The sequence below is a fragment of the Cydia splendana genome, chromosome 5 (genome assembly GCF_910591565.1).
Source record: "Cydia splendana chromosome 5, ilCydSple1.2, whole genome shotgun sequence".
Taxonomy (NCBI): domain Eukaryota; kingdom Metazoa; phylum Arthropoda; class Insecta; order Lepidoptera; family Tortricidae; genus Cydia; species Cydia splendana.
The window spans coordinates 2,975,144-3,047,232 of record NC_085964.1 but is presented as its reverse complement, the minus strand read 5'-3'; the positions used below and the strand labels follow the sequence as shown (position 1 = coordinate 3,047,232).

The window sequence follows — 72,089 nt, the reverse complement described above, 5'->3', positions numbered from 1 at the left end:
ACTTATACTAGGTACCTATTGAAGTTCTTTGTGTTTTGGATGTATGTATGTATATCTATAAAGGTATTGGCAACTAAACAATAAATTTCTCTCACAACTAACAATTTAATATTCCCACGTCTCGAAGAATTTTATATAGCACCTTCCATTCTGTAAGCCATAAATATTTCACTGTCTCCACTCCCTTGTCAAAGGTTCCTTGACAGACGGGAAATCCCAGGTCATATATTCCCAGTAGGATGAGTCCAACTGAAAGACTAAACAGCGTAATGGTGATCTTGAGAAAATACGAAAAATTTCGTGCATCGACCGGCCATTTTCAAACTCTGTCTCATGCGCGTAATTATAGATGGTCAAGCAAATCTTGTCAGTAGAAAAAGGCGCGAAATTCAAATTTTCTATGAGACGATATCCCTTGGCGCCTACAAGATCTGCTTGACCATCTATATATTGTTCTCCCACCCATGATGCCGGCAGTCAATGCGAGCGGGACAGTGATATTATTGCACGCGTGCGATTGAGAAAGAAAATGGCGGGTCATCTTACGAGATGCTTCGTTGTTAGCATGAAATTCCTTCCATGAGCGTGGTTTTCAAACACAATTTACAAAATCAGTAAATAGATAGTGATGGCCGAAGTAACCTAAATATAAATTACACACAAGCTGAAGCTTAATTAATCAGTGAAAATACTTATGACAATTAATTTCATGCGAGAAAGAGGACACAAATCAGACAGCTCGCTTAAAATTAGACCGTTGGACTCGCCCGTGTTCGGTGAATATGGGAATTGACTCCCAGGTGTCCGCCATTTTATTTAAAGATCGGTGACCTCATGGGTCCACTAGACTGGAAGATTTTTAAGGTCATTGCTAGATATTCTGCATTATAATATTTTCTGTATTTCTTTCAGGTTCTGTCTGTATAGTGAAATTATTAAAAACTTAAACGTCTCAATAGCGGGCCTAGGTGTTTTTTTCAGGACAAGTATGGAGGTAAGACAGGACAAGATTTGTAGGGGTTCAGAAAAAAAATAAAAAGAAAAATGTAACTAGCTATGTAACAACAGGCGGTCTTACCGCTAAAAGCGATCTCTTCCAGACAAACTTTGGGTAGCAAAAAATTTAGAATTCATTTCAAAACTATCAAACTTACTTTATCAAATCTACCTATATGGTATGCATCTATACAATACTAGTTTGTGTTACAAGGGATCAAAATGATATATTTCCGTCAAGGGCGTACATTGAGTCCTGAATGAAGCGATGGATTTCTACAATATTATCTAAAGTAGAACCCTGAGCGTAATGAGCGTAAGTGTTAACGCCCAAGATGAAATAATTTTGGTACCGTGTGGCACATACTGCTTTTCACATCAACTATGAGGAAAAAAAATGAGGAAATTATCATGTATCAAAACACTATTTAAGCTAAAAAATTGTATGTAAAAATGAAAAAAAATGTGTCCTAGAACAGAAAAGTGCCACTTTGATCCCTCCTAGCGGGGAATAGGTGATGTGAAAATACTTTTCTCTCCCAATTCAGGCTACTTTTCTTCATCTCAATTCTAAACAGAACAACAAAAATACACCATTTCCCCATTTTTCACACCATAATCTCGATACGCCACATTATTCCATGCCCATTGTGCTTAAAGCCAGCTCTGGCCCTTTGTCATTAAATACGTTATTGTTCGCTCCTATTGTGCCCTTAACCTTATTATATTAAGGGCCCTGATTGTGTAACCACCCTTAATTATAACGCGTGTATCGTTTTTGTCGAAGCCGAATAGGTAATGCGTCTTAAGGGCATACCTAAATCAGACAATAGAGTCGGCTCAAGCTAGTTAACCTTTTTGACGCCAATGACGGATATATCCGAGCCGGAGATCCAACGCCAACGACGGATTAATCCGCCACTGACTACAGAGCAACATAGACCTACGTGCATATCCATAAAGTTCAATTTCAGTTTTGACACTCGGTGATGTAGCGTCTGTGTGACAGCTTTTGTGTTTGACACGGCGTCGAAACGGAGCTCAGTCTTTGCGATCACAAAAAGTGATAGACTCATCATAAAGGTGAAGTTCGAATGTCAACTGCAGATGCATTACTGCAATCAATCTTCAATTTAAGACGAAACAGGAGCTGAGTTTTAAATATTTTAGGTAAATATACCCGTCTCGCTAACGGAAGCGGCACCTAAAAGTAGTGCGATAAGGACAAGGCGAAAAATCCTGCGTAAAAATCTCAAAAAATCGAGGTTTCGTACTCCTCTGTTTCCTCCTCCAAAACTTAACCAATCGTAACCAAATTTGGAAATCTAAATAATTATGAAATTATCTGTGTCGGACCGTTTTGCTTTTTTGGCTAATTGATATCAGTTTTGAATGCCACGCTTCTCATTGCGGCATAGGCAATTAGGCCATTTTGGCCAGTTTTGAAGGGCTCTAGCGCCTTAAAAAACAAAAATATCAAAAAAAGCAAAACGGTCCGACACAGATATTGACAATATTAATCTGTGTTGAAAAAATCATTGCTCTAGCTTCAAAAATCACGGAGGAAAACGAGGAGTACGTTTGTATGGAGAAATGACCACTCCCGTTGGCTCTTAAGTATGTAGGTAATATACACGCATGAGCTAAAGTAAAATTTCGTTGAGTTGTTGCGTTAAACTATGCGCTAAGTTCCGTTTTTCCACAAACTTTAACGATCTCCTTGTCCAAATTCAAAAATCTAAGCGGACTACCAAACTAGGTACATAGTATATAATTGGGTTGAAAAGCCAGAGACGTAGACAGCCACGGGCGGACAAGTGACATGGCCGATGGCCGACCCAACTTCGCTAGCATGACGGCAATTTTAATAACAAAACTTCCGTGAGACACAATACTTATATCAATGGCGTTAATTGGTGGCCTCGTAAGTCCCCGTGTACTTGTACAAGAACAAATTAAATTCGAGTTTTGAACTCGCATAGAAAAAAGAAAGTTCCAAATTCAAAAGCACCAAAATTGCCCTGAATGCCCTGGTGGGTCTTACGAGGTTAAAACGGGTCACTCAGGTACCTATTTTAAGTCGAAAATCACTCGATTTATTTCACTCCGTATAAAATACGTGAGTGACCGTTGTAATATATTTAATGAGAATGACGGCAGTTAATAAAGTTGGCTAGTTTTCACTTTTAGCACTGCTCATTTGTATTGAAAAACTTCATTATTAATAATCATTTATTCGCCAAATTTACATTTAAGGGACTGCAGAAAAATCTCTAGGCGGCATTGACGTCGCTGTTGTATCTGTCAATTTCCTTGATAAAATGAGTGATGTTCGCCGCCGCATTGTACAGTCACCTGCATTAATATGTTACACAACGAAGGCCGCAAAAATATCTGACACGACCTTATTTGTAGAGCCATAAGAGCGTGTCACATATTTTTGCAGCCTTCGAAGAGTAAAATACTATTGCTGGTGACTGTACCAGACGAAAATAATTTCTAAGTCTAAAGCGTATCTAGATTTTGAATATGAAGCATGCTAGGCTGGAGCAATATTATTGTGTGTACGGAACAAGGCAGTCTGCGGCCTAGCAGGCTCAATTAAAATCTATCATGGATGCGAGATGAATAGCCCACGAATATTGCACGAATAAATAATATTCTATAATACCCTAACACTGTATTAAAAGATTACTCTTTTAATAGTAGGTACTTAAAGGTGATTTTGCCGATTGGCAAACAGATCTACAAAGAATAAGCAAGAAGCAAATACTAGAATAAGTTTTTATGTTTATATTATCTTTTGTTTGAATCAGTTTAATGTTATTAGGTTAAGTGGATCTGAATAAAAGGCTATATTATATTATTATACTTAAAGGTGATATCGATAAATGCGTAATCATTTTGTAACCATTTTTTTTTTTCCTTATATAATATCTGCAATCAGTCGCAAGACTATAATCAGATTGGATCAGGGAAATATGTATGACGTTTCCAGAATGATAGGGCCATTGCCCTACCCTCCATTAAATATCCAGCACATCAGCTCTTTTAAGTCGCCTGACATAGTCCGGTTTAAGTAATGGGATGGTCAGTGGATTTGGATGCATGATCAGGCGATCCTTGTAGAGATCATTATAGCGTTTTGCCTCTTCAAGGACAGTCGGCATTTCTAGGTATTCGTGGATTTCACTGTTACGAGTGAACCAAGGTGCAGCGCACAAAACCCTTAAAATATTATTTTGGGCTCTTTGAAGGCAGAGGATGTTTGATTTGCTAGCAGAAGACCATATCTGGATCCCATAAGTCCAGATTGGTTTGATGATTGAGCAATATACTCTTAATTTGTTGCTCAGAGATAGTGCGGATTGTCTACCAAGGAGCCATAGTAGGTTTCTGAATCTGTTGTTTACTTCTCCTCGTTTGTGTTTTATATGTTCCTTCCAGGTCATCCTTCGATCCAAGTAAAACCCAAGGTATTTGACGCAGGATGGTTGCGGCAATTCAGAATCTCCTAGTTTGACTGGCAGGCAAGTTTCATGCCTTAGTGTAAAAGTCATGTGATGCGATTTAGGAGCACTAGCCCTGATACGCCATTTATTTAACCATTCGTAGGTTTTGTCAAGCTGTGCTTGCAGAATTCTACTTGCTACATTAGGATCGTTGTGGCACCATTTATAACCATTTGTTACTAATTATAAAACCTTTAAAAGTAGATTTTAGCAGCAGCGTCTGGGAGACATAGATGCTAAGCGACATACCTATCCAAAAACGCGACCTAAACCGCTCCTACCGGTGTCTATCTCGTCCAGGGATGTTGTGAATATCCGCATCCGCATCCGCAACAGCGGATCTTCCGCATCCGCATAAAATCGATGCGGAGCTTATGCGGATGCGGATGTCGAACAAGTCGGTACAGGAACGTCTTAGCGGCGGCGTAAGTGCTAGGTAATTTCGTCATTACCTATAACGAAATCATCTAGATCCAGAAAACTCGGCCAAGTTACTGTTTATTAAATATAACGCACCTATATTCTTGCTCAAATACTAAACATTTCATTTTTAATAAAAAAAATACTAAAAATGTAATATTTGACGTTTTCTAAGTACCTACCTAATCTTGACATCCGCATCCGCGGATGTGAGCCTTTAAATATCCGCATTCGCATCCGCGGATGTCAAAAAATCTGCATCCGCAACATCCCTGAATTCTCGTCGCATAATAATTGATTGCGAGAGAAGTTTGGTTTTGCGAGCCACATTAGAGCATTTCATAATCCGGACAAGAACTGTTGATGGAGTCGCCATTGCCGGCATTGCCGGGTATGGCAAGGAAGGACATGCTGATGACAAACCTTTTTATATCAATACTGGCTTTTGTCGGTTTTTCAAACTCATGATCATTACTTATAGTTTCATAGGTACTTTCAATTAAGAAAATAGTTTAGATAACTTTTTTGACAGATTAAACTTCCATTCCTTCTGTCGTTTATTTAAATCATACAACTTAACCTTTCAGCACCTATTTCCAACACCATAAATAAATTCAATTCTCACTAGGAACACCAGAACTAATTTAAATATGACCTTACCATCTAGAATCCCAAACAGATTCCCGATATTGTTGGGCATACAAAATACTTGTAAAGCCCCTCATGTTAGTATCTATTCTAATAGTCGATGGCCCGATCGCATATCGTTGTCCTCTACAAATGACAGTTTGGCGATAGGGACAGATGGTGTTGAACAATGGATGTACTTCGGAGTAGGGTTGTTAACGGTTATACTAAAAGCTATGAGATACATTAGTTTCACCAGACATGATATTTCATAATATATTATGAAGTCATTTCATAATACATACGGCGCGATTCGCGAAGTGAATTAGAGATTCACTAGATATGAAATAGTAAAGATATGTGACGTTCCACGGCAAAAGGTACCTTATGGCGGCTCGTGCTTACGCTATTATTAACGCCGCTCTAATATTCAGCCGGGGCAATAGTACCTTTTGCCGTGGAACGTCACATATCTTTACTATTTCATATCTAGTGTATCTCTAATTCATTTCCCGAATAGAGCCGATATTGTCAATACAGGGAGTTGTACTTAGGTCATACTGAAAGTTAGAAAAATTTCAATAACTTGTAGTAGATACATAATATACAATATGCATTACTTTGTATTTAGTGTTTATACAAATTCATACATATTTACGATGACCATGTTTCCTTAGGCGCTGGTTTTCATTTCAGAATCCCTAGTGTACATTTTATTCGAAAACGTGACAAGCGTTCGCGTTTTTGTTGTCTATTTTTGTGTGGGATTTTGAACAGCGCGCCAAGCGGGACGTTATGGAAACTCAAAATCCCATATAAATTTCCAAATCTTATCGTTATTTGGATGTTGGTTGAGCTACCTTACAAAAAATATTGTTTTGTTTATTATTTGCATATTATTAGGGGATGACTTATTTCTTAACTGGTAAGGTACTTTTTGTCTGCGGTCTCTCATTTGCCGAATATTCTCAAATTTTAGATTTGATTTAACAATTCCTACCGGTAGAACAGAGCTGATGCCCAGCCCTGGCCCGAAGTCGTGAGAACGACTACCCTTTATCTTCCCACGTCGGTTTAACCCTGCTAACCCGAGATGGCGCGAAAACGCTACCGTGCAATTACCTATTACCTATAACTCTATTCTGCACCCACTCTAGTCCTTAACGCTACTTGTTAAGGTTCAAATCATTTGATCCGAGTAATATTTAAATTTGCGTGAAAACATAACTGTAACTCCATAATGCAGTCGCTGTCAACTTTAATACAAAGATGTAAGGTTCAAATTTTAAATGTTGATAAGTATGAGGGTTGGTAAGTTGCAGTGGCGACAGGTAGCGATTTGATAAGGTTAGTGTTACGTTTATTTAAATTTGATGAGTGTGGAACGCTAAATGGTTTGATATGGTTTAGTTGGTTAATAATTCTGATTTGGAAGCTCTTGAACGTAGAAGAATTAGTTCCGATCCGGGGCCGGGACGTGGCTTCCGACACTTATTTTTCTATGACAAGTGATCACGTGATGCTTTCATAGAGAACTCAATGCCGGGCGCCCGGCCCGGGCCCGGATCGTTGTAGCATTATTCATCCTTAATGCAGCGCGACACTGCTGCCGAAAATGTCAAAGTCGATGTTGTTGCCCTACATTTACTACCTATTTTAATTAATAACGTAAAAATGTTTATATGTAATATGACTGACATACACACTTTTTTCATTTGTCGTATAAATTTAATTTGTCTTTATTACAAAAACGAGTCCTAGCACAGGCACAGGCACGCTAAAAGGCGTCTCTCCGAGATTGCTAAAAAAACTTTTCACTGTTTTTAATCTGCAATCTGCATACACCATAGATATATGTACAAGTAGACGTGCCAAAACCAAGTGTATCTACGAATATCAGCGGGCCTAAAGCGAAAATAAATTAATAGTTCCCTGCCTGTCCCTCTATCACACGAATATGCAAGAGTGATTGAAAATCCAATTTTTCGTGTAGGTGTATAATAAGCCTTCTGATATTTGTATAGAAATTCTATAGAAATACTATGAAAAATAACATAATTTTTAGGGTTCCGTACCCAAAGGGTAAAACGGGACCCTATTACTAAGACTCCGCTCTCCGTCCGTCCGTCCGTCCATCCGTCACCAAGCTGTATCTCACGAACCGTGATAGCTAGACAGTTGAAATTTTCACAGATGATGTATTTCTGTTGCCGCTATAACAACAAATACTAAAAAGTACGGAACCCTCGGTGGGCGAGTCCGACTCGCACTTGTCTGTTTTTTTTATTTTCTAGAAACATAAGACTACTATTACAAGACAGCCCAGAGCCTCTACCATCAGTTTTGAGTTTGACATAACGCTCACGTTTACGTAATTTACTTTCTGTACATCTCGCTTGCACTAATATGCGAGTACGAGCGAGATGCATAAAAAGTAAGTTACGTAGACGTGAGCGTATATGTCAATGTAAAAACTGATGGTAGACGTACAGGACACTATATTTTAAGCTAAATCACACTACAGTAAATACCTATGTCGGAGTTCAAGAACTATACATAGGTAAACATTTATCGATTTATTACGAAACAACACTATTTTTATTATCGATTCTTAATTTATAAAAACAAAATATTATGACTAAAATCTACAGTCAAGGAATTATATCCTTACCCATTCCGTTGAGATGTTGTTAGACATTCGCAATGCATTAAGGTCGAAAATTGCGATATGTCAAAGCAACGTTGTGCTACCCTATAAAACGATCTTATTTGATTTGCAAAGGTACATACATTATTTTTCTAAATTTTAATTCAGACAAGACCCACATTACAGACACTTTATATTTAGATTAACGTAATATAAATTTTACAAAACTTACTACTCGTACAAAGCGTGGTCTACTCTGTAATATGTCTGCGTCGCACTCCTTTCCGCTCGCGGCCATTTTAATCTGTTGCCGCAGACAGACAAACAAACTGACAAAGTCGTTTATCGCGTGAAATTAACTGTCTTTTGTGAGATTTCGCTTGTGCATTGTGATAACAATAACATGCATGGCGTGTATAACAAACTTATAAAGATCTACACGAGTTTGTTTTGTTTAGAGTCCTGTTTTAGCGTCTAATTTGTGTTATTGTCTATTTTACGGTATTGTCAAATTTTGTACAAATTGCGATGTTAAATAAAATAACATACCTTTCATAGTAGAAACGCTTAAAAAGGAAACTCATTTTATTGTAAAAAAACCGCATTGAAATTTGCCCATCCGTTTGAGAGCTACGACGCCACAGACAGATAGCGTCAAACATACAACACCCCTCTTTTTGCGTCGGGGGTTATAAATGTCACCTACATAACAGACAGACGTCATCACTAAGAAATATTGGGACGGCATTGAAGTGATTTTAATTTCATTACTGTTTTATACAACTCTCCGTCTGCTTGTACCTAATAACGTAACGTACTGCAAATAAGGTACCATACTCACTCTCAAATACTCCACAAAAATCGAGAATAATTTTATAAAAATGACGACAAAAAGCACGGAACTAAATAAAATAAGAACGCACTTGGATCACAATAATTCAGTCGACAAAACTTCTAACGTCAATATACAGAAAACGAACACTACCAGACGAAAATAAACCACCATCATATCGCCATAAAGGTAGTTTTTGACGAGCTGTATAACCGCGTCACCACTCAGTATTTGTGTCACACGTCCCGCCAGTCACTGTGTAAGTACTGGCAATTTAACCTAGTATTTTATTTCCATTCTTTCCCTTTCCATGATTTCCCCTTCACGCTAAATTCGCCCGTAACGTTTGGCAATCATTCATCATATTCGGCGCGGCGTTCATTTGCCATCAGATCGACCAAGGCGCTCATAAACATCTGAACACGCCTCTATTGTCAACACGTTAGAGTGCGTGTACAGATGTTTTAGAGCACATCGGCCGCTCCGATATATCTGATGGCGAATCGTAATCCCTAGGGGCTGAATTTGCGTGTGGTTCAGTTTAAAAAGTTCGCAAGGAGTCTTGTTCAAATAATTTCGTAAGAAACTTGAAGGGCTGTGGCCGGAGGGCGGGATCTTATCGCAGGCTTCGAGGGACAGGGTTTCGGTAGAATGTTGTTACAAAACTGTACTACTGAAGTAGGTAGTTTCAATCACTGTCAAGACTGATATGCCCCCGGCGACACTCACATGTATACTCAGAGCGTAGATACCGTAAAACACTATAACATTGCCCTTTCAACATAACTTTGCCCTTTCAACATAACTTTGCCCACCGCGTCACAGTTCAGTTAAAGTGAAATAACATCAAAGTAGTTACAGATACACTTTCTTCGCTTTCTAAACACAGTGTTGAAATAATAAGATTCATGTTTTCTCAGTTTTCTGTAAATGTTCCATCATCTTAACGCAGAAAAAAAATAGGTAGTGGGAAGAAATCAATGATAAATAATTTTCAAAGGGACCCATTAAAATTAAAACCAGACGATGTCATAACTGTAATTTACATATTTATCTAAGAGTAGGTATGTTTATCTACATTTGCATTTATAAACCTTGTCTACTTGTATAATACAATCGACTGAAATAGATACCGACAGACAAAGTTGGGGCCCGATTCGGATTTTGAAATAGACATCTATAAGACATCACCAAGATACGATAACGATATGTTTAAGATCTAACCTGTCAAATTTGACATTTGCGCGATTCTGGAGATACTGTTGAACGATTTCCACAGGATATGACTTAGAGATCCAATTCACATCTAATAGATAACTTACTCTATCTAACGTAAAAGTGATATTGGTTGCCCGAATTGCGCTGCTGAAGAGAACTAGTTGATATCTAAACTATAACGTATCTAGAATGGATCTAGTAGGTGTTGTCTCTTGTGAATATCTTGAAGTTCGAATACGGCAGTTGGACCTGATTACGTCTATTAGGAAATTTTAACCCCATTTGCTCCCCCGTTAGGGGGAGAAAATGGGGTTAAAAGTTTTTAACTAAATAAGTACTTCTACTGTTTCTACACGAACAAAATTGCGGAGGCGGACATTAGAAAATGTACAGTCAGCATTAATGGTAGCGGATGAAATAATGCAACAAAAGTATCTACTATCATAGATTTATCTTCCAAATAGATGTATGTACTCTACTCATATCTTTTTGTTAAGCTATTATTAAATAATTTTGTATAGTCTAATCATAATCAGTTAGGTACTTTTGCCGCTGTCTTTATTACCGTTATCGAATCCACTTTATAAATATTTCTCGTTGAAGGATTTCCTTACTACTCACACACAAAGTCCTCTGAGTAGGTAATAAGCAAGAAAGTTAGTATCTTTCGCTGACCCGTCTGATGATTCCAGTTCCTTTAGCCGCCCTTGGGACGGCGCTCATCGAGTGAATACCAAATACTAGAAGCATTGCTATTTTCTCGTTGCGGACAATGTATTCGCAACTTTACAGTAAAAAGTTTCATTTCCTTTCATTCATGAGTATTTTACTAATGATTGTACTCAAGAAAAAAAAAAGATGTCAAAAATTGAGATGGCGAGATGACCTCAACGTTTTTCGCAGCGACTGGCGGGAGCTTGCACCAAACCGTGACGAGTGGCGGAAGAAAGGGGAGGCCTTTGGCCAGCAGTGGGACACAAGCTATTAAAAAAAATGTGTCCTATTTTTTCTGGCTCTTTTCTGCTCTTTCATCAATTAAATTGACAGTGGTATCTCCGGTGTCAACTCCGCAGCAGTACGTTGCAACAGTAACGCATACTGCAGTCATCATCCGAATAGTACCTTAACGTAAACGATGCAACAATAGGTAGTGCATCAACAATTTGGTTCTAATGTACCAGCAGTTCTTGTAAGTTGCATTTTTTGTGATGAAGTATCTAATTTCCTATTGAGTATCTAGCAGGTAATCGGTAATTTCAGTTCCAATTTAGTACTTTTTTATTTTATGACTGGCTAAATTTATTACGAAATGGGTTTATTCGTAAAAAGTCATTTTTATTCACATTAATTGGCATCGAGTCTCCCCGCCGTAGCGCGTATCACAAATCAGCCTTGGGCCGGGCAAATACGTAGAATCATCGAGGCAAAGTCGGCGCTCGGCGTCACAATCAATTCGGCGTCGGCGGAAATTGCGAGCGAATTTGCGGACAAACGGCAATAGTTATCGGTTTTGCCAGTTTTGGACGATGTTGGCATTGTCATTTCGTGATTATAGGTAAAGTAGTTTGCAATGTAGTTTTAGAATACTCGGATCTTAACAGCTTTTTTGATTGATATTAAATTAATGACGCAGATCAAAATCTCACACGGATGGAGGACCCAATCTATCCCAGTAGTTTATAATTATAAATAACGTGTGATTGATGATAGATGATAGTGTATTGTTTAACATTTGCGTAGGTCAATTGTTTTATAATATACCTACAGAACTCCTTAAAATGACTTGCTAAGTGGTCGCATGAAGTGCGTTTGTCAAGCATTTTATGTTTTATTAAACGTTATTGCCCGCTTGAGTTACAATTGGTGTAGGAAATTTCAATAAATGTATACGTAATTGATTCTTAGTTCATCAAGCCTGTCGAATTGAGACAAAACCAAGCTAGTGAAGCAATGCCAATCGTAAATATCAATAAATTGGTAGCGACAATCAAAGTTTCCGTAAATTTCCTATAATCACGTAACTGCCCTTGATAATCAAAGTTTCCGTAAATCTCCTTCAATCACGTAACTGCCCTTGACAATCAAAGTTTCCGTAAATCTCCTTTAATCACGTAACTGCCCTTGACAATCAAAGTTTCCGTAAATCTCCTTCAATCACGTAACTGCCCTTGACAATCAAAGTTTCCGTAAATCTCCTTCAATCACGTAACTGCCCTTGACAATCAAAGTTTCCGTAAATCTCCTTCAATCACGTAACTGCCCTTGACAATCAAAGTTTCCGTAAATCTCCTTCAATCACGTAACTGCCCTTGAAAATCAAAGTTTCCGTAAATCTCCTTCAATCACGTAACTGCCCTTGACAATCGTTTCAATCGGAGGAGTTCTTGCCTTCTTTATTTTGTCGAAGTTATTTTTTTACCTAACACCCACTTAATAGTAGTATCTGCTAAAAAACAACGGGTTGCACTCCGGGAGTGCCGGCAGAAGTGAAAACTCAATGACATTGTAACAGTTTTTCGATCAGGTCACGTGTCCGTCTTACGTCTTATGAATCTTACGGTCACATGACCTGTCGCGAGTTTTAACATTTTTTCCCCATCACAATAAGTGCCCAGCGCCTCTAAAGAATTTTCACTTAAAAAATTAATGAGGATATTTTTCAGCACTGGTAATACGGTCAGTTGTGATTGTCAAGCTTACGTTCGCATGACTGACTTCTTACTTTCCCTTGACAAGCACGCTCAATCGTTATTGTATACTTTTCACGCTACAAGAAGCACCTTCCAGCATCCTACTTAAAATTCAATCCACACAACTACTAAATTACAGAACCCGATGCAACCTTGTCAGTGTTGTAACTTGTAACTCTTCCAACGCTCCTATTTCATCTTAACAACAACTGAAGATGACAAGGTCCTATCACTGACTGACCACTATAATTTACCGACGCGTTTTGACATTGTCAACGTATCCGGGTCCATATCGGACTATCTCTATAAAATATTTAAGTCGAGCCTACATCCAGTATATTTTGAACTTTAGAATTGTAACTACTACTCATATTCGGAGGACAGAATTAAACTGGTGATGAAGTACGAGTGTCACCCGACACGGCAGACGTGTGCGAATGTCATACTGTTTTATAAAACGTGACAGTGCCATATTTACACCTAAAAGGACTTAACTCATGAGGTTTACTAGATGAATTTTGATATTATGGATTTGGAATGAGTGGGTGCTGGTGGGTGGATGTACATAAGTCATAAGATATTGCACGCACGAAGTAAAAAAGTCTTTGTAAAGCCGCGGAAGGTGCCGTGCTTTGAACTCTTGTGGAGAGGATTCTTATAGTTTATAGAAACGGGAACGTTCTGAAGTTACTTAACCCCAACCTCAAATAAACACAAAATATTTCAGACACTCACAGAATATAATATGTGTGCGTATGTCAATCCGTCCAAAATGCTATTAAGGTGTATTCGGGTATTACCGAATGTGGGATAATTCAGAAATTCAGATGAAAATCACCCTTAATTCCATCATAATAAAAGTCTCTTTTCGGAATTATCCGACAGTTTTCGACATTCGGAATTACCCGAGTAAACCTTATTCTGTATCTAATATTAGTTTTTGACTTGGACGCATTATACCTGAAATGGTGGGAAATTACCAACGCCAGGGTCAAGTGAAGAAAACGAGGAGAGGCCTTTGCCCAGCAGTGATTCATACTAAGATATGCTCAAAAAATATAGGTAACTACTCGCCCGTGGGGTGGTTACCTATACCTACCTACGCGGTGGGGGACTATGGTTTATAAGGTGTAGTGATAGGGATACTGATAAACTTATCTAGTTTGCACACATTCAGTTTAATCATTTATATAGAGAATAAGTATAAACCTAGCGCTGAATGCTCTTTATAGAGGTACTAGATATTAGAGATAAGTACCTAACTACTCAGAATTATTTATCAGGCAAAACGCCTGTTAGCCACTAATAAGAAGAATTATTCGTGCACCCAACTGTTCACCCGTTTATTTTAAATATAAAAACAAACAATTTCTAATCATTGTATCTATTAAAGACCGGGCTGGACAAAAATAAGGGTCGTTTTTGACGCCGCGGGGTACAACCAAACGGTGTGATTTTTTATATTAGATACTTTAATTTTATAGGCCAGCTGTGAATGGAATTAGTTTCATGTGGGTAATGGGTTTGATTCCCGACTGTTTTAGATTTAAATTAAAATGTAACGTGTTGGTTATGGTGTTGTTTTAGAAATGTAATTGAATGCCCTTTAGTTCTATATTTGGTGTTATTATGATTACGGTGAAAGCGTTTTGTGTTAATTTTATAGTTGTGTAGGCACTTACATACATACAATTTCATATAAATGTTTCTTCATGATTTTACCTTCAAAAACAATACCGTAAAACGGGGTGGAAAGACACGATTCTCAACTTCAAGGACGATTTTCGCCAATAATCCAAATGATAAAAGTAATAATTTAGATATCATTTTTTGAGTCTTGGTTAGTTCTTCAATTTTGCATTTGTGAAATAAATTTTAACCTACCCAATTCAGAGAAAATCAAAGAAAACTACCTGTTTTCTCCATATCCTTAAAACGGGGTCGATAGACACAAGAAAGGGGTGAATAGAAATATTAAGTTTTACCTGTCATAGGCATCGAATTTGGTCATTATTATGTGGATACTCTATTGGCAAATGGTATATATATCTGTTAAACAGCTATTTAACACAAAATTATTTTTTCGTGTCTTTTAACCCCCAAGGCGTGTCTTTACACCCCTTTGTTGTATCTAATCACCCCCTATGGCGTAACTGTTCACCCCATATGCGTGTCCACTGACCCCTTTAACACGTAAATTTGCTTGTTATTGGTTTTTTGCAAAAAAAATGCTTTATTATAGAGAAAATTAGTGATATTATTTATTATTTAGGTACTACAGATACTATACTACCAGGTTAGCTAACTTTTACTTAGTTAATGTCAAAACATTTACCGCTAGAACAAAGTTCAGACAGGCTTCATTTCTTACCTTGGCGAGACCTTACTTTAGAGTCAAAAAAATCTAACTTTTAGGCAGTTTGATTACGTTCTTTTGGTATCAATGTAGAGAATAAATAGTCTACTTTATACGCATTCCAAAAAATCTAATTTTAGAGATGTACGTTTTTAAATATAACAACTTGAAAGAAAAAGTTCAAAATTTCTCTCTTCACCCCGCGATTTCTGTTCACCCCGTTTTACGGTATTTTTCGAATTATTACGTGGTTATAAAACTTTATACCTACAGTTAAGGGTTATTGCTTAGATTATATCGATTCATAACATTAACAATTTATGGCATTTTTACTTAGGTACAATAAAAAACTATACAAGTGCGTGAGATCTTAGAAGAACCTTCGTAATTTAGAAAAAGACTTCGGTTATCGGCGGTAACGTACGAAGGTGATACTGCTGTTCTGCTTTCTTAATAGCTGATAAAACTTTTTGAAGTTATCGTAAAAAGTTAAGTGGACAATTAGCATCAACATAAAATTAACCCTAATCTAAAGGAACTTAAATTAAATTTCGCTAGATAACTATATTGCAATTAGACTTATTGTCATAATTTAAATAAAATGGAATCAGAATTTGAATTTCGACCGGAGGTAAATTTGAAAACAGAATGTCATCTCACCATGTATCGTTGCTGGAAGAAATTATATAGAGCTGAGAATACCTATCGCATATTGGATTTTCTTCGATCATACAATCAGACGTGGCACGCACACGCATTAAAAGACGTATTATTACTGGGAGTGTCGATGGACGAATGAGTAGAGGGCGTGCACCCAGAAGATGGACAGATGTGGTCCAAGACGTTACCAGGACTTCACTCCAGGCAACTATACAAATGGCTGAAGATCGAACGGCCTGGAAAGCAGTGACAGAAAGAATAGCCCAATAAAGTCACGTCCCTCAGTCATGAGGTCACGACCAAGAAGAAGGAGAAGTAGATTTGAATTTATAATATAAAAGTAAAACTTCAAGATTAGAAAATTGCGTTAATATTACCATTTTTAATGCTATGGTGTGAGCCTATCATCATCACTATCGGAGTCATGTGTATCAATTATAAATTGGTCACTGTAGTTATCAATTCTATTTTCGTATTTACGGAAATTTTCTTCACATTTATAGTCCTCCACATCGATTTCGATGACAGCGACCTCAGCAATCCAGGGTTTTTCCTCTTATGAGCTCTTATGTGGCTGGCCAGGCCAAACTTGTTCTTAAAAACTCTGTCACATTCACGGCAGTAGAGTTGACCGGCTGTGTTGTACGTAGACACGTAGGAGGGCTTAGGTTTTTCCTTGCGCAATTGGCGTTTTACGTCTAGTGTCGCGAGGCGGTTTTCCTCAAACGACTTGATGGATTCAAAGGTGGTAGACCGCCAAGATGACCGTTTCGCAGCAAGCTCCTCCCAACGTGCAGGATCGATGGCACACGCGTTTAGGTGACGCTTGAGCACATCCTTATATCGGAGATATTGACCGTCGTGCTTTCGCTCACCCTCTGCTAATTCTGAGTAGAATATAGCTTTAGGCAATCGTCCATCCGGAGAACATGCCCACACCACCTCAACTGACGCTGCATGAATAGTGCCTCCATGCCGTACATCCCGGAACGGCGTGCTGACAAACTTTTCGCCAGTCTTCCGGACCGATCATATTAACCTTTTCTTGGAGAAGATTCCTGATGCTTGTCATGTTCATATCAACATTACGCTGGGCTACATATTGTTTTATTTGAGCCCATATATTTTCGATAGGGTTAAAATCTGGGTGATACGGAGGTAACCGCAGAACAGAATGACCATGTTCAGCCATTATTTTATCTAAGTATTGAATATTGAATATGTTCTGGTTTGTGTTTTGAGATAATTTCGTAAATATCGGGTTTGTTTAGTCGGGTGTTTACTGGAATGTTGCGAGTTTTCAACCAATCTATCATATCTTGTTTCCGGGTATTAGAATTTGGCATCATTTCGGTATGTTTGTTGTGATATGGGGCATTATCAACTACTAGCACGGAGTTTTGCGGCAAATTTGGAACGAGCTGATTTTTAAGCCATTTCTCGTAGTTTTCGCTGTTCATCTCCTTATGATAATCTCCCGTTGTGTTCGTAGATTTGTACATAAGCAACGCACCAGGTATAAAACCATTTTCACTGCCGGCATGAGCTATAATAAGACGTTGCCCTTTGGAAATTGGTTTTTTAATTCCTGCGTTGCTAGAGTCTGACCAGCCTTTGCCATTAACGTGCGAGGTGTGTATGTACGATTCATCCATATACACTATTTCTTTTCCTTCTTCTCTACATTTTTTTATTTTAGATAAAAATTGTGTCCTTTTAAGTCGCACATCATGTTTTTCCATTAAAGTTTTTCGGTTATCTTTGGTTTTGCAATACCGAAATCCCAATTTTCGTAAAATTTTTCGTAGCGTGAACGTAGAACCCTTGAAATTTATCGCTTCTATTAATTTCAATAGCAAATTCTTCAAATTACGGAGTTCTTTGAATCTATAATGAAAGTCATATACCATTCTCGTGATTACGTCGTAATCAAAACTATATCTAAATTTAATAAATAATCTTTTTTCGGTCTCTTTCTCTGTGGCGTTTCAAAAGGCATAGATGGAGATTTTTGGTTGGCTTCGTTTAAAATTCTTTTTAAAGTACTTTTTGAAATGCCTGTTGCTTCTATCACCCGGTCTTGAAGTTTATTAAAATATTTACAATTATCGCTCTTCTTAAAAGTTGCCGCTTCCTTCGCAAAATATTTATATACATTATACAGGATGTCCCAAACTTATGGGACATGAAGGGGAAGTACCTTAAATATCGTAGATAGCATGGTCTAATAAAACATGGTCTTCCATTCCCAGAGTGACACGCGATTACGTCACAATAACATTGCCACTTTATTTCAACATAACATGTTACATGGGTACATTATACCTATGGTTAATAAGTTAAAATATTTCTTTATAATTTTATAATTTTCATTTATATGTATTTTAGCTTAAATTTTACAATAACACGTCATTTTTAATTACTCGTTAGCAATATCTTCCGATTCACGAAAGAAATTTCAGACTTTCGGGTAATTCTGTTTATACTACTGGCAACACAGGATAGCGCTATGGACATTTGACAATTCGGATCTAGATAACTTCATGCCCTGACCGTCATCCTTGTCGAACGCGTGTTAATTGTTATTTCCTTCTCGCTCAGTGTCAGCAGTCGCAGTGTTTTCCAAACTTTTCACGTCGTAAGCTTGGTAATTAATGTGTAACTGTGAATTAGTTTTTTAAACGTTTGTCTTGTATAGATAAATAAAGTTTAATTTAATACATTAGATTTGTTTTATTTTACTATGTTTCTACATGAATAACTTAAAATTAATGCCGTTAAAATAATTTTCACCGTTGGTTAAAATTCTCCCACATTTCAAAGTTTGAGAACCTGTAAACAGCATGATGACGTAGGCGCGTGTCAGTTAGGTCATACGCGAATCTCGGAATGGAGTACCAGGCGGAGTATATTATTATACCATGGTAGATAGTGTATTTTGCTCAAAGAAGACTTTATGTTATTTTTAAAAGTTAGTAATTCTGCATTCATAGATTTTCTAAAAATTACTTGCTTCGTCTGGGAATCGAACCGTCTTAAATGTCAAAAAAAAATCATCCTACTTTTATGATGCCAATCGAAAGAATAGCTAAAAAATAATAACTCTGCTTAAGTAACATTGTATTTTAAAAGAAAGGAACAACGTGAAATTAATCATTTTAATCAAATTAAAAACATACATGAAACTGCCGTAGTCAATTAAGTGGGTATTTTTTTGTAAATTAATTAATTAAATGCTCAAAATGTGATGGCACAATTCTGTTTGCAACTCGCCCACGTTCTCGTATCGCTTTTTGTATAGCTTATCTTTCACGTATCCCCAAAAGAAGAAATAATTCACCATAAAATGATAAGAAATTCAACAGGCAGCGGACTCATTAAAATATTGGCGATTTGCGTAAGACAAGAGGGATCACATTTTGAGCATTTAATTAATTAATTTACAAAAAAATACCCACTTAATTGACTAGGGCAGTTTCATGTATGTTTTTAATTTGATTAAAATGATTAATTTCACGTTGTTCCTTTCTTTTAAAATACAATGTTACTTAAGCAGAGTTATTATTTTTTAGCTATTCTTTCGATTGGCATCATAAAAGTAGGGTGATTTTTTTTTTGACATTTGAGTCAGTTCGATTCCCAGACGAAGCAAGTAATTTTTAGAAAACTATGAATGCAGAATTACTAACTTTTAAAAGTAACATAAAGTCTTCTTTGAGCAAAATACACTATCTACGATATTTAAGGTACTTCCCCTTCATGTCCCATAAGTTTGGGACACCCTGTATACAATTTCCCGCGATTGACTATTTACAGATATACCCTTTTTGAAACGTGTCTCCATTAAAATCATTTTTTTTAAATATCTAATGAAATAATAACGAATATATTATGGTGGTATTAACTGCTCTATATAGTTCAAGACGAGAAAAACGACTGCACTCTTTGAGTGTTGGACTGCCACTAATTCGTCAACCAAAGTAATTGAAACTGTCATTTTCTATTACACGATTACGTCCGATTATAGCCGAGACCCGAAGGTTCTTCTAAGATCTCACGGACTGTACGTAGCTATCAATATTTTACCAATAGAAACAGTAGAATAAAAGTGAAATTCTGATAACGACGGCAGCCAGTATTCCTGTAGGGCTATCATGGTCGGCTCTTTATCATTTGTCACCATGCCTGACACGTTCTAACACTTCTAACAAATATGTAAGTGCGAAAGTGACGCATAGCATGATAGCTGATAAAAATGCGACCATGATACCGCTGCTGTTGTATCATTACTGCTGCAGCGCTGACGCGGACAATGTCACTGTCAATATCCTTGATAAAATGAGTGACGGATTGAATGTTCTAATCGCGGCAGTCATTTTCACGTCACTAAATTTATTAAGAACTAAGAAGAAGACGAAAGTTTTAAAAGAAGCACGAAGATCTGACGAAGCCAGCGTTGCGGATAACTTATTACATACAAATTGGATTACTTTTATGTTTGTGGTATTGACATTTTGCGTGGACCGTATTTGTGTATATTTTATATGTGATAATAAATAAATAAAATTTAATTAAGGAAATTGACAGTGACATCACTTGCCTCAACACTGCAGCAATGCTAAAACGTACTTATTATTAATATTGCTCTATGATAGACTTTCTTTTAATTATTGACCAACAAATAATAATTAACTCGTCACTTCCGAAATCACCCTTGCCCCAGTTGACAGTTGACATTACAATTAGAGCGTGACATTTGACAGGAATAGATGACGAATAGGTCATGTCACGGATGTGACGTCACCCGTAAACATGTGTTGTTAATTAGATGATCGACAAAAAGGGACCACGAAAGCTTGTTTATTGACTGACTTTTAATTAGGGAGATATTATTTTACTGTGTTGTGTTTTATTTTTAATTTTTCCGTATTATTACCTTAATATGGCAAAGGTGACAGAATACACACCTTTACCTACAACTATACCAAAACTCGCTTTTACACGGATTCCCTTCCCTTCTTTATTTTATTTGAGCGGCCTGTTTCTAGCAACGAAAACTAGATACCTATACCGGGTGTTACCGCAGGAGCAATAAATTAAACAGTAGGCTAGCTAACATTTGTTTAGCAACTTTTAAAAACAACTTATGTTTTGATTTTTATTATACTTTAAAGTTTATTCAAAGACGCAATGTGTTGCAAAATTTGTTAATTTTAATGTGTGACAAGCAATGTCAAACACATTGAGGTCAGCGTACATTGAAGGCAATATTTATTTTGTATGAAAAAGGAAGTCTAAAGGATTCATAATTTTGCAATAGCGCGAGAGGGCTTGGGCTAATAGTCCCCTCACTAGCCCAATGCGGATTGGGGAGTTCACATACACCTTTGAATTTCTTCGCAGATGTATGCAGGTTTCCTCACAATGTTTTCCTTCACCGAAAAGCTAGTGGTAAAAAAAAAACATATTTCGTACATAAGTTCCGAAAAACTCATTGGTACGAGCAAGGATTTAAACCCGCGACCTCCGGATTGAAAGTCAGGCGTCATATCCACTCGGCCATCACCGCTTCCTAACGCTTCGCTGTTTATTATAACAATCACAATATTTCGTAGATTTTTTCTGCGTTTTCAGGGTTATTTACCTAAATAGTAGTTTTAGTAGCTGCATACTAGTTGCCAGCGACCCGAATTAGTCGTCGACAAATAACATAACTAGTGTCGAGCTCATTAAAGGTGCACGCACACCGACGCAGTCAGTATAACGTCGGGAATTCATAGTAAGGACACTTAATTTGTACAGTCGGTGTCCTAACATAAGTATACACTTTTCTATACCTAGTTTTAGTTCCTCCACCTCAAAACAATGGGAAAAGAAGATCAAAATACTACGGTTTCTCATCAATAATTGTACAGTGAGCAGCAGAAGTTGCTAAGCGGGCTAGATGATCAAAGTTATTTATTAAGAGATGACTAGCCCGTCATTTTTGCAGATGATTCATATACATCTTTAAATCAGATCACAATCCACCATCTTGGAATTTTGGCCAAACGCCTTAATAACACGTTTAATGTTATCTTCCGAGCTTAACTACGTTTTGTTTTATTTTGATGCTAACTATTTATTTTCTTCGAAAAATAACTAGTTTAACAAATATTTTAAATTAAATATCATGTTTACAAAATGTGAGACTGCTGAGACAATTAACTGTTGATGTCACTATGATCCGCCTTTAAGGGGCCCACTGATTACCAGTTCGCCGGACGATATCAGCCTGTCAGTTAAACGCAAAATTTGACAGTTCCGAACAACTGACAGGCTGATATCGTCCGGCGAACTGGTAATCAGTGAGCCCCTTTAGTTCAATTTTATTTAATTTCTACAATGTCGTGTAGAACTATATAAGCACTATTCTGTAGGTAAGGTACATAATCCTTTTTATCCAGCCATGTAACTTCGAAGAAATCACACCCATAAACAAGAATGTAGCTATTACAATTCAGTCTACAAAGTTATTCACACCCATCTCACTCGTGTACAGCTCCCCTTAGGGCTGTCAAATAAATCATAACGCAGACGCGGACGCGTAACAATTTTAATTAAGCCGAGGATTTACTGGCATCCCTGATGTAGGTAGAAATATTAAGGTATTGATTAATAGAGTATGAACTTGATACAGATAAAATGTTGAGTAACGACATGAGCGAAATATATTTATATAAGTAAGTAATGAGAGAAAGTATTAAATAAAATATTGAATTTAGAGCACCAGATAAAAGCTTGGATGTAGATAAACCTAAATCCTTTACGTTTTTACGCGTCTAGACGTAAAATATTTCTACTTCACGTGAAAGCCTGGCTAAAACCTTTCTTTTACGCACTTAGGTCCAGGTATAAAGAAAGCCCTAATATCTGCCGCAGTTAAAAAATAAAGCATTTTAACTGCATCAGTCTTCTTCCCGTCTCTTGACAACACCGAGGCCGTCGATCCGTTTTGGTACGCGAGCGGTACATGGATAGTATACGTGATAATCTTCTAATCATGGCAGGAACGCGGTACCGTAAAATGGGACGAGTAGGGTCAAAACTAAAATTCAAACCTCGATAACATTTTATTTTTACATATGAAAACTGAATGGTGTATATGTTACTGTAAAAGCCCGAAGTACGGCAAAACCTAGGATTTACCGATAAAACCTAGGTTTTACCGATGCCGATCGGTAAAAACCCGAAATGTTAAATCTTACTAGTTTACTTCGGGCTTTTACCAACCGATATGGTAAATCCTAGGTCTTACCAAGGCGACCGGTAAAGTTTGAATCATGCACTGATTCTCAACCCCTCACGCTCAAACCCCCGTACACCGCACCGCATGCGCCGTTAAGTGGGTTAGGTTAGGTTTGACCTGCGATCCTCACAGAACCGAACAAAAGTGGGTTAGGTTAGGTTAGAACTGCGACCCTTACAGAAACGAAATGCTACTAGAAAAGTGGGTGGTTTTTACCTCCTTTTCTACATAGTGCACCATCTACCATAATCTTTCATCGGGCCCCATAGAAGTCGGTTTTTTTTTCTTAAAAATTATCATCTAATAATCCAAGAATCAGTGCATGATTCAAACTTTACCGGTCGCCGTGGTAAGACCTAGGATTTACCATATCGGTGTTGGTAAAAGCCCGAAGTAAACTAGTCAGATTTAACATTTCGGGCTTTTACCGATCGGCATCGGTAAAAACTAGGATTTACCGGTAAAACCTAGGTTTTGCCGTACTTCGGGCTTTTACAGTAACATATATAATAAGTGTTCCGGACGTTTGTATTTTAGTTTTTATTTTATTTTGGGTAGTTCCATTTCATAATTTTGACGGTAAAGAGGAAAACCCACCTCACCCCGTAGTGCCTCGTATTTGGGGTGAGAGGGGTTTTCCTACAAAGGTGATTTTGGAAGATTGTTGGATCGATTTTTTTATTATTATATTTATTATGCGTATTACTATAGCTCCATTTTAAATTGGAATACATTATTTTTGTAGCAGTAGCCTTAAAATCCCTTCTCACCCCCCTCTCAACCCTTCTCTCCCCATTCATAACCCAACTCTCCCCGCGAAACCTACTCACCCCGTTTTACGGTAATTAATATCTGTCACTATCTATTAAAAAAAAATCATCCTCCTACCGTAGTCCCATCAGGATTTTGCCGCGGTTCACTTGGGGAGCCTGCTACTATCCGAATGTCTTATCTTATCTTATTATTTTCGGGGGCCCTTGCGGAACACTTCCACCCATAGGAATCTTCTGTGCAATTACCCCCTAGAAAAGATCGGTCAACTACTTAAGAGCTTTTCCCACTATATTCATGTGCTGGATGATGGAGCTCATGGGTAGCGTTTTGAAGTCCTTTGGTTCCAGATATCCTGCTCCAAATTCCATCATTCTTTGTCTGGCGAGGGCTCCGAATGTCTACTAAAAATAGATAAGATACTGCCCTTGACACCTGTAACTGTGACAACATACCTTCACCCTCAACATTCCGGGACCTTTTTCTCGCCCCCCGCGGGTCCCAGTAAAACTTTACTTGTTTATGGACACCCGACACTTGTAGATATCCATCTTTGAATATATTAAGGATAAGGAGGCTGATTTTGTTACGAAAATATGATATGGTCTTGAATCATCATGGCATCTTACGCGCACTTATAAGTGAGAAAATTATAATAAGGTGAAAAATATCAAATTATAAATAGTTGACGAAGCCTATTGCGGACTTTATCGCTGTAGTTTTTTGTGACGATGCCTTTAGCTAGGGTTTGCACGACGGATCCAAAATGTATGGGAAGATCCGCGGATCCGGATCCAGATCCGGATAATTTCATACATTTCGGATCCGGATTGCAAACCCTACCTGTAGCTGATTGTAAATTTGTGTTCACCAGACGAAGCCCGCGTTGTGGATATAAAAGTATGGTCTCTGAATAAATCAATGAATAATTATAAATTGATATAGATGTCATATAGGTACTAAAGAAAAGTTACCTAACCCTCCGGTGGCCGAGGCCGCTATCAAACTGGCGTCTTCAGCCGCGGCTAATGACCTGACCACTAGACTACCCGGCTACGGCGGTACCCGTCTCAAATTTTCTAGTATATACAATCTGTGAAAAGCTAAGCGCCTTTAATCAATTCTAAACGGCGAGCAGTCTGTGCTTGCTTGAAGACGCTGGTTTCGATTCCGGCCTCGGCCACCGGAGGACAGGATCGCTTTCTCTTCAGTATATGACATATATTTCATTTCATAATTCATATTGAATAGTGTGACTAAAAAACAGAAATAATAAAAATATTTAATACCTAAATAATTTTGATTTGTCCCCTAGTTGTACATAATTATCCCCTAGTTGTAGTTTTGACATAGGTATAAGTTGTTTTTTTTTTAATAATGATTGTATTTTAGTTTGTTTTTTACTATTCCATTAAGCACTTACATATAATTTATTATTGTTTGACATTTTGTAATATATTCATGCTTTTGAAAATATTAATTCTGTTAATACGGTAAGATTTTATTTGGTAAAAACAAAGAAAGAAATAAACAAACATAATAAAACTTAAAAATCTAAAGATAAAAAATTTGGCCCAGATCGCTGTCAATGGGCAAGGTGCCCAGCAGAAGCCTCTATTAGGCGCGCCGACAAGTCTTTGTACAGTCGACGCGCACTTGGCCCCCACGGCCCCAATGTTTCGACACCAAACGCCGGAAATATGTAGCTGCTTCCCAGAGCGGCATATTTCCGGCGCTTGAGGCTCTCGGCTGAGGAAGCCGCAGCGCCAGCAGAATCTTTGGTGCTTGGAACATGGGACGGTGCCAGGGTATCAACGCAAGTAGCGTCCAAAACTAGCGGCCGACCCATGCTCCAAGGCACCAGTGTCAATCCGTCGGGCCTCTTGCCATCATCTCTGGCCAGACCGCTGGGCTCGAGGACTGCAGGTACTTTGGCACTAACAAGAGCCCGACGGATGACATCATTTATACTGGCATGGCGGGGAATCCTGCCGGCGCTTCGAACACATGAGAGGCCATGGTGGCCAAGAATGTCCACCGTGGTGCCACATTGACAGCGATGTGGCTGATTGGTAGATGCCCCTACACGTAAGCTAGCTGCTAGGCGGAAGGTAGTGTTGTCTAGAAAAGTCCCAATGTTTGGAGAGGGTAGCGCCTGCAGCCACAGCCCTGACTCCCACTCTGCAGTCGCAAGGAGACGAGCTCGGTCTGTCGAACTAGGTGACGTATCTAAAAGGTTTTTCCGTACTAGTTGACAGATCGGCTCGTCCCACTGCCTCTGCGAGCAGGGATTTTCAGGCAGGTCTGTGTTGGGACAGGTTATAGACCAGACGTTCTTGGCCTCGGAGCAGTGTGCGGCCTCCATAGATCCAATAGAAGGATCTAGTATTTTCCCTATAAGGCTTTGAGCACCATGCACCGAGGACAAGAACGCAGATAAAGATACACAAGAAATTTTGCGGATGCCCAGGCCGCCAAACCTAATGGGCAGGCTAGCCTGGGTCCAAGACCTTTCGTCAAAAGAGATGTTAAAGATGGATGTGAGTGTTTCAACTACTAATGTGTCTAATTTTGAGACCAAATTGGGGTGTTTCCAAAGATGGGTTCCGCGAAGAATATACGTGAATTTTGGAACTAAAAGACAATGCTTAACGATCGAATAGGCTGAATGTAGATTAATTTTGGCCAGGCGGTGTGATGTCGCTGTAAAATTTTGAATTTTTGAGTCAACGAAATTTTCAAAGGATTGGTCTAAGACGGGACAGCCAAGGAGGTGAAGCGATTCTTTGTTTATAATTTTGATACCAGGGGCGAGTTGTGTAAAAAGGTTGATTGTATTTTCCTTGTCCGGACAGGAATCTGTAATAAAAAGTTCGCACTTAGAAAAATTTTGCGAGAGGCCAATTTCTTTCAGGTCTATGTTGATTTTTTTTAAATCTTCGAGGACGGAAATCGCTTCGCCGCCGAGGGTCCCGTCATCTAAATACCATATGTTCAATTTTGAATTTAGTTTCTTAATAATGGGATGTATAGCGAGGCTAAAAATTGCCGGGCCGAGCGGGTCGCCTTGTTGACAGCCTACAGAAGATGCTAGAACGTTAGTTTTATATAATAATTTTGAAGGCGAACTATAGCATTGCCAAAGGAATTTATATATCAAAGGAATTTGGTCTTTTATTTGGGTCAACAAGGCGCCCCGGTCTACGGAATTGAAGGCATTGCAAACATCCACCTTCAGCAGGACCTCTCCTGCATTATGCTCAAGAAATGTTCGCACAGCATGCACGGCGGCTTCACATCCACTTTTTGAGTCAAACCCCAGTTGGATAGGCTGAAGTTCTGGGGTGAGCTTGGAAAGGATGGAGCGGCAGGCAATTTTGGCGGCAAGACGTCGGAGCGTGGCGCCAACTGCAATGGGACGGATGCCCCCATCTTTTTTTGTTAAAGCACAAAGGTTGGCTCCATACAGGACGTCCCTGATGCCGTCTGGGACCTGACCGGCCAGCATGATATTCACAAGACCCGTCAGGTCTTTTAAGAGAATTTCGCCAGTTTCACCACAACCGCTGCACAGGAAATCCTTCAGGTGCTGAGGCGTCAGGCCATCCAGACCTCCCGCAGAGCCATTGGGGAAAGACATTACGGCTCCAAGGACATCCTGTGTGGTAGCAATAAGGTTTGGATCACCAGGTAGTGGGGGATCAGGCAGGCAAAGGTTTGTAGCTGGAGGTGGATGCTTGCTGTGTAGAGCTGTGAGGGTGTCAGAGTTAGATGGGGCTACTGCATCGTCAGAAAACAGCAAGCGGGCGGCACCCTTTATGTCGCCATCAGACACTTTAGTCTCTACTTTTTTAAATAAATTGTTGTTGGAGTTCCTAAAATTGTGAGAAGTGAGCTGAAATGAAATATCGCTTTATCAGTTGTCTTTTACTATTTTCGTGAGTGATTTTGAATGTTTATCAGAACTTATATGGAGGACTTTAAAAGTGAATGAAAGTAAGTGCTCCCAATTGTGCGTGGAGTTATCTGATAGGATTGTTTTGATTGAATGGCTCAAGGATTTGGCAACTGATACTCGGGCACCGCGTGGTATCCGTTTTAATACTGTTTATTTTTAAGATAATTGTTTTTTTTTATTTGTTAAGCAAAAATAAAAAAATTGTACATTTTTATATTTCATACACAATTAATATTGTTCATGAATAAATAATGATGATGAAGATGATGATGTATAAAATTAAATATCAAATTGTTAATACAGAATTGGCCTCAAGGATGCCTTGATCGTGGATGTAAACGACTGTTATACAAATGTAATTCTGTTAAAATTTTACGTTTTGTAAGCTATTTGAATAATTTGTTTTTAAATTGTGGGGGCTAGTTTGCTTTTATAAATCCTTATTGACATTTTAATATTTGTATGAGACTTAATAGTGCTACAAGATTAAATCATAATGCTCTATTTTGTCATTTATTTTACATCTCAAAAACATATATTTAATGTGATTTTTTTTATTTTTTCAGCTTAAAATCTTGTTGGTTGTCGATAAGGTCAGTTTCTAATGAAAAATGAAAAAAAAAATAAGCTAAAGTTATTACAATCAAAGTTGATAAACATTTATAACCGCACTAGGCAAGCTTGTATCGCGGAATTGGATCAAATAAGTTTATCCATATTTCATATTTTTTATAAAAAAATACGTAAAATAGACTATAGTCTCATTTGATGGTTTTAAATAACAATAACGATTTGGCCAAAGTTGAAAGTTATAGGGTTCCTATCACGTTTGATTTACAGATACTAAATAAGATCGAATTCGTATTAAAGGCAGATTGATAGAAAAAAGGCTTTTAAAATAATACCTCAAAGTCAAACTTTTTTGTCACCGCATACTGTTTTTCAAACGGCTGTTAAAATAATAATAATTTTACCGACCAATTTTTGTTGTCACCGTATACACGCACATCTTTTTGTTTGTATGGCTGCCGCTATCTCAGACAATCAATTTGTAGATACGATCAAAAAAATGTCATTGATCAAATGATCATTGAAGTAAAATATTGATGATCAATATAATTAACAAGCGGCTAAACGCATTGAGAAAAAATACAAAAAAGTATTAAAGTATGAGAATCTTATTCATTACCGAAGTCACATTTAATTTTGAATTATCATTGACGAGAAAATGATTATATAATCTGTTGAATTGGTTGTATTTTTCTAAGACATGTCCATAATTGTATTTTGTGTTAAATGATAAGAGTGTTAATTGTTTTGAAGACACGGCAAGGTATATCAGTTTATTGTCTATCCTAATTCAACAGTTTGTTACAATTTTCATTTTCTACGCCCGACCGTTTTTTTTTTGGTGGCATAGAAGCGTTGGTGGCCTAGTGGTAAGAGCGTGTTTTCAATCCGGAGGTCGCGGGTTCAAACCCCGGCTCGTACCAAAGAGTTTTTCGGAACTTATTTACGAAATATCATTTGATATTTACCATTTGCTTTTCGGCGAAGGAAATTATCGTGAGGAAACCGGACTAATCCCAATAAAGCATAGTTTCCCCTTTTGGTCGGAAGGTCCGATGGCAGTCGCTTTCGTGAAAAGTAGTGCCTACGTCAATTGTTGGGATTAGTTGTCAAGCGGACCCCAGGGGCTCCCATGAGCCGTGGCAAAATGCCGGGATAACGCGAGGAAGAAGACGACCGACCTTTTTGTAATTGGTCTACAAGTAGTTTTATTTTAATTTAAGTCAACTTCAACCTCACCCACCTCACTCATTTCAACACACCGAATGCATTTTTTCTACATTTTGTACAATTTATTTTAAAATACTTACCTCGAATAATGTCCAATATCTATGCAACTGTTTCCACTCACAGTTAGAGTAGATGATATTTTAAATTGTAATTTCATACATGAAGTCCTTTGTTTGATGTATTTTTTATTCAAATTAGGTAAGTTTGTGTGGCAACTCCTTTCGCAGTGATATTGTTTAGTATGATGGAATTTTATTTGAGGTAAATTTTCTATAATGAATAGAATCAGGCTTTACTTTGCGGAAATGCATATTAACTATTAAACCCAAAATATTTATTTACTAATCCGCGAAAAGATAACGTGCTAGTCAATCAGTGCTAACCCGCTATAATTACTTGCGTATTTTTTACATGCAATGAATATTCCCACTAGGGCTTCCAATACCGGGATCCCGGGATCCCGAAATACCGGGATCCCGTCTATTTAAACGCATTTTTACATACCGGTATTTTTTAATGCAATACCGGGATCCCGGTATTTTCAAAAACAAGGAAAATGTGCCGATTATCTACTACTTACTATCTAACCTAACCTAACCTACTTTTCTGGTAGCAGTTTCTTTCTCTGAGGGGTCACAGTTCTAACCTAACCTACTTTTCTGGTAGCAGTTTCTTTCTCTGAGGGGTCACAGTTCTAACCTAACCTAACCTACTTTTCTGGTAACAGTTTCTTTCTCTGAGGGGTCACAGTTCTAACCTAACCTAACCTACTTTTCTGGTAGCAGTTTCTTTCTCTGAGGGGTTACAGTTCTAACCTAACCTAACCTACATTTCTGGTAACAGTTTTTTTTCCGTGGAGTCACAATTCTAACCTAACCTAACCTACTTTTCTGGTAGCAGTTTCTTTCTCTGAGGGGTCACAGTTCTAACCTGACCTAACCTACTTTTCTGGTAGCAGTTTCTTTTTCTGAGGAGTCACAGTTCTAACCTAACCTAACCTACTTTTCTGGTAGCAGTTTCTTTTTCTGGGGAGTCACAGTTCTAACCTAACGAAACCTACTTTTCTGGTAGCAGTTTCTTTCTCTGAGGGGTCACAGTTCTAACCTAACCTAACCTACTTTTCCGGTAGTAGTTTCTTTTTCTGGGGAGTCACAGTACTAACCTAACCTAACCTACTTTTCTGGTAGCAGTTTTTTTTTCTGGAGAGTCACAGTTCTAACCTAACCTACTTTTCTGACAGTAATTAGTTTCAATGACCTATGAAATACTGAGCTATCCAAATAATTTTACTGATGTTTTGTTCAGATACTTATATAAGATGTTATTCATTATTTTAATTTATAGGTATGCGTAATGAATGTTATATTAAATGTAATTAGTTTATTTGTAAACTGAAATTATACCAAAAGTTCGTATTCATTATGATACGCACCCCCATGTATTTCGGTTATCGCGGAAACGGCTCTAACAATTTCGATGAATTTTGCTGTATGGGGGTTTTCGGGGGTGAAGAATCGATCTAGTTAGGTCTTATCTCTGGGAAAACGCGCATCTTTGAGTTTTTATATGTTTTCCGAGCAAAGCGCGGTCTCCCAGATATTATTCATAACTCATAACACAAGATCGTCAAACTAAACTCAACTTAGAAAACGCTCTTAAAACAACATATTCTTTTTGTACATTTAATATTTCCCGTCTTCAAAGGGGCAATCTTGTTACAGTTAATGAACAAACTTAGCGTCTCATTCTAATTAGGCACTACCGGCTGAGAGGGAGATAGTGTTTTATTAATCGAATTTGCTAGCTACGCGATCTTAGCGCCACTCCATCGCCGCTTTACAAATTTACGAGATGTACACTTTTTTCTCTAAATTTTTTATATTGTTGCTAATTAGATTCAAGAGCTCATTCGATCAAAAAAAAGTGTCAAAAAATTACATAGGTACCGATTTCGTTCTTTTCATTCCGTTACCGTCATATCTATAAAAAATGGAAAAGTGCCTTGTTGCCTCGGCCATTTACGATATCAATGGTGGCACCTGTAAGGGGCTGTCCATAAATTACGTCATCGATTTTTGACGATTTTTGACCCCCCCCCCCCCCCTATAATCATCCAAAAATCATGCTTCAAATGACCCCATTTCCTCCTACTTCATGCTACCGTCATCCGATGTCCAGACCCCCCCCCCCCCCCTAATTTGAAATGACGTAATTTATGAATAGCCCCTAAGTAGCTCTTGACATTTGATATCAAGGCATTTTACTGCAATTAAATGGACGTCTTATCGCCACGTTTCTGTTCAGTAATTATCGTGGAGCGTTAAAATTACCTCAAATCGAAACTGCAGAGAAATGACTGTAAAAACCGTGCTTATTATTATACTCTTGTATATTGTATTTCAGTTAATTAATGCGCGTAAAGACCATGTTATGACAGGGAACATTGTCGGGGGATTTTTCTCTAAAATAGAAAGTTTTCCTTTTGCGGTATATATCAGTAAAAGTTGTAACATTGTTAGAAATTCAAGCTGTGGAGCATCTATACTGAATCAAGTAATATTATTAACCGCAGCGCATTGCTTTAAGAATTGCGATCCGTTTACAGTCAACGCTTATTCTGGTTCAATACGTAAATATTCAGGATTTGAAAATAAAGTCATCAGTTACAAAAAACATGAAGATTACTATCCAACCAGTCACCAAAATGACATCGCTCTTTTGAGATTGGAAACAGAACTGGTTTTTGGGAGGGCAGTGAAAAGAATTATTTTGATGAAATTTCCACCTAACAATACATTGGCAGTTGTAGCTGGATGGGGCTGGATAGATGTAAGTTCAACTGTTTTGTGTTTAAATGTTCTTCGGCTTTTACTGTCTGATTAAATTAAATTAAATCAAGTAATAGCTTGAAGTCACTTCCTTGTGGGACGTCGCAAATTTTTGGTCTACTTCTAAGTCTAAATTGAGCTTGTTTATTTCGTTAAAATTTTACGTATTTATGTAAGTGTTTGGAATTTTTAAATAATTATGTTTGTCGGGGCGTGCCTCCAGAAGGACGTATTGCAGCGTTACAGTTCATAGTTTTAGACGCCTGTATACAATTGATTAGCAATGTTTGGCTACTAGCAATGTTTGCTGTTTGGAAGTTGTAACGAAATTCATAACGTAGAGAGTAACGCCGTCTATTAGCGTATTGTTGAACTAAGATGACAGATAGAAGGCTTTGGCACGTCAAGAGGTTTCTCTTGGGTGAAGGTAGGCACGAGTTGCCATTTTTGTCGTTATGTTGGTAGACTGGTCAAGCAGGTTGACCAACTTGACGTTGAGGCGGGAGGACTGGAGCAGCGAGGCTCCGCCGCTGGTGGGGAGTCTTGATCGGACCGCGCTAGAGATCGGATGTACTCGTTAGCCAACCTCGTGCCTAACTCGCCACGTTCCTGAAGGCTTATACCTGAAGGATTATTCTGAAAGCTTATAGAATTCAACGTTCTTTATCCATTTAGCTAAGTGTTTTATTCCAAGTGTTATTTTGATTTCTTATGTTTCATTAGAAGCTTACTTTTGTGAAATAAAGAAAGGATGTGTTGTTTTGAAAGGATGTGATCTTTTATTTTACAACAAATCACTGTGAAGTAATACATTGAGGTACTATGCCCATTGCCGTCGCCCGTGCCTCCGTCATGTTAAAAAAATAATTTGTTACACAATATTGATAAGATAATACAGTTACATTTTAAGACCTGCATATAACGTACTGTAATACATAGCTGATTTTTATTTTTCAGTCCAAAGGTACCAGAGGTGATGTCCTAAAACATACTCCTCAATTAGTGTTAGATCGAAACGAATGTGCTAAACAACTGGGTAATACAGAAGTACCGATAGGAATGATTTGCGGAAAAGACACAGACGGTGACGGTTATCCTGAGAAGTAAGCTTTGTGCCTATACGTTAACACATTAATACAATATAAGGCCGTGGAGTGCCCTATAGCGTCTCCGGAGCGTCGGCGCCTAATCAACTCCATGGCTGATGCTCGACGCAACGTTGACGCAACGTTGACGTAACTGCGCAGCGATGCCATTTTCCATAGCGCTGACTAGAAGTCAACGCTCAAAAGAATAGTGTCGTGTCACTCATAAAGAGCTACATTTCGTCAGTACTTTGGAAAAAATCTCATATCTCGTACTGCTACTCAAAGTTAAAACGCAGTTCTTACAGTAAAGGGCCATAAAGTTTGCACATCGGTATTTAGAAAGAGAATATTGGAGGCAACGAGAATGAAAGAGACAACGCTCTACGAAGCCGAAATTCCGATGTGCAAACTTTATGGCCCTTTACTGTAACTCAGTATGCATCCCATACATAGTTACCACAGTTTTCTTTTGATTGACAGAACAAGATACGAGTTTTTTTTTTCAAAGTAGTCACGATTTCGTTAAACTTGGTGTTTTGGTTTTTTAACAGGTAAAGTAACAATTTCACTGACTACATTAATAAGTTTTTTGATACATGTTTCCAGAGGAGACTCCGGCAGCCCCCTAGTAATCAACGGTAACATCCAGATCGGAATTGTTTCCTTCAAAAGAAGAGTGTTTACAAATCACACCATCGCATACACCCACGTGCCGTACTTCTACGATTGGATAGTCAAAAATGCAAAGGATTTGTATTGTGAATACGAAAATAGGACACTTAAGGTGAAGCAGGTTTTAGCTCATATCCCTCGTTGGCCAGTCGAACATTGTGACCTCGCTAAGGGTGTTATTTGAAGATACGCTTGATCATAACCTGTGAAGTATTTCGAAGTAGTAGCGACATCTATAGAATATATAGTAGAAATATTAAACATTAGTCAACATGTCCTTAACGACCACTTACTTATCTAAAAAATAATAGGTCAAATTCCTAAACGATGACCGGACTACTGAAAATCGCGCTCAAAAACGTATAAAGCAAAAAAAACATCATATATTTATCATCATATAAATCATATACATCTAGGTAAAAGTGTAAAGCATAAAATTTGTGAGATGTTATATCAATATATTTATTTATACTTGCGGAATGCGCAGCAAAAATTGCAATATTTTTTTTACAAAATAAATATTATTCCATAAAAATGTGTTTGGTTTGACTTACAACTTAATACAAACGTGATGTGAATCGATTACTGCGTTAGGAAATCTTAATAAATATTAAGATTTAAGGTACTAGAAGATAGTAAGGTTACTAGAGTTAGACCATCAAAAGTCTGCAACGATTTTGATGGTATACGCAGTGCAAGTTTCATTTATACATTATACATCATAATTTCATAGAAGCTTTGAAATAAGACTTGCACTGCATGTGCTTTCAAAATCGTTGTAGACTTTTCTTGGTCTAACTCTACTATACTGGTACTGGTGGTTGGTAAAGGCTATTACTGAACCGGTGAGCTCCATCTTAGGCTCTGTCTTCACTTTCCATCAGGTGTGATTAGGGCCAATTGCCGATCAGTAAATTATAAAAAAAGGTACTTTAGAAGTTATGAGGGACTAATGAACAAACATACAAATTTTGACATTTCTATTTAGAGCTGTACCCCCCCCCCCCCTTGCATTTTAGATTTTTATATTATTTCCACTCAGAACCACGAGCCCTTTCGATCCTAATTACAAGAAAAAGAGTGTCACCAAAATTTCATACAAATTTTTGTTGTCCGTTTAGTTACGGTAATAGAAGGTTGTATTGAAAACCGTAACCAAACGGACCAAAAATTTTGGGGAGTAAAAATAAAAAATTTGGTACAACTTTAAATAGAATTGCCCATTTACTACCCAGAATTACCGCTAAAAATCATAACCCTTTTTTTATGATTTGGCGTAGTCGGGTAAGTAATTAAATATTGAAAAATTTATAGGTATCTATGCCATATCATGTAAAGCCTGACAACAGTTTATTTAACCCTGAGATAGTGTCGCTGCAAACAGCTTACGTATGGCAATACTGTGCGTACGTCATGTATAGTCGGGGTAGTGAGCATTGGCTTCATGTTGATACTCGTATAATGTCAGAAACATTGCTTACAGAGAATTCGGTTCTTTCAATTTACCTATTCCTCAAAATCTGATTCTAAATATTCAATATTAATATATTCTTCGTTTTCTGACTCGACGAAGTCTGATTTTCATCAGATGTTTTGTCGCTTTCAGGACCACCAACCTCGATTATAAAACGTTCAGTCTCCAATTCGATTATTAGGATTTTTATCGTCGATCTACATAAACCTTCAATGAAATATGTGACGTTATCTATGAAAAGGGACTTTATTGTCGATGGCGCTTACGCCATTATGAACGATGCTCCGATATAAATTCAATGCCGCGCGACGCTGTGCGGCGTAAGCGCCATCGACAATAAGGTCCCTTTTCATAGGTAATGCCCCATATTAAATTTAAACCAAACAACTAACCAGTTCAATAAAACCGCACTATAAAATGTCAATACCGGTCATGTCAACAACCAACTTCAAAACATTGTTTATTGGAATGCCATGTAATTCTTCGTCTTTTTTAAGCTGTAAGTATTTGATTGCATTCACTACAATTTTTTCGCATCTTTGGTTCGCATCATTTTTGTAATAAAACCGTTTATATTTGAATATATTCGTAGATATTTTCCGTTTGTTTACATCGGTGACACTCGATGACAGCCAACGTTCGTTGTCAAAGAGTACTTGTTGCCAGTAAAAGAAATTAGTACCATTGAAAATCCGCAAAATGCCGAGGGTCAAATAAACTGTTGTCAGGCTTTAGCTAAATGCAACCAAAATGTAAACAATTAATTTTACTGACACGTCTTTCGCCTACTAGCACTACGAATTTTGTAAAAAATAATCAAGCTACAAGCCTATATGTCGGTTTAAATAAAGAAGATTGTAGGAACCAGGTGCCGCTCGCAGGGAGGTAATGGCCAATCACACGGCGACCTGGCCGGAATCGCATCACCCTGTACATTTGAGCGACGTACGCTTGGAACACCCTGTGTGGCATTCGAATTCGATCCTTATGGAACGGAAAACGTACGTGGTAGAATTTTTAGTACCTACATACATATTTGCAATACTGAACTACAAACTCAAATACTTCTTCTTCTTCCTCGCGTTTTCCCGGCATTTTGCCACGGTTCATGGGAGCCTGGGATCCGTTTGGCAACTAATTCCAAGAATTTGGCATAGGCGCTAGTTTTTACGAAAGCCACTGCCATCTGACCTTCCAACCCTGAGGGTAAACTAGGCCTTATTAGGATTACCTTCACCGAAAAGCGACTGGTAAATATCAAATAATATTTCGTACATAAGTTCTACAGCCGTGAAAACAACAATAAGTAGATTTTTTTTTAATCTTCTTTTTTGTAAGCTTTTATTTAATTTGCCCTGTTAGAATTTATGTATGTTAGTGTGGGTTAAATCTTAGAAACTAAATTTGACCCGCTTCCCGATTTCCGATTGAGGTGAAATTTGTCATATATAATATAATGTAAATTAGATGATAATTGCATTATTATGATATTATATGGCCATGGGAACTCTGTGATAAAAAATGCAAACTAATTGTGTTTGGGGTTCTTAGAATTGTCTCGATCAGTATTAGTTGCTAGTGGAGAGAAATGTGCAGTCAGCGATAAAAGCTTGTACCAGAAATGAATGTTTTGCCAAATATTTAATAATCCTATTATCCTTGATTTTTGTACTGTTTAATATTTGTCAAGTATAAGCCACAGATGCGATCGATTATGAAAGAAATTAAATAAGAGCGTTTCAGATTAATTAAAATCAGTATATTTTACACTCTTAATCAAATCTAATTAAACGAACTTCATTACAGATGCTCGTAAAACTATAATTTCACTTGTAAGCGAATTCAATCACTCTTTATTGACGCGTATACTCTGCATCATAACCAAATTGACACTAAAATTACAAATGTTACTCAGAATATTAACATGTTTATGTTTATTACAATTATTAACAGCAGAAAAACTTGGACACATGGACGGTTTCATAGTAGGAGGGAAATATTCCATCATAGAAGATTTTCCACACGTGGCCTTTCTTCATATAAAATGTAAACAAAATGATACTTATTGTGGCGCTTCGATAATAAATCAAGCGATACTTCTAACCGCTGCACACTGTGTCCATACATGTAGGAATAAACAAAATTTTTCCATAAGAGCTTATACAGGAAGCGTTAAAAAATATAAAGGAGACAAATACGAGGTTGTCGGTATTCAAGTTCATGAACAGTACATCCACAAGAATCACACCAACGATATAGCTATGTTGGTACTTAAAGACAACCTGAAGTTTGGTAAAGGTGTGCAGAAGATTAGCTTGATGAGAAATGTGCCGCAGTACAAAATAGCTGAGATTGCGGGCTGGGGATTGATAGACGTAAGTATTATACTTAATATTAATTTTAATGGTTTGCGACAAATAAATGTACTTAATCATTTATTATTAGTTCTAGAAACACATTATTAATCATAATCATAATTGATTATGATATGATTAATAATGTGTTTGTAGAACTCAGGGATCTTAGAAGCTTTAATTATTTGATAAAAATAATTTTGAAACTATTTACAGAATAGTCTGTGTGCCAGTAACACACCAGTAAATTTAATTATTAGGCCTTCAACAGGCTTTCAAAATTATGTTTAAAATAAGGTAGGGTTTAAGTTTCTTTTATACTTCAGGACCAGAACACAAAGACAGATCTTCTAAAGTTTACAAGCCAAGTGATTATGAGTAATGAGGAGTGTTTAAAGAAACTGCCAGGAATACCCCCCGGGACCATCTGTGGATACAATCCGGATGAGAGTCATCCTCAACGGTAAGCTCCAATACATAACATAAAAATTTTAAACCCAACATGGTCGATTTTGACAAAACACATCTAAGAACAGCTGCTAAAATTCTTACTTTCGAATAAATAAAAACGCATCCAATTAGGCTAAACCGTTTGAGAGTAGTATGCCACAGATAGACACACAGACACTCATCTTTTTGCATCGGGGGTTAATAACCAGACTACTGAAAAATGGTGCTCTAAAAAATATGAAACATGAAAAAAAATTCCAATCTAGGTACCATCTTTTTAATAAAAGTATAAAACTTTTACTAAATTTACATAATTTTATATATAAAGTTCGACTAAGTTAACCCTGCATAGCATTTGTAATGAAAAAGTGTGTAATCTTTAATGTCCAATATATAAATATGACGTTTATAATGACACTCCCTCACTTTGTCCCGTTCAAATCGGTGAAAAGTTAGCTTGGCTCTATTATGTTTTTCCTCTATGTTGCAGAGGAGACTCCGGCAGCGCGCTTGTGATACACAAACATATACAGATCGGTCTCGCCTCCTTCTTTAAAAGGAACTATTTCAACAAAACTCTTGTTTACACCAACGTCACGTATTTCTATGACTGGATAAATAAAACTGCAAAAAGTATGTTCTGTCAATTTAATAAAAGCAGTAAGTAAAATTTGCCTGATAACTGCAACTGTAACAACACTACTAATGAACATAAGAAGGCAAAGAAGATAAAATATGGATGGATTAAGTAATAAATACCTTATGTAAATAAAACTTAAGACAGACGGTCTAGGCGGAGTATGTCACTTTCTTAGGAGGTCACTTTCGAGTTAGGTGACATGAAATATGGATAACAATGATATACACTCGCCGAATTATATTTGATTAAGTATTAAATACGTTATGTAAATAAAACCTAAGCAAGTTGTTTTTTTTTTTATTTCGTCTGCTCTGCATTTTTTCTTGGTGAAAAATTTACATAAAACATTAGCCAAGTCAAATCCTAAACTTTAAGCACATCCCAAGGAAACTAGTACTTCTTAAATATAGATCTCAGTTCCTTCTCCGGCGAAGTCAACAACGACGCAAATTCTTAATATTGAACTTAACTCTCATTTCACATTTATGTTTTTGATGGGATCAATATCACGAGGAGATAAATAATAACTTTGCCCCCTTAGAAAGTAAATACTTAACCAATAATTTCTGTTATCACCTACCGTTACATTTTCTTACTAATTGCTGTACTTTACATTCTGTTTTCATTACTTTGATCCTTATATTTAACTAAAGCATAAATAGGGTGGACGCTAACGAGCTCTCAAACTATTTCAAAGAATTCCTTTGCAAACTTCAAGCCTCAAGCCTTGGAAAATATAGCTAGTGGAAATATTTAATTGCATTATTTTCAAAGTAGAGCGGCCAAAGCCTTTACACCGATCACCGTTTACGGCTACGCTGGAAGGCTTATATTTGTCCTAGTTTTTGAAAAAGTTCCTGTTGTTGTGACCTCTAAAGAGAATCCTGGTAAGGGCATTTATTTGTGTGTATTTGATTTTTTAGGGTTCCGTACCCAAAGGGTAAAACGGGACCCTATTACTAAGACTTCGCTGTCCGTCCGTCCGTCCGTCTGTCCGTCCGTCCGTCCGTCCGTCCGTCCGTCTGTCACCAGGCTGTATCTCACGAACCGTGATAGCTAGACAGTTGAAATTTTCACAGATGATGTATTTCTGTTGCCGCTATAACAACAAATACTAAAAACAGAATAAAATAAAGATTTAAATGGGGCTCCCATACAACAAACGTGATTTTTGACCAAAGTTAAGCAACGTCGGGAGTGGTCAGTACTTGGATGGGTGACTGTTTTTATAGATAATGGTACGGAACCCTTCGTTTGCGAGTCCGACTCGCACTTGGCCGGTTTTTTTAACCTTTAAGTGTCCAACTGCTGGGCAAAGGCCTCCCCTCTTCTCCGCCTGCTAGCTACAGATTTATAGAATAGCCTTGAAACCAACAATAACTAGATTCTCTTAAAATCTTCTTTTTTGTAAGCTTTTATTTAACTTTCCCTGTTAGAATTTATGTATGTTAGTGTGAGTCAAATCTTGGAAGCTAAATTTGACCCGCTGCCCAATTTCCGATTGAGGTGAAATTTTTCATATATCGGTAATATTATGTGAATTGGATGACAATTGCTTTATTATGATATCATATAGCCATGGGAACTCTGTGATAAAAAAACCCAAACGAATTGTGTTTGGGGTTCTTCGAATTGTTTCGATGAGTATTAGTTGCTAGTGGAGAGAAAGGTACAGTCGGCGATAAAAGCATGTACCAAAAATATAATTTTTACCAAACACTTAATAATCCTGTTATCCTTGATATTTGATTGCTCAGTATTTGTCTAGTATAAGCCACAGAAGCGATCGAATAGGAAAGAGATTTAATAAGAGCGTTCCAGATTAATTAACATCAGTATATTTTACACTCTCAATCAAATCTAATTAAACGTACTTCATTACTCAGACGGTCGTAAAACTATGATTTCACGTGTAATCGAATTAAATCACTCCTTATTGACGCGTATACTCTACATCATAACCAAATTGACACTAAAATTACAAATGTTCCTCAGAATATTAACATGTTTAAGTTTATTACAATTATTAACAGCAGCAAAAACTAGACTACACATGGACGGTTTCATAGTAGGAGGGAAATATTCCATCATAGAAGATTTTCCACACGTGGCCTTTCTTCATATAAAATGTAAACAAAATGATACTTATTGTGGCGCTTCGATAATAAATCAAGCGATACTTCTAACCGCTGCACACTGTGTCCATACATGTAGGAATAAACAAAATTTTTCCATAAGGGCTTATACAGGAAGCGTTAAAAAGTATAAAGGACACAAATACGAGGTTGTCGGTTTTGAAGTTCATGAACAGTACATCCACAAGAATTTCACCAACGATATAGCTATGTTGGTACTTAAAGAGAACCTGAAGTTTGGTAAAGGTGTGCAGAAGATTAGCTTGATGAGAAATGTCCCGCAGTACAAAATAGCTGAGATTGCGGGTTGGGGATGGATAGACGTAAGTACGAGTATTATACTTAATTTAATTTTAATGATTTGCGACAAATAAATGATTATGATATGATTAATAATGTGTTTCTAGGACTCAGGGATCTTCTAAGATCGAATTTTCAAAATTATTTTTATCAAATAAATAAAGCTTAATTTAAGCTTAGAAGCTTTAATTATTTGATAAAACATAATTTTGAAAATAATTCCAGAATAGTCTGTGTTCCAGTAACACACCAGTAAATTAAATTACCAAGCCTTCAACAGGCTTTCAAAATTAGGTAGGGTTTAAAAGTTTCATTTATACTTCAGGACCAGAACACAAAGACAGATCTTTTAAAGTTTACCAGCCAAGAGATTATGAGTAATGAGGAGTGTTTGAAGAAACTGCCAGGAATACCCCCTGGGACCATCTGTGGGTACAATCCCGATGGGAGTCATCCTCAACGGTAAGCTCCAATACATAACATAAAAATTTACCTGTCATATCGATTTTGACAATACGTGTTTAAGAAATTTTTTGCTTTCAAATAAATGAAAACGCATCCAATTCGGCTAAACCGTTTGAGAGCTACAATGCCACAGATAAACAGACAGACAGACAAACATTGATCGAACAAATACCTAACACTCCTCTTATTGCGTCGGGGGTTAAAACTACTAGGTACTATAGGTACCATCTATTCAATAAAAATATATGACATTCACTAAATTTACTGAATTTTATATATAACTAGGTAATGTCCAACCAAACTAGCTCTGCGTATTATAGTAAGTATTTAATATTATATAATTATAACCCTAGGTATAGCTAATTACTCCTTATAAGGTACCTATAGGTTAACCGGAAGAGATCCCTCTTAGGGATAAGTTCGCCCTTGTACTATATTTATGTTCTATCAGATAGAATCTATCTGATGTACCTGTAGTTATTCCTCTCTTCTGTACAATAAAGTATTACTTACTTACATAGCTTTTGTAATGACAAAGTGTGTTAATGTAATCTTTAATGTCCAGTTTCTACAAAAATATGACGTTTATAATGACACTCCCTCACTTTGCCCAGTTCAAGATGATGCAAAGTTAGCTTAGACGGACTCTATTGTGTTTTTCCTCTATGTTGCAGAGGAGACTCCGGCAGCGCGCTTGTGATACACAAACATATACAGATCGGTCTCGCCTCCTTCTTTAAAAGGAACTATTCCAACAAAACTCTTGTTTACACCAACGTAACGTATTTCTATGACTGGATAGATAAAACTGCAAAAAGTATGTTTTGTCAATTTAATAAAAGCAGTAAGAAAAATTTGCCTGATAACTGCAACTGTAACTGTGATTGCAACTGTAACAAGACTATTAATGAACATAAGAAGGTAAAGAAGATAAAATATGGATGGATTAAGTAATAAATACGTTATGTAAATAAAACTTAAGCCAGTTGTTTTTTTTTATTTCGTCTGCTCTGCATTTTTTTATTCTTGGTGAAAAATTAACATAAAACATTAGCCAAGTCAAATCCTAAACTTTAATTACATCCCAACGGACCTAGAACTTACATATAGATCTCAGTTCCTTTTCCGGCGAAGTCAACAACGACGCATAATTATTCTTAATATTGAACTTGACTCTCATTTCACATATATGTTTTATTGGATCAATATCACGAGGCGATAAAAAACAACTTTTCCCCCTTGTAAAATAAATAACAAATAATTGTTGTTGTCACCTATCGTTACATTTTCTTACTAATTGCTGTCCTTTACATTCTGTCTTCATTACTTTGATCCTTATATTTAACTAAAGCATAAATAGGGTGGACGCTAACGAGCTCTCAAACTATTTCAAAGAATTCCTTTGCAAACTTCAAGCCTTGGAAAATATAGCCAGTGGAAATATTTAATTGCATTATTTCCAAAGTAGAGCGGCCAAAGCCTTTACACCGATCACCGTTTACGGCTTCGCTGGAAGTCTGGCTTATAATTTGGCCTAGTTTTTGAAAAAGTTCCTGTTGTTGTGACCACTAAAGAGAATCCTGGTAGCGAATTTACAAAGCCTATACTGATAAGGTCCAGATGCGAACTGAACTGGATTAGCTTTTGTTTGGACAAAACTTGACCAAACCCTAATCCATTACAGTACAGAAATTTACTGAAATCGTATAGACTTTGTTGGCTAAATTAATATGGATATTGTTGCTACAAATGCTAGTTTGTTGCGATCTAAACTTGAATAATATTTTAGTAATGACTCCGATTGTATTGTATTAATTAATTACCGTTCGTGCTAATTACTTAAAAATGCCTAATTTTTTTTTCATTTAAGAATTATATCAGGTGAGATTTCTTATTAGGACATGTTTAATGTGAAATCGTAATACAATTATAAGTCGACTGTATTTTATAATACATTGGTACATAACGAAGTAGATGATTTATTTAAGGACCAAGATTTACTACGGTGTTCTGCCTTTTCTCCGAAGTTTTATTGTCCGAATTTCACTTGCCAGACAACTTTTTGCAGATGATTTACTTTGGCAACCAACATTCGCCAAATTTTCGTCATGACAACGTTCTACATTATAGAATTATTGTTAAGTAGATTATTACTACATAGTACAACGTTTGGAGTACATTTCTTTGGTCAAATCATTCAACTTGCTAGATATTTATTAATACGATATCGTCTAGTCATTTGACAGAGTTCATGATAGGTGCGACGGAGGAAGAGCGTGTTAGGTGAACTGCGACCAAACAGCGACCCGACTTTTTTTTTACATAGAACGACTTTTCTGGCAACAGTTCATTTTCCTGGGGGTTGCAATTCTAACCTAACCTAAGCCACTTTTCTGGCAACAGTTCATTTTCTTGAGGGTCGCAGTTCTAACTTAACCTAACCCACATTTTTGGTAACAGTTCGTTTTCTTGGGGGTCGCAGTTCTAACCTAACCTAACCCAATTTTCCAGCAACATTTCGTTTTCTTGGAGGTTGCAGATCAAACTAACCTAAACTACTTTTGTGGCAATTTACATGAATACTAGGTGAACAGTAATTTAGTAAAAAAATTATTGTTGAAATCAATATTCAGTGAACTTTAATTAGTGTTACTACATTTAATTTTATTTAAAACATTTAATTAGTGAACTTTAATTACAAATAATACTCGATGAATAATATTGAATAATGACGGCGAGACTCCGCTCGACTAGGTATTGTGAGAGCATTAATGTTTAAATATATCGCGTCAAAATCTAAACCATTTGAGTAAATGAGTATTATTAAAATTTAGATATCACATTCAAACGTGCCTGAACTTACTAAACTCGACTAGGTTTTGGCGTGAATAATATTTGAAAATATGTATGCAAAAAGCTAATCCATTTCAGTGACTACTTTTTATATGCTTAAACAAAAGCTCACCTATTAAAATCTGCGTCGTGACTGAAATAGTATAGCTTTTGTAAATTCGCATCCTGGTAAGGGGCTATTCATAAATTACGTCATTTCAAATTAGGGGGGGGGGGGTCTGGACATCGGATGACGGTAGCATGAAGTAGGAGGAAATGGGGTCATTTGAAGCATGATTTTTGGATGATTATAGGGGGGGGGGGGGTCAAAAATCGTCAAAAATCGATGACGTAATTTATGGACAGCCCCTAAGGGCATTTATTTGTGTATTATGTTCAGTGTTTTAGCCTTTAAGAGTGTCCCACTGCTGGGCAAAGGCTTCACTTCTTTCCCGCCATTTGGTCCTGATCCAATGTGTGTTTATCAGAAATATTTGTTTCTGAATTATGGATCTTTTCTTTGATTAACACAAGTCTCATTGAGCTTACCGTGGGGCTATGTCGGTTTGTGGAAGATTGCCTTATAATATTTTCTATTTAAATTTATTTGTGCTTGTAATTTCTTGCACCTATGTCGTTTTGTTTTTAAATTATCACAGTACGTATCATTTGTTCAGGGTGCAGGGCTTCTGGTCCGAAAACAGATACCAAAAAAAAACTATTTTGTCCCAGACAATAATTAAAATTATGTAAAAAGTCAAAAATTGGCCTACATAAATTCATCGATGCAATTATTTTATTTGTTATTTTCAAGATACTTATGAGTTATTTGGTTCAGACTTAACAGCTTGTTATTAGTTTCGAACAAATTTTGATATCATTTTGAACACTTGGCCCGCTTAACAACTTCTGCTGCTGACTTTACAGTTTACACATAAAATGATGCAGGAATATACATTAAAAGTGAAATAAGCTATTAAATAATTGAGAGATTTCAGCCCACATAACAATTTGCAAAAATCCGCACCTACAATGCCTTTAATAACCATTATCATTTTGAACGGAACCACTCCACGTACTTCACAATAGCATGCGCGGGTTGCGCCCTGTTCCAGCGGTTTCGTACCACCTACCATCGCCCACATTGTGCAGTGTTAAGTGACAGTTCGTATACCTTATTATAAAAGGCATAAGGTCCACCGATGGGCAGTTAAGAGTGTTGCTGTTTGTACATATGTGGCTGTAAGTAAACCAAAAGAACTAAGTATTTTCATTACTATTTCTACAAGACTGATCGAATTCATTGGTGACCAAGGACCTGGCAAATTCCTCACGGAACATATTAGACCCCTCACTAGCGTCTGGGAGACCTTTTTATAGGCCTCTGGGTGACTAGAGGATAAAATTTAGTTTTAGATCGGAGTCGCGCAGCGGCTATATTTCTCCTTCGCCTTTGATTTTATGTCCAATTTTGTGATATCATGTAAGATACCACAGTGAGAAAACGTGCATAGTAACATCTGCGAAGAGATTCAAGAGAGTACTCCCAATCTTCATTAGGCTTCTACGTTGGAGATTATAGACTAAACACTTTTGTATATGTCGGGGCGTGACTCCAGAAGGACGTATTGCAGCGTTACAGTTCATAGTTTTAGACGCCTGTATACAATTGATTAGCAATGTTTGGCTACTAGCAATTTTGCTGTTTGGAAGTTGTAACGAAATTCATAACGTAGAGAGTAACGCCGTCTATTGGCGTATTGTTAAACTAAGATGACAGGTAGAAGGCTTTGGAACGTCAAGAGGTTTCTTTTGGGTGAAGGTAGGCACGAGTTGGCATTTTTGTCGTTATGTTGGTAGACTGGTCAAGCAGGTTGACCAACTTGACGTTGAGGCGGGAGAACTGGAGCAGCGAGGCTCCGCCGCTGGTGGGCAGTCTTGATCGGACCGCGCTAGAGATCGGACGTACTCGTTAGCCAACCTCGTGCCTAACTCGCCACGTTCCTGAAGGCTTATACCTGAAGGATTATTCTGATAGCTTATAGAATCCAACGTTCTTTAACCATTTAGCTAAGTGTTTTATTCCAAGTGTTATTTTGATTTCTTACGTGTGATTAGAACCTTACCTTTGTAAAATAAAGAGAAGAAGTGTTATTTTGAAAAGACGTGTCCCGCCGAGTTTGTTGCCGGTTCCAAATAGGGCTAAATCTTCTCGGGTCAGCGGTGTACGGTTGGAGCCGGCCTAGCTTGACTTGAATAAAGACTTCAACGATTTTATGCGATCCTTTTATTTGAGTGCAATCCAAATACATCCCAATAACGCCTAGATATTTTAGTAGGCACTAGTATGGTTAAAGAGTTCGAATGTTTATTTCATGCACTGGTAGCAAAGGTAGCATACTGATTTAGCTGTGAAGTAATACATTGAGGTACTATGCCCACTGCCGTCACCCGTGCCTCCGTCATATATTTATCTGCAAAAAGAGATCTATGTAGAAAATCGTATAGAGTTTGATGATGAAATAACATTGTGTAAGTATAATAGCTTAGGTTTACGCAAATTAGATAAGCAATACGAAGTGGGAACAGTGTTTTCGCTTAACGCACCGCCGTCACTGCCGCCACACCCTAAATTAATAGCAAAGAGCAATTCAATAATGCTCGAATGATTTTTAATATTCGAACAATTCTCGGAGCCCATGTATTGTCCATTCAACAGCACCCATTTTTGGACAACACTCTACAAACGAAAATCAATCTACGTTACATACAAATAAGAGTGAACTTCCGTCAACGTGGTTTATGGAAAATGTATTATGGGGATATTTTGACCGTTTATTTGCCCGTTTGGAATAATTACGGGGTTTTTGTAGACCAATATTTAACGTATGACGGAGTATTGAGAGAGGTTAGTAAATTTTTAATATCTCACTTGTTTACGGTTGGTTGAAAAAATCTTGTCGAACAGATTGTGTTGATATGCGAAGGATGCCTTCGTGAAACCTAATGAGGCTTATCTTTTGATCTTGATCTAATATTTCTTTGGAAGTACTTGACAATGCTCTGAAACTAAAATATTGTTCAGGCTATTTTTCGGGTAATATTTTAAATAAATCCTAAGAAAATCTTCAAGGGAGTTTCACCTTTGTCCAAAAGGTTATCCCGTTTGATATAAATAAATAATATTCATTTAATTGTCAGTAATTGGATATGTAATGGGAATGAGTAAACGGGTAAGTAGTTACATACTTATCAGTAATAAACAAACTGCGATATTGCAAACTGTATTAAATCGAATACATCCAAAATTAAGAACAGTAAACAACTGCTGCGATTTTTATCGGAAAGCTGCTTTAAAAGTTTAAGGAAAAATCTCATAGAAGAATAAATCCCTAGTCATTTAAAACTAACTTGATAAATAATAATGTTTTAAATATATACCTACTTATAATAATATTTTCCCAGAATTAATATTTCTTTTCAAGATTTATTTCGCAGAAGAATGGATCCCGATCGTAATGCGCGATGTCATCGAACAGGCCAGAGCGTTGTATGGAGCCCCAGTGCTGGACGCCGTTATAGTTGTTGGGCTGGCCCTTACCCCACTTGGCGAACCCGGCCTCAGAGATCGGTTGTCCTGGTAAGTAATACAATAATTAATATTATACAAGTATAACTATTAATAATATACAACTATAAACTTATTGTCGCTTTTAACGTCTTAGGACCATTTGCACCAACCCATTAACCCGGGGTTAAGCGGTTTAACCGTCAACCCAGTGTCAAATTGTACTGGTAACCATGGTAAATCCAGGTTTAACCGATTAACCCCGGGTTAGTGGAATGGTGCAAGTGGGCCTTGACGTCATGGTCAATTGTTTTGTCCTGTCATTTCTGAAATGTGGCAGTCGTCCAGTCAGTCAACCCAAGGCAGTGAGGTTGAAAGCCCCGACACGATCTCATGACATATCAGAGATATGGTGACCTAATTTAAAATACTAACGGCAGTCATAATATATCATAGTATAAATTCACCAATCACCACCACAAACCATCTCAAACGTCAGACTATGGCAGATGACTGTGCAGAAACCCATAGGACGGGAAATCTTTGCAAGGAAATGGCAAATGGCGTTGGATCGGACACGTGCTCCGTAGACCGGACAACCATCTGGCCAAGCGGGGCTCCGCTGGCATTCGGCTGGCAATAGACGGTCAGGGAGGCCTTGTACTATCAGTTGAGAAGGAGGCTGGCTCAGCTGGACTCGGCTGGAAAGAGCTGGAAGTAGCCGCTCAAGATCGCGGCAAATGGAGAATTCTTCTGCGAGCCCATTAGGGACATAATGACTTAATGAGGGATAAATTGTCAATCTTACCATAAATAGTCAGCCAATTGCCATCCTTGTTATCACCCCATTTCCAGAAACCAACAAAAGCGACGTCATCATGTTTTGCCCCAGTAACAGTTTTTGCGGGATTCTTCGCGAAAATTTCCTTGAGCACTTCAGCTTCGACATCACTGTTGACGATGACAAGATGACCTCCCTCAGAATGGCACACTTTGGCGGCTTCATGCCACATTTTAGCATTGGAGTGAAACTTGTAACAGCTGGATGTTCGGGGTTCATATTGGTAACCTGTAACAGTTATCAAAAATATGTACTTAGGGCATACTGAAAATTGCTGGACTGGCCACTTAGAAAAAATAAGTCGTCTCATATATAAGAATCCAGAAACTTTCAGTAGGTATGGCCCATAGTAAGTTTGAGATTGAAAGCACTTGTTGAGAACCTTTAGACCTTTTGCATGAGAGTTGTACTTCAGTTTGACATTCTTGTTGTTGATCAATTTGATCATTAATAATACTGACACCATTAACCCTTTATATGGCACAATACGATATTATAAGTTAAAAATACCACCCTGTATCCTTATCTTTTTATATTTTTTCATTAAACAGATTTTTTTAGGGCTATGAGGCTTGAATTGAAGATTTCTTATAATTTTGCCCGTTGGGTTGTTCAGTAACATTAAGCATTAGTTAGTGGCAATATATGTGACTAACTAATTACGTGACTGAGAAACAACAAAAGAGGGACAACTTTTAGTTGGAAGGAAAACATCTCTTCAAACCTTATCTGGTCTAATAAAAGCCATTCTAAAGAAATGTCAGGTTAATGTTACACTTGGTGCCCCGCTTCAGCATCAAGCATCTGTTCTCATTTTCGTTATCTCCTTACTCCAATCAATATAGTGTTGGTGTTTTTAGTTTAGTGTTAGTTGTATATTTTGTAATTCTATTGTGATTTTGTTTGACATGTGTTATTTTACCATTAAAGAAATTTAATTGAATTTAATTTATAAATAGATATCCTGCAATACAAGTCTTACCAACAGCACTAGTGTGACAGTCTTGGTAGTTAGCCATAGAGGAGTTCTCTTTACGGCAGAAGTAGGGGTGCTTGGTGTTGCAGCTCACGTCAGATGCTTCCGCTGATCCGTTCAGCACCACGCACCTCTCACTCTCGTCTGGGTCGTTGGGATCGTCCTGGGCGGAAGGCTCGCCCTGGGCCCAGTCTAGATTTATATCAGATAGAGGAACCCCTGAAAATTAAAGGTAATATGTAACAATCTTATTTGGAAACCAGCATGCCTCAGATATTCATTCAATTATAACAAACATTTGACAATCGTTTGTTTCTATCGGTTATTTTGACAATTACGCTTGTTAGAAAGAGACAAAATTTAACATAGGTTTATACAAGATTGATAAATGATTAAGGGGCACGTTTTTAACAACGGTTTCATTGCCTTTAAAGGAGTTCTGATATACAGATTAATTAAGAACAAACATTGTATTTTAATATTTTAATTGATCAATCTTAAGTAGTACTAACTACTAACACATAATGTCAGTTTCGAATGCTACTATTCCAACGTAAAAAGCATAGTGCGCAAAAATTTTAATAAAACCGCATGAAGATGATGATAATGCTATAAGCCTATGCGGTGTCCCTCTGCTGGGCAAAAGCCTCATCAAGTGTCTAAGAAAATTGCTTAATGCCCGGATTGCGCGGCAGTGTTGAAAGCTAATATTCATTATTGGAATTTAAAAGTAATTGGATTTTCCTTACCATCTACCAGTATTTTACTTACCATCCAGCGAAATGTAGTCACCCTCAGAGACGAGGGCATTGATGCCGGTGAACACACTGCGCGAGTTGACCTTGTATTCCGTCATGATAGCCAGCATGGCTTTCGCCAGGGCATGGGAAGAAGGAGAGGCTAAAACTCCGCCTAAAACAAGAGGTAAGATTAGCACTTTGTAAAATTTTTGTGATGATAACCCTTGGAGCGTAAGACCGCATCAAACTGGCCGGTTTCTTTTAATGTTTAAATTTAGGTATATCCTGATATAAAGCCATGATTAGACCATGGATACTTGCGCTACAGACAATTAACATAGGATATAGGTATGTATTTGTGTGATCAGGACAGAGTGTATTGGCTTCGTCTTTGGAGAGGTAGGTACCCTGGTTGTGTTAACTCAATTTCGGGTGACTTGTGGATTGGAATGTTTGTTCATAACTACGTCCAATTGTCAATGTCTTCACAGATTAAAATTAGTAATTTTCTAATTTTAATGACTACATCGACTAGTGATCTTCGTCATTTCACTACAAAACTTGTCAAATTGTGCTTGCTAGCACGATCTTATCTTCGAGCTCGCATCGGCGAAACTCGTTCTTCCATCCACTACTGGCCCAGTAGACAACATGCCAATCGCTATCGCTCCGTAGCGAACGATACGCAACTGTCACTGTCACACTAATACGGAAGAGTGATAGAGAGACCCAAAGCGATTCGATGGCGAAGCGCAAGCGATCGTCATCTTGGCTAGGCCGCCGAATCTTCATTTGACAGATAATGGAATAAAAAAAACTTGTCAAATTGTTCTTACCTTCAAGCTGGCATCGGCGGAACGCGTTCTTCCAGTTAGCGGGCACGATGTGCAGGCGCAGCCATGCGTCCGCCTCCGGCACGTACTCGTACCTATGATCCAGCGCGCCAGCTACATACTGCTGACCTGGAATAACCAACCAAACATATATTTTACCAAGACCTTTGACCAAGAGGGCGATTCGGACTATATAATCGTGCCTGCCAATACCAACAGTAACATCTGGTTGAAAAAATTACACCGTTGAGTGTTGACACCTGAGGGCCTACCGTGAACACCAAGGTTCGCAAATTGCGGATATCTTTCTCTTTTACTCTAATTAAGACGTAATTAGAGTGACAGATAAAGATGCCCGCAATTTGCGAACTTAAATTTTCGCGGTTATAGCCCTGATTTATTATATCCATAACCGTTTCATAACAAGAAATAAACTATCTGAATAAGATTGGAGGCCTCTCCAAGAATAACTTCCGGGTCAGGCACGATTTTTTTTTACTTTTAAGACAACTTTTAGAACGCCAACAATTTTACACAAAACGACCTACCTAAAGTTGGGCCAGTGCTGTTCATATCGATATTTTCAAAAAAGTTTGAATTAGAGATTATCGCGAGAATTCACCGCTAGGAGCGCTACTGTTGCGCGGTCAGTTAAAATGAATCTTTATGTAATTTTCTTAATTTATTTTACAAATGTTATTTGGTATTTCGAAATTGTGCAATTTTATAGTAATAGAGACAAGGATATTGGGATAAACATATTATTATTGTAATTAAATAAATATTTTATTTTGTTTTATTTGTTAGGAAAACTTACAGCTAGAGTAACAAGTTAGGTGATAACATAGAAACAGTGATTTTGGCTCAAAATACAAATAAGGCCAGCCTAGACGGGGGAATATTTCGTACAATGTGATTAATTTCTCATTTAATTTGTGTGGTGTGGACGCAAAAATTAAATCGTCTCGGTGATCCCTATTGCTTCGATTGTAAAGACCAGTCCCTAAAGTGAACATTGAAGTTGACAATTAGGTCAAAGTTTAAATAATTATGGATCAATCTCATTTACCGGCCACGTATACAAAATTAAATCACCAATTTTAGATTTATGACGACATCCGAGCTCTTGAAATAAACAATTTGCCCCCAAACCTGCATACTAACATTGAAATTTGTCAATTTCGCATCCGCACCTCCTGATTTGATCGGTAACGTCACATCTTACAATCGAATCAACCACTTTTGTCGTCACGTTCATATTAATCGAAATCGTTTGTGACCCCTAAACAATTATCACAATATCAATTGGTGGGTGCAATATCTTACTTATCGATATCATTTTATCGACATATACCGTGACTATTTTTTCTTTGCAATTCCTGGTATCATTTTATTTGTCAAACTCATGTCAATTTAGTTCGCGAGATTCTGGAGGCGACCTTAGTCCCACGGTAAGCTCATTAAAACTTGTGTTGTGGGTACTAGATGACGATATACATATGTGACGTCCCACGGTCAAAGGTACCTTATGGCGGGTATGGAGTTATGCATACCCCAGTAATCTACAATAAATAACCTATCGATAACACAAAAGATCAACCTTCTAGGTTGCGTAGTTACAGAGATATGATTTTTTGAAAATAATGTTGTGAAATGAGCAACTTTACGATAGAGAAGTTTTAAGTTTAGCCGCCTAAAAAACTATGTTCCTGAAGTAAGTTACATAGTTGACTACAAATAATAATGCCTGATATATCTGAGATTAAAAAAATATTGCGACTTGTTCTGTAATGCAAATAGAAACTTTTGATATCGACTGATTTATGTGTATACTAACCAATCTCTTGAAAATAAAGTTTTATTTCATTTTCACGATTGATTGCAATGAGCTCTCAAGATTTAAATTTTATCTATTAGAAAACGACACTGACAGACAGTTTAAGCAAAAAACAATACCGATTTAGAGGTGAAAATGTATTTTCTGACTTTTTCATATAAAATCACAAAATTGAATATTTTTACTTTTAATGTGACACACAATCAATTTTTCTGAGCACATATGAAAGAAATTCTGTCATTCAAATGAAATAAATCCTAAAACCCCAACTAAATACTATATTTAACCCCTTATGCCACTTTAAACTTACATAACAATAACAGTATTTGCTCCATACATTTACGAAAAGGTACCTTATGGAAATAAATCTAATAATACATCACTACAAAATATCAATCATATTATAGTTTATCTTTTATGAATAGAAAATATTAATTTACATTAAACTGCCCCCAATTTAATTAGTTCTTCGTCATAATAATCTTAAAAAAGACCAATAATTTGTATGTAATGAAAAGGTACCTTGTGGTCAAGTTACATGATGAGGCATGATGATGATGGAACAGTTAGGATAAACTAATAATATTTTGGGGTTAAGATGGTATAAATCGTCTATTTCTTATCAATAATATATTTCGGTTGCTATTGAAGATAAGCGGCATTGAGGTTCAATGACCTCAGATATTCCATAAGGTAATGCGTCGGGTATTGGCATTTTTCAGCAAACCAATGGCTGATTTACTGCATGCGACCAAACCAAATGAAGATTATTCTAGTCAAGAAAGACTTGACGAGAGTAACTTTGGTATAATAGCAGTCTACTTGGATTTGTGATGTCGGTCTATGTACGGTTATAATATTTGCGAGGCGCCCCAACCAGAACTGAAATTATCAAATTAGTTTTGCAGAATGCTAATACAGTTCTCTACCAAACTTCTTTTCCCGTATTGACTAGTTTTTTTGGGAATTTTCAATCTTTTTTCCATAAGGTACCTTTTCTACTAAACTCTGAGACGACATTACTAGGCTTATAACTAACTTATAACAAAAATAAAAACAGGTAAACAAACGTTACGCATTAAGGTTTCAGATCACACAATAAAAAAAAATTGAGCATTTTTTCACCTCTTTACAAAACATTTAATATCTCCGAAACTAGAAACCCTCATAAGGTACCTTTTCCCGTGGAACGTCACATATATACCTAATAGATAGATGTAGATAAATACTCAAATACATATAAAATATCCATAAGTCAGGAACAAATATTTGGAATAAACACACAAATGAATGGCTACCAGGATTCGAACCCGGGACCTCCTGCTTCGTAGGCATGGTCACTAACGACTAGGCTAGGAGGCTGTTAAGCCATAATGTTTAACCCTGTCTGTGTTGTATATTGTCCGGCATTTTTGCATAAGGATTAGATAAAATTATATAAATGCAAAACTGAAATATATTTTATATTGCAAAAATAGATTTAACGTTGAACTAAATAGTTCATCAATAAAATTAAAAACTTACCCACAAATAAAACACAGCACAATAATACTAATCGAGACATCATTGTTAACGCTCTTAAAGATACACTGTTAACGAGTGAACTTAAAAGCGGTTATCATGCCTTTTATATAGCAAATGTTTTATCAGTTGTTTTAAAGGTTTTCGTGTTTGTCAACATTGCACAAGATTATGTACAATAATTATGCTTAAACTAGAAATGAAACTTTTACTAAGAAGTAAGTTAAACGTACTGGTGCTCGACGCGGTCCCAGTACATGTCGTCTTGAAACTTAAGTCATTGTTAATAGAGGTGACAGCAAGGTGTCATCTATTGTGCATTAGCATGTCGAGCACTAGTGCGTTTACCTTAGACTTCTTAATCAAATCAATATACGAGTTTTATGACAAAAATCAGCAAACAAGCATAATGTACCCCCCGTGTAAATTAAAATGTCCCGGACACTATAGTACACGGGAAAAACATTTTATTTAGGGCCACCCACACTAGCATCTCCCGAGCGTCGGTGTCTAGCCAACTCTATCGGCTCGATTCGGGAAATGAATTAGAGATTCACTAGATATGAAATAGTAAAGATATGTGACGTGCCACGGCAAAAGGTACCTCATGGCGGCTGGTGCCGCGATTCGGGAAATGAATTAGGGATTCACTAGATAATATTGGAGCGGCGTTAATAATAGCGTAAGCGCCAACCGCCATAAGGTACCTTTACCCGTGTGACGTCACATATCTTTACTATATCGTATCTAGTTAATCTCTAATTCATTTCCCGAATCGCGCCGTATGGCTGTTGCTCGACGAAACGTTGGCGCAACTGCGCAGCAACGCCATTTTCCATAACGCTAACTAGACCCCGACACTCAAAAAACGCTATTTGTGGGGTGGCTCTTAAGGTGGAATTTGAGTAACCTTGAGTTAACGGAACTTTAACACGTTCGCGGACGCTCAGTCACAACAGTTGGACACCTAAATTTTGTATGGAAATATTGGGACTGTTATAGCATTCCTGTCCATAAAAATACGTCAAAATCGCTATCGCGCACGAAATTCACCCAAATTACATGAGTCCACTCCCAGACGCACCTGCCGGGCTACTAAGGGAGCTGCCATACAAAGACGAATGCTATAGCATCTGCGTCACAGAAAGGGGGGCCAATTTGGAGACGTTAAAGGATAATTTTTAACTTCGATAAAACTATGTAATATGGCAGTACGCATTATTTCACTCTGGTGACTGGTAGAGGAAAAGTTGGTGAATAATATTATACTGTGGTTAAGCGGATTAATAAGCATTTCAACGAAGAAATTTAAAAAGAATAACGGATGCAATAGCAGGCGCGTCACCAGGAGGAGTACAAAAACGGATGCTATGCAATCCGCGTCCGCGAACGTGTAATGTTGAGTGTTTTTAGTATTCTTTTACCTTATTTAGTATTCGGTACTATCTTAACAATTTTACATGTGATTAACTTGATCTTTAACCTTAGTTGCTAAATTATGTTTTGCTTTAATGATACGAATGTTCCAATAAAAATATGATTATAGCAGGTCAAGCGTCAATAAATATTCTGCGAAATTAGTGATTTGACAAATGATAATATTATGTTTTGAAGTGATTTTAACAAAACAAAGAGACTTACACGAACCTGTCATAGAGGCCATTTTTTCGACATGACTAGTACATTAATACATTGCGATATTTTTTTTACAACACAGTATTTTGCCAACCTTCGTATAAACCCTGTGTCGTCTTTAAAATACTTAGGCTTAAGCCATTACAGAACATTCATTAATAACTACGTTATTATATAATTATTGAGTATTTAATGATAAATTTAGATCAAAAATAAACTCTTAGATTAAAATAATGTAATTGATATTTTGTACGAAAAACACTAATTCAACAGAAATGGATGGAAAAGAATCATACATATTTACCTTAGTTTCTATCTATTGTTGTTATATAGGTATAAAATTTGCGGGAACGCAATACTTAATTGTACTTATCTCAGAATCAGAATCAATCTCAAGTATTTTTTTCTGTATCTGAAACAATAGTAACGAAAAGGCAGCGGAAAACCTAGAATAATAACAGCTCTCAGTCAAGTTAAGAGGGACGCATCGTATGAGGACATAAAAATGTCTCTGAAAAAGGATAAGTAGTGATTACTCCACCGACAATTCTCTTTAATTCTTATAAATAACGAATATCTGGGAGACCGAGTTTGCTCGGAAAACATAAAAACTAAAAAATGCGCGTTTTCCCAGAGATAAGATCTAGATCGATTTTGCGATCCCGAAAACCCCCATATAGCACATTTTATCGAAATCGTTACAGCCGTTTCCGAGATCCCAGAAATATATAAATAAACAAAAACTGCTCTTTTAAACGTATTAGATTAAGAGGATGGGGGCCGGTTTGCCTGTGCCCGTCTACATCATATCATTGAGCGTATTTAGGGTTCCGTACCTCAAAGGGAAAAAACGGAACCCTTATACAATCACTCGTGCGTCTGTCTGTCTGTCCGTCTGTCACAGCCTATTTCCTCGGAAACTACTGGACCAATTAAGTTGAAATTTGGTACACATATGTAAATTAGTGACCCAAAGATGGACATGTTTTTTTTATAATTTTAAAATACATACGTTCGAAGTTATTTAAGAAAAAAGCCCAAAAATGACCATTCCCCCCCTTTATCTCCTAAAATACTGGGTCTAAAATTTTGAAAAAAATACACAAAGTAGTTCTTTACCTGTAGATGACAGGAAAACCTATTAGAAATGTGCAGTCAAGCGTGAGTTGGACTTATCTACGGAACCCTAGAAACGCGAGTCCGACTCGCACTTGGCCGGTTTTTTTTTAAGTGGCGACGCTGTATAAATTATATCTATGTATCAGTGCTCCATAAATCTCGCGCAGCCTTGGATAATGGCTAAGGCCTGTGTTTACTTGTACTCGTATTGTGCGGGAAAAGGGAACATTAATGTATGAGGGGTTAAGTGTTCGCACTTTTCTTTGGCCATATCCAATTGAAGCAGGTGCAGTCACTTATTTAATACTTACTCGTAGACTGTATAAGTCATAGGGTCATTGCGCTAGTTTTCGTCCGGCTCTAGTTTTCGTCCACTTGACGACATAGTACATTGTGCAACATGGGGCGTAAGTTGAATATTGCAAACGAGAGTAAGTTAAATCGCGACGGCTTGCCGGAGCGATTTATAGATTCGAGTTTGCAATATTATAACGCACCGAGTTACACACAATGTTTTTCATCACACTTGCGATACAAAAATTAAGTATAAAGACAAAAAACTGTTAATTATGGCACTAGAAACTTCATAACTTCCTAGGGAGAACGATTTTCCTATAACTCCCGCTAAACCTGCGTGCAATTCCACATTTACTGAGCGAGTGTGATGAAAAGAATATAAACCTTCATTGCTGCACAAATTTGGACTTATTACAATCCTTAATATCTAAACAATTATTAAGGATTGTAATTATATATTATTTGTTGATCCGTCAAGTGGACGGAAACTGACACTGGACGGTAAACTGACGCAATTACCCTATATTCTTAGGCTGAATCACATAGTTTTCTTACACAAGTAAAGTTACTTTACCTTTGTACTTATGTATTAATTCATTGTTTAACTTTAAACAAATAAATCAATAAATATTAATCGAAAACTAACAGAAATCTACTTAGTCCCTCTACCTATAATCTACTAGTAGTAGTTATACAGAATGGCCCATTTAGATCGGTCAGTACCTATGGGAAAATCTGAAACTATAAGACATATTATGACGATCTCTTCTAAGGAACCATGTCATCGAATTTAGTAACAAAAAAACTGCATTCATACATTTAAATAAAATATGTACTCATCTCGGGAATCGAACCCGGACGTTTTAAAAAATAAAACTAACACTATTTCTATTTAGATATCGATTGTGTAGGTCTTAAGCAGTAAATGTTACTATCAAACATGATGTGTGAAATAATTAAAATGCAATATTTTCATATCCTTTAATTTATTTTAGTTAGTTTTCGAAATGACCACCATTTTTTTCAATACGATATTCAACTCGTTGGTTTAGGCGGAGTATGTCACTTTCTTAGGAGGTGACTTTCGAGCTAGGTCACGTTCTGAGGACGTCACATTCGGAGGAATATGCAGCTTCGCATAATCTCCAATTGATAAAGAATATATGGGTACAAAATTCAAACAAAATTGTACACAACAATTTGATAACTGCGTTAAAGGTCACCTTTATTCTCACCAATATAATTAAGCGAAGATTTAATAAAATAGTGTCAATACACATTCAATAGCGTCAACATGTTACAGTTCTTATTTTTATGTGTTATTTTATCTGTGGGTAAGTTAAAATTAAAAGTAAAATACAATTGTCAGACTCACATACACCACTTGAGAAATTGTTTCTATTCTATTCCGTACCTATACTCCGTATCTTTAGGTATTCAAATAAAAGTAAACAAACAATTTGTACATTTTTGGGTAGTTATAACATTTATTGACTAACCAACCAAATACAAAACCACCTGGATCTGTCACTGAACGACCTGACTTTTACCTACAATATTTGATCATGTACATTTTGTTTACTCTTTTTTATAAACCTAAAGTTACAGACTATAGGTAAGACTATAATGTAGCTTACGAGTACTCGTAAGCTACATGCATGTCGTGCTGTCTTGCTTTCTACCAGTGATATTGTCCGGGTTCTTAAGTAATTAATGTGTTAATGTTTATATTTGTCGGTAAATAATAGTTTATTCCTGGCTTTCCTCTAAAAAGGGTTTCCTTATACATCATGTGCAACTTAATCGTCTTTAAACGAAAAAATATTGTTAAATAGTACAACGGGACTTAATCGCGTAAGTTTTAAGATTTACCTCCGACGTTTCGAGGACGGCGTTGTCACCATATGGTCTCGGAGAAGTGAAGTGGTGGTCTTTTCCGAGACCACGGGGGCAACGCCGAGATGATTTATACTATAATAATGTGTAAAAATCGTGAAAGTTTAAATCAATGTTTCGAAATAAAAATTGTTTTCCATAATTTCATATTGGTGCAAAGTAGGTAGGACAATTGTAGGGTAACTACTGTTAAATAAAAATAATATTTAAATAAATTACTTTCCAGGCCAGCATCATGTGGCTGCTGTCCTTGATCCTGGCTACGAGTTCGTGCAAGAAGCGGATGCATGGCTGCGTCTCCACATGGTGCCCGCTGTATGGTCGGATGCTCGACTTCGCTGTCAACTCGAAGGTAACATATCGCTCCTTGAGAAACACAGTGTCATTATGCGAAAAACGTGTTTTTTGGGTACAGAGCTTTAAAATTTTCGAAATCTTCAAACGTCGAAAACTGCCGTACTAGTGATAAAAGTAAGAGTTTTTTACTATGTTTTGTTAGATTTTTAACTAAGGTTGTTAGCCATTAGAGTAAATTGTGTTTTATTTGTATAATTTCTAAGATAATTCAATTAAAAGAAAATTGTAATGTCACTTTTCCGCTTATTTTTGCTTAATGTCACATGACGTCTTCAAAATACTGATTTAATTTCTGGAAAAGTGACACTATATCCAGTTATTTTAAATAACATACCCCTTTATAACCTTTATTTCAATGAAAAAGCGCAAATAGAACCATTTTATATGGATGTCAATTAATATTCATTAAAGTAAGCGACTTTCATTCCCAAAAATTAGCAAATTAGACTATTTTTTCTTTAAAACTAGAGTATTCTTAGCTTGTTTTGTTTGCCCATATTTTTACGATCTAAAATTACCAAAGTAAATAAACAAAGGGGAGGATAATAATTGGGAGATGGGATGTAAGGGGCCCGAATGCCATGTTACGGATCCCAAACCAGCCTCTCCTGCTCGTGGTCACCCTGTTGAATAACAAACGACCCTCTGGCGATCCAACAACCCGCACTGGACCAGCATGGTGGGCTTATGGTCCAATCTCATTTGACATGTACGACTCCTCGTTACGGCGCTAAGTGCCCTGTAAAAGTGGTGCTAAGAATCCCCGGGCGGAAGATACCTACCCACAAAAAGATTTTAATGATCCATGCAAGAAAAAAGAACTCCAACACCTATAAAGGCCGCACTTTGATTAACGAAGAGCGTCTTACTGAACTGAAACACGGCGTAAAATAAAATAATGGGATGTTGTGGGGTTGTCAGAAGTTCGACGAGAAGGCGTGAACCGTTTACCATTTTGGAACAGCCAGCGGACAATGTGGAGTAGGCTTTGTTGCCAGATATTTTCAAGCTAAGACATAGCGCTCTTGGCCATGCCAATTCTTCTGCGCACTTCTTTCTCGCACGAACCATTTTTGCTGATGTTGGAGCCTAGGTAGATAAAATTGTCCACTGTCTGGAGGCTATGACCCTCATTATCATATTACGAGATTATGATCCTCTAAATAAATCTAGCGTTGAAAATCAGGAAACATGGACCATTGTTCTTGGTGATTTCAACCCTAAAATCAGATCAAGCACAGATTGGATAATGCCGACATATTTAGTTGGACCACATATGGCCTTGGCAGCAGAAACGACCGTAGTTCTCGGCCTATTCCATTTGCCTTTGGTCAAAACATGAGCGTAAGTAATTACTTACGCTTATGCTCATGTACTTTGAGGTTTTTTGAGAAAGAAGGAATTCCTTCTTTCTCAAAAAACCAGCAGAAAATGCATCTTTTAGTAGATATTTGTTATTTTTGCAAAATATGGAGCTCGAAAAAAGACACAATACAATACAATACAATACAATACGCTTTATTGCACACCTAACACTTTACATTACAATGCATGTAGAGACTCAAATTAGAGACAATTGGATAGAGGTAACAACAGGCAGTCTTATCGCTTAAGACCAATCTCTTCAAGACAACCTTTGAGTATAAGAGACAATGAAATAAGAATATGTAATAGGTGGTGCAAAGAAAAACAAAGACACTTTCACAACTGAAGAATTCCTAACAAAGAATTTCTCTGAAACCAAATTCTTTATTTTCAGGTGGTGTCCTCGCCTCTCCCTCGACCGATGCTATAACTCAAGCCATGTTGATCCAAATGATACGTCATAAGGTGACGTCACGGAATATGTTCACAGGGATACATGCTCTCAACTTTGATCTTGACTTTACTTTACTTATGGTAAGTGAATACAAAGGGTTAAGCACAATTATATGTTTTTTTCTTCTGCATGTAAGAATGAGGTATATTTTAACGCATATCTTCGTGAAATTGTAAACAATCAGCCATATTCGAACTTTAAGATACGTCAAATAATAGATATGGAAACGATATAGATTGGATATGTCAGTGTCAAACAAGTGTCAAAAGGTCACTTTCCGGTCAGTGACCTTTTGACACTTGTTTGACACTGACATATCCAAACTATATCGTTTCCATATCTATTATTTGACGTATTTTAAAGTTCGAATATGGCTGAATGTAATTTTACAGAAGCCGATCTGATGATACCACGGAGTGAAACAATGCAATATCTTTAAGTTTTAGCTCGTTATAAGGTTAGATGGGGTAAGAGAAACACCTTGGGTAACAGAAAGACTTATATGGAATGGAATCCTCAAACTGTTTGTCTTGCCCCGAGCAAAAAAAACTGTGTTACTCTTACCCCACGTGACCTTACCATCAATAAAAAAGTTAGTGATATTTAACAGCTTTTAAAGTAAATGTCCTACTTTACTGCCTAATTCCACTGGTTGACGGCTTTTTGCTACCTCTACTGACAGTAATTAAGAAATGTGACAAGTATTAGAGCATTGTCAACCACTAGGACATTTACGGTAGTACCTATCAACCCCTGGTTTTCAATTCCATTCCCTCCAGTTTTATTTGGAACGAACCCATTCCTTACAGGAGTGCCTTTATCAAAGATTAATCTTGACTGGGCTCCAAACGAACCTAATGATGATAATGAAGAGGAGCAGAAATGCGTAGTCCTCAACGGAGCCGGTCAAGTGGCTGATGTCAGCTGCCACGTCAAACATCCATACTTCTGCAAAAAAGAAAGTGGCGTTATGAACGCCACATCTGATTGCCCTACCACAGATAAAGGTAAGTTTTCAATCTTATTAGATAGACGGCGTAAGACCCAATGTCCTTTGTTTAGGACAACATAATTAGTGATGTAAGTCAAGTGCCCGATGTCAGCTGTGAGACCCAAAATTCTACCGCAAGAAAGCTGTAAAGAATGTCACTTATATGTTTTCTGACTCTAAATATAACTAATTAAATAAAAAAAACTAATAAAGACCTTTGCGACATGGTACTGAAGATGCTGGCTGGTTGAATTGTTGGGCTGATGCGTTAAGCAAGGAAGCTGCCAGCTCTTCAGTCTCTTTAGGCATCCCTGAGTATCACTTACAGATCTTTGAAGTGCCTCAGAGTGCCATATTCCGCACCGAAACTGTATTTTTCTACGCTACCTTATCATACTTCAATTGTTTTGACAGGGTACAAATACGAGCCTCTCACCGGCAGCTGCTACAAGTTCCACCGTTTCGCCCAGCGCTGGAACCGCGCGGCCAGAGTCTGCCACGCTGAAGGAGGACATCTGGCCATCATCAACAGCAAAATTGAAGCTAAAGTACTTAAACATATCTTCGAGAAGAACCCTGTTGAAACTATTGTCGAGGCAAAACATGCTGACGTCGCCTTGATTGGCGTTTGGAAATGGGAGGATGATGATGGCGAGTGGAGTACTATACGTGGTAAGGATTAATTTAATTTATATTTCGAAAGTGAGTGCGTGCTCCATTTCATACAAACATTATCATCGACTTCATATGCAGGATGTTTTTGACCGATCCTGTTGACTCTGTTCTTTTGACGTGTCAGCTCGAAGTGTCACTCTAGGATATGATAACACCTCATTGACGCCTGTCGGGTTGTTCAATCATAAGTAGAGTAAAGCAGCATAGCTTAAAGCTTGTCTTTACTGATTTCTATTTCTAAGGAACACTTGTTTGCACAGACTTAGTCTAATTACAACCAATGTGCCAATGCATTTAATATTTCGATTTTGATCAGGTGAAACGCTGGAAAAAGCCGGATTCGCACAGTGGAGTGAACCGCTCGACCGTCATTCAACCTACGGCGCCATACAGCGCAGTGGCTTGCTGGACGCCGTTAGGAAGTATGATAGAGACCCGTTCATCTGCGAAATTAAGCTGTAAATAACTTTATCGGAAAACAATTTTTTTTATATATATTTTTAAGGAGAATCACAGTTCGAACTAGCCCCAACCTAAGACTAAGCAAACCGTTAACTATGGGTACTAGTCGACAATAATAGTAGAACATAGTTTAATATCCATAAATAAGGAACAATCGCGATAAACACACAAATAAAATAAATGCCCTTACCGTGATTCGAACCCGGGACCTCCAGCTTCGGAGACAGGGTCTCTATACCGGCTAGGCTAAGATGCCGTTCAAATTATATCAGTTGCTTAACCAAAAATCGAAGTTTTATTCAAGTCGTCGAGATACTGACCTGCACGGTGGAAACAAACACAATCTTATTTATTTTCTAGAGCCATAAGAATGTTTTAGCTCATTTAATTCGTTCTGTATAGGTAAGATATTATTAGAATAGAATATAATAGAAATATTTTTATTCGTGAGCACAAACACAAATTACAGGTGACTAGCCATTAACCCGGGGTTAATCGGCTAAACCTGGAGTTACCATGGTTACCAGGACAATTTAACACTGGGTTAAGGGTTAATCCCGAGTTAGTGGCTAACCCTGGCTGGCGCAAGTGGCAAGGGTAGTACACAGACCAATTAGGGCACAACGCTGAAACTCAAAAAGTTCTCGTAGTATAGTAGTAGTAGTAGTAGTAAACTCTTTATTGTACAAAAATACATATTAAAGATAACATAAAATTAGTAACAAGTACAAAGGCGAACTTATCCCTTTGGGAGATCTCTTCCAGTTAACCTTAAAGCAAAGGTATTTAAGCAATTTTTATACCTAGGTATTTTAAGTTTTTTTTCTCCGAGATTCTTGAAAAGATTCTCAGTCAATTTATAATCCATAAATCACATATAAAAACCCTTAATATCAAAATTGTTCAAGTTACATTCCATTCATAATTATTGCCCGCAGCTTCCTAATGACTACACTTATTCTACCTACCAATTAGTCGGATAACAGCAGTGATTTAAGCGGTTTTGAATGAATTGTGGCAAAATAAAACAAGTAGGCTTATCAAGATGCTTGGAAATCCTTTATCTTCTGTGTACGTGTAAAATCTTTAATAAAATTGTTACAGATGTAATGCATAATTATTTTCTATCGTATTTTCACGGCAACGTACGAACGTGTCTTGATATTTCTGTCAGTCTCGGTACAAAAAGTACTGAGGTTGATTGAAGTAGCATGCCGATTACGAACGTTTCCGAGAAAATACGATGGAAAACAATTATGCACCACTATATCTATACACATTGCAGTCTGTCTGCAACGGTGCGTACGGACAAAGCCTTGCTAGTTGCGACGTTGGTTACTAGGTGGCGTTAGTAGGAGTTCGATGGGCCGATTAATGTTTTGTTTACGATTTTTTTTTGTCCGGTTTTGATAAATTTTGGTAAATTTGAAGAGCTTCTCAACCGGTTAAACCATAAACCCAGTGTCAAATTGTACTGGTAACCATGGTAACTCCAGGTCCGGTTAACCCCGGGTTAGTTGGATGGTGCACGTTGCCCTTAGTGTTACTAGATATTCGTATACTAAGTTGTCAATTTAAATTGTACAGAGTACCAAGCTAAAACATGAAACCAGGTGTGAAACTATCCAAACGACTTAAATATTTATTTAAAATCGAGTAAGTAGCAAAACAGCGGTCCTTTAAAGTAATTTACGACTGTCCTGTATCCCTAACTGTAATAACCCTTACAAGTCTGTACATTTCATTCGAATATGAACTTTATAAATAAAGCGATAAAGTTCAAATTGCGTTGACATAGAACACATAGATACTAGGTATGGTAAGTATGTGAATTAATGTGTGACATGTGCATGTGCGCCATTACGGCACCCTTTTAAAGTATACATTTTGAGTTTGTGTAAAAAATGTTTGTTGTTATTAATAGATTTTAAAATGTAATTTTAGATTATACATGTCGTAGTATCACAAATCGTAGTATTCTTCATTCATCAAATTTTGTAAAGTAATTCATAGATTATAATTTTGATTAAAAATGGCGGGCGTATATATGACGAATTGATAAGATATATGTATTAATAAGATATATAGATAGGTACTAGGTAGACAGACGATATCATCACCTCAAAAAAAAAAAGAGCGGAATCGCGCCCTTGCGATTGGCTTGATAAAAAATTCAAAAAATAAACAAAGCACTCGTTACATTGATTCGAATTTAATTATTTTGTATGCTTCGTTAACATTACAAATAAATCTACATGTACTACCAAAACTCTTTTGTTAAAACTTTATATAATAGAAAACACACCTTACAGCAAGCATGTAAAGTTCAAACTCAAATAAGCGTTTGCGGATTATACGACCAATTGACAATTATTGAAACTTTGTATGGTTCTTTTTGTTTAAACTACATTCGGCTATTGAATGAAATAGTTTTATTGTTATAGTTAATTGTATTTGTCTTTATAAAACAATAAATTTGTAGTCTGGAGTTCAGTTAATGGGTTCTGAATTGATTTTGATGTTTGATTTATTCGATTGAACTTATTTGTTAATTGAATTTCAACCTACTGTGAATCGTGTATTGATTGATGCTGCATTTTAGTACAAACAATCTAATTAAAATAATTATATAGGTACCTATATAAAATTATTGCATAATCCCAACTTGTGCTCAATTTTAATATATACTACATATATATATATATTTGCCATTTTCCAAATTATTCCGCTTCGAAGTTATCCCAATGCAACTTACCTACATTGATTAAGATTAAACTATACTAACTTAAAACTTACTATATCTCGTTTTTTAGCATTAGAAAAGACCTACACGATCTTGCAGTGTCTTTTCAACGTAATAAGACTTTTTTAAGTTTTAAGCGAGCTTACAACTTAGGTATTATTAATAAGTTTTACCATACTTTCCGTGCAAGTCGTGCAACGTATTAATCTTATTATTTATTAAGGTTTGCGATGTATGGAATGAGCACTCTAAGCATAATTCTCTAGAGAAAGTTCTCTTTGGCACAAAACGCTATAAATTCGCACTTGTCGCCGACAGATGGCGTTTTTTACCGAACTTTGACCGCGGCCCGACCACCTGTCTTCGGGACATGTCGGGATTGTCGGGGCACCGCAGATGCTCGGCGTTGGGGCCTGATTTAGTTTTGTTTTGTGTTCAGAACATAAATAAAATGGAAGGACATTATTTAGAAATATATTAGACTTTAGATTATATTGATAAATCATCAAATGATGCGATACAGGTGCACTGACTAATTTTTTACATATTTTTTTTAAATATTGTCCGTGCTTTTGCTAGGAAATCAAATATTATTTAATAACACAAATTATGGTGTAATTTAAAGGTAAGTTAAGGCCTTGGCCATATTTATTTTTTAATTACTTTACATTTTTGCTTTTGACATAGAAAAAATAATACTATGAGTTTAAAATTAGTCAATCTATTTGGAACGGTCAGAAAGAAGTGATAAAATAATGGTTTTTATTTAAAGCGATTGTCAGATTGTGACCCATGAGAAGTAAAAGTATCAAAAAGTGACATTAGATGATGCACCAAATGTTTACCTATTAGTCTTAGAACAAAATACATATACCTGGTCAAATTAAACATCAACTATAGTTGAATCATCGAGAGCGTGGAATTGCATATGTAGTAGTATTGTTTGTTTACATGGCATTCTATATTTGAATTTTCTATTTTCTTGTACTATCAGCAATTACAACCACTACAAATGCAATTCCATCTTCTCGATAATTCAACTATACTCCCAGAGTATTATAGGCCATAAATATAAATAATAAAGATAGAGATTTCAGAAGTTACTCCAAAAACAAATTAAACTAACAACACAACCATCAACATTATCCCCATAACAATTAATAAAGACTAAAAAACCAGATAAGGATATTAATAATTAAAAGTACATCCACAGGAGGTCTAATTAGTTTCGAATTCTTCATCTGCCGTCCCTTTTTTAAGTCGTGGAAAAAAGCGGGACCGAAATTCGGTAGCTCGATTATTAATTGGGGTTCATTTTAAACGCCATCTCGTTAATTTAAATGTTTGCTTTGGATATTTTTTAAAGGGGAATGTAAAAAATTAAAGTGTTTCATTTGTACATGTACCCTTTTTGGACCGTTACTTAATTAGCTACAACTTCTTATAATGTAATTTTTGTTTAGACATAAATACTTAATGTCAAATTACATTTTTAAATGTAGGTAGGTATGTTGTTTTAATGTTCCGGTTAGGTACCTTTTTTATACACTGACCCCCGTATTCATAAACACAACTACAAACCTCAATTAGCTAATAATCGTTCGTCCTTATCTGTCATTTTGACTTATGTATTTGTAAGAAAAGGATAAAACATAATATAACTAAATCAGGCCCGTAAAGTTTTATGAATAAGGGTGATACTTTAGTAGGGTTGGAACTACTAACACCTTACCTACGTATGAAAAAATAGGGAAGCTGGAATATACTTATACCTAATGCTAAAAGTCAAAGAAAACCTAATATTATAATATAATATTATATCCGTCGAAGTCTGGTCAAAATTCCCACGTTTGTCGCTTACCATAAGGGCGAGATTAGCTTGTATCTTTATACGAATAACCTGTCAAAACGTCCTTAAGGCAAACGACGATGTGGGACTTTTTGCTTGGAAACGATACATATTATGATTGTATTTTTATTATGTAGTTTGAAATCCAAAAATTATTTGAAAAAGTGCTGCTTGAAAATCAACATTTATTTAAAATATGTATTTGCCATTAGGTAGGTAAGGTCACTGTGGCGAAGTCCGGCATACTTTTTTTTTTTTTGACTTTGGATTGATCTAGTTCCGTTAATTATTCACCTATGTTACTGCTTGTAATCGCATACGATGAAGAATTTAATAATTAATAGTTTAGCCTTAGTGACAGATCATTTCAAGCACAAATTAAGCAAAACCAATGGCATTTTTTAAAATTCGGCGAGTAGACGGACTTCCCGTGCAGTTTAAGGGAAGTCCGTCTAGTTATGATATCAGCCAATCTATGGGTGCGTATGTGTTCGTAGTCAAATTCCTAAAAAGAACGGATCAAGACAATGAAAAGTGTATTTTAAACTTGTTAATATACGGTTCAGATTCGAAATAAACACCATTTTTCTAAAACAAAGGCAAGTCCGCCGATATACTACCAAAATGGGGTGGTAAACCTTTTTTGGCAAATAATTAAACATAATTATTTTTTTGATTTCCGAAATAAAAGATCAATAGTAATTTTAAAACGAATTTTAATCGTTTCTTTTAATTTACTGAGATTAAAATTTAATAAAGTAACATCATGCGCAAAGTCAGGAGGATTTTTTGATACCTTATAAAATCGTTATAATATTAAAGTCGCAAAAACAGTTGGTAATCTCTGATTTAACGAAAGTCCGGCATATGACGGACTTGCCTTGAACATAATAGACGGACTTTCCAACTTAGTCAAATTTTAATATGATAAATTGTGGAACGTATAATTACAAAACTAAGCTAATTTCTGATATTTTAAAAATAGAATAAAGACAACTGGTTCTTATTCCACCTACGTAGTTACTTTCTGATGCACAATCTTTTCAAAAACTATTTTTAAAAATTTTTTTTCGAACGGCTGTCGCACTATGACTTCGAGTTCAAAACACGAAATGACTTGTTGAGGCGGATTGCTCTGAAGTTGGTTGTCACAGCGCCATCTGTTTTACAGTGACGGAACTAGCGCGAAAAACTGGTTAATCGACTGGACTCCAAAGTCGCATACGCCTTCAAATTCAAAAGTTATAACGTGTTGACGGACTTGCCTTATAGACGGACTTGCCCACAGTGACCTTACACCAATAATTTTATTACCACACGCAGTGCAAATGTTATTTGAAACGTCAAACTTCTAAGAAATTATGACGTATAAATAACACTCGAATTACGAGTGCTATCAAAATCGTGGCAGACTTTTCTTGGTCTAACTCTATGCATGACCAGATTTTTTACTGTCCACACTTTAAATAAGTCAAAATGTAATAGAGTTAGACCAAGAAAAGTCTGCAGCAATTTTGATAGCCCACGCAGTTCAAGTGTTATTTATACGTCATAATTTCACAGAAGTTTGATTTTTAAAATAACACTTGTTCTGCGTGGGCTATCAAAATCGCTGCAGACTTTTCTTGGTCTAACTCTTAGGCACTTAAACAAGTTCTAGTCGCAAAACTAGAAGTCAGTTTTCTACAAAAAAAAAGCCAATCAACTCCATTTATTACCCGCCCTATTTATTAAAATTAATATTTCGTTAATTCTCGACCTACGACTTTCTCAAAACGTCCTACGGGAAATTTGGCAAATACTCCAAAGACGATTTAAAAAGTTACATGCCGTTGACTTTTAAAACTATTTTTCTTTTTAGTCTGTGGAGACAGCTTAAAACTTTTAAGGAAAATATTTTGCTCGGATGATATTTTGTCAAAAGTTTTGGTCAAAATTGATTGCGTTAAATCTTTAGGAAATTTTAAAGTTTTTTTTAGATAGGTCTTCCAAATTGAGTTTTAAATCAGGTTTTTATGCACGTCTTTATTTCAATGATACAAGATTAATTGTAGCCAACTCTGACGAACGTTTAGTCAACTATACCAAAATAAATCATATTCGTAGGTCTACCTATATATACCTATATATAATAAAGACGTGCATAAAAACCTGATTTAAAACTCAATTTGGAAGACCTATCTAAAAAAAACTATACCTACTCTAGACTAGCACCACTGCAATACAAAACGGGTTAGTTTGTATTGAAATGTCTGTATAAAGGATGACTCACGTTAGACCGGGCCGTGACCGGGCCGGAGCTTCCGGAGCTAACTTTTCTATGACATGACAGGCGATCACGTGATGTTTTTTCATAGAAAACGATGCGCCGGAAGCTCCGGCCCGGACACGGCCCGGTCTAACGTGAGTCATCCTTAAAGCGACCGTTACCCAATTATCATTGCTCTCCTATCATACTATGTTCCTGGTAAAATCTACAGTCAAGATCTAAAATATCGAAACAGATAAAGGGCGAAAAGTATCTAAGCGCTACCTGACTGTCTGAATGTCTGTCTAGGCAATAATGTCGTGTACTTACACATAGTTTTGGCGCTAAGTCCGTGTAGTAATTTTACATATTGACGGTACATAATGTTAACTAACTTGTAAACATTAAAACAATTAATCTTTCACATATCGTTAATTAACGAGGTCTTCAAGAATTAATTAGAAATTCAAGGCCGTTTGTAACATTACATATGCAAAATTCGTAACCAAGTAGACATTCGACAGAGCCTAATTTCTAGAAAAAATGCATTATTTCATGGTCCGTTAAAAAAAACCCTGATGTACATCCTACGTTTTTAGATATAAAAGACGAAATAATATATTTTGGAATCATTCAAATACTAACATTTGAAGAAACAGTAACGCCTGA

At 36.8% G+C, this 72,089-nt stretch overlaps 5 protein-coding genes across 5 annotated transcripts; 4 read left to right on the top strand and 1 right to left on the bottom strand.

Moving 5' to 3' along the window:
* Positions 1-32,092: 32,092 nt before the first annotated feature.
* Positions 32,093-34,829, top strand: LOC134791062 (trypsin alpha-4-like). Its single transcript, XM_063762094.1, has 3 exons — positions 32,093-32,604; positions 33,561-33,706; positions 34,298-34,829. The coding sequence occupies exons 1-3, from the start codon at positions 32,128-32,130 to the stop codon at positions 34,545-34,547; spliced, it is 873 nt and encodes a 290-aa protein (XP_063618164.1). The 5' UTR covers positions 32,093-32,127; the 3' UTR covers positions 34,548-34,829.
* Positions 34,830-37,688: 2,859 nt separating this feature from the next.
* LOC134791061 (collagenase-like) lies at positions 37,689-39,558 on the top strand. The gene is made up of 3 exons (XM_063762092.1): positions 37,689-38,212; positions 38,518-38,654; positions 39,132-39,558. The coding sequence occupies exons 1-3, from the start codon at positions 37,742-37,744 to the stop codon at positions 39,307-39,309; spliced, it is 786 nt and encodes a 261-aa protein (XP_063618162.1). The 5' UTR covers positions 37,689-37,741; the 3' UTR covers positions 39,310-39,558.
* A 1,654-nt stretch (positions 39,559-41,212) lies between these two features.
* LOC134791060 (collagenase-like) lies at positions 41,213-43,161 on the top strand. Its single transcript, XM_063762091.1, has 3 exons — positions 41,213-41,739; positions 42,042-42,178; positions 42,856-43,161. Exons 1-3 carry the CDS (start codon positions 41,266-41,268, stop codon positions 43,133-43,135), a joined length of 891 nt encoding a protein of 296 aa, XP_063618161.1. The 5' UTR covers positions 41,213-41,265; the 3' UTR covers positions 43,136-43,161.
* A 5,319-nt stretch (positions 43,162-48,480) lies between these two features.
* Positions 48,481-56,992, bottom strand: LOC134790374 (C-type lectin domain family 4 member E-like). Its single transcript, XM_063761143.1, has 6 exons — positions 56,977-56,992; positions 51,975-52,100; positions 51,170-51,310; positions 50,405-50,617; positions 49,390-49,650; positions 48,481-48,650 (listed from the first exon to the last, which is right to left on the bottom strand). The coding sequence occupies exons 1-6, from the start codon at positions 56,990-56,992 to the stop codon at positions 48,481-48,483; spliced, it is 927 nt and encodes a 308-aa protein (XP_063617213.1).
* A 2,668-nt stretch (positions 56,993-59,660) lies between these two features.
* LOC134791059 (C-type mannose receptor 2-like) lies at positions 59,661-64,779 on the top strand. The gene is made up of 6 exons (XM_063762090.1): positions 59,661-59,714; positions 60,503-60,628; positions 62,393-62,536; positions 63,265-63,459; positions 63,858-64,115; positions 64,435-64,779. The coding sequence occupies exons 1-6, from the start codon at positions 59,675-59,677 to the stop codon at positions 64,578-64,580; spliced, it is 909 nt and encodes a 302-aa protein (XP_063618160.1). The 5' UTR covers positions 59,661-59,674; the 3' UTR covers positions 64,581-64,779.
* Positions 64,780-72,089: the final 7,310 nt, after the last annotated feature.

Coding starts and splice junctions, on each gene's coding strand:
- LOC134791062 (XM_063762094.1), top strand. CDS start 32,128: ATGACTGTAAAAACCGTGCTTATTATTATACTCTTGTATATTGTATTT. Junction 32,605..33,560: donor CTGGATGGGGCTGGATAGAT/GTAAGTTCAACT, acceptor TTTATTTTTCAG/TCCAAAGGTACCAGAGGTGA. Junction 33,707..34,297: donor GGTGACGGTTATCCTGAGAA/GTAAGCTTTGTG, acceptor ACATGTTTCCAG/AGGAGACTCCGGCAGCCCCC.
- LOC134791061 (XM_063762092.1), top strand. CDS start 37,742: ATGTTACTCAGAATATTAACATGTTTATGTTTATTACAATTATTAACA. Junction 38,213..38,517: donor CGGGCTGGGGATTGATAGAC/GTAAGTATTATA, acceptor TTTATACTTCAG/GACCAGAACACAAAGACAGA. Junction 38,655..39,131: donor GATGAGAGTCATCCTCAACG/GTAAGCTCCAAT, acceptor TCTATGTTGCAG/AGGAGACTCCGGCAGCGCGC.
- LOC134791060 (XM_063762091.1), top strand. CDS start 41,266: ATGTTCCTCAGAATATTAACATGTTTAAGTTTATTACAATTATTAACA. Junction 41,740..42,041: donor CGGGTTGGGGATGGATAGAC/GTAAGTACGAGT, acceptor TTTATACTTCAG/GACCAGAACACAAAGACAGA. Junction 42,179..42,855: donor GATGGGAGTCATCCTCAACG/GTAAGCTCCAAT, acceptor TCTATGTTGCAG/AGGAGACTCCGGCAGCGCGC.
- LOC134790374 (XM_063761143.1), bottom strand. Junction 51,311..51,974: donor CCGCCGATGCCAGCTTGAAG/GTAAGAACAATT, acceptor CTCTTGTTTTAG/GCGGAGTTTTAGCCTCTCCT. Junction 48,651..49,389: donor CAATTGGCTGACTATTTATG/GTAAGATTGACA, acceptor ATTACTTACCAG/GACAACCGATCTCTGAGGCC.
- LOC134791059 (XM_063762090.1), top strand. CDS start 59,675: ATGTTACAGTTCTTATTTTTATGTGTTATTTTATCTGTGG. Junction 63,460..63,857: donor TTGCCCTACCACAGATAAAG/GTAAGTTTTCAA, acceptor TTGTTTTGACAG/GGTACAAATACGAGCCTCTC. Junction 64,116..64,434: donor CGAGTGGAGTACTATACGTG/GTAAGGATTAAT, acceptor GATTTTGATCAG/GTGAAACGCTGGAAAAAGCC.